Here is a 72,089-nt window from a genome sequence, read left to right as displayed (position 1 = left end):
TCTCTCTCTCTCTCTCTCTCTCTCTCTCTCTCTCTCTCTCTCTCTCTCTCTCTCTCTCTCTCTCTCTCTCTCTCTCTCTCTCTCTCTTTCTCTCCCCCTCTCTCTCTCTCTCTCTCTCTCCCTCTCTCCCTCTCTCTCTCTCTCTGTTTCTCTCTCTCTCCTCTCTCTCTCTCTCTCTCTCCTCCTCTCTCTCGTCTCTCTCTCTCTCTCTCTCTCTCTCTCCTCTCTCTCTCTCCTCTCTCTCTCTCTCTCTCTTCTCTCTCTCTCTCTCTCTCTCTCTCTCTCTCTTCTCTCTCTCTCTCTCTCTCCTCTCTCTCTCTCTCTCTCTCTCTTCTCTCTCTCTCCCTCTCTCTCTCCTCTCTCTCTCTCTCCTCTCTCCCCTCTCTCTCTCTCTCTCTTTCTCTCTCTCTCTCTGTTTCGCTCTCTCTCTCCTCTCTCTCTCCTCTCTCTCTCTCCTCTCTCCCCTCTCTCTCTGTCTCTCTCTCTCTCTCGTCAATTTAAATGATCTCTCTCTCTCTCTCTCTCTCTCTCTCTCTCTCTCTCGTCAATTTAAATTTAAGGGGCTTTATTGGCATGGGAAACATATGTTTACATTACCCAAAGCAAGTGAAATAGATAAACAATAACAAATTTACAGTAAATATTACACTCACAAAAAATTCCAAAATAATAAAGACATTTCAAATGCCATATTATGTGTACAGTTAAAGTAGGAAGTTTACATACACTTAGGTTGGAGTCATTAAAACTCGTTTTTTTCAACCACTCCACAAATTTCTTGTTAAACAAACTATAGTTTTTGGCAAGTCGGTTAGGACATCTACTTTGTGCATGACACAAGTCATTTTTCCAACAATTGTTTACAGACAGATTATTTCACTTATAATTCACTGTATCACAATTCCTGTGGGTCAGAAGTTTACATACACTAAGTTGACTGTGCCTTTAAACCGCTTGGAAAATTCCAGAAAATGATGTCATGGCTTTAGAAGCTGTCTGATAGGCTAATTGATATCATTTGAGTCAATTGGAGAGTACCTGTGGATGTATTTCCGGCCTACCTTCAAACTCAGTGCCTCTTTGTGGACTACAGGAAAGGAGGACCCACGCCCCCATTCTCATCGACAGGGCTGTAGTGGAGCAGGTTGAGAGCTTCCAAGTTCCTTGGTGTCCACATCACCAACAAACTAACATGGTCCAAACACACCAAGACAGTCGTGAAGAGGCACGACAAAGCCTATTCCCCCTTCAGGAGACTGAAAAGATTTGGCATGGGTCCTGAGATCCTCAAAAGGTTCTACAGCTGCACCATCGAGAGCATCCCTGACTGGTTGCATCACTGCCTGGTATGGCAACTGCTCGGCCTCCGACCGCAAGGCACTACAGAGGGTAGTGCGAACAAGCCCAGTACATCACTGGGGCTAAGCTTCCTGCCATCCAGGACCTCTATACCAGGCGGTGTCAGAGGAAGGCCCTAAAATTGTCAAAGACTCCAGCCACCCCAGTCTAGACTCTTTTCTCTCTACTACTGCATGGGCAAGCGGTACCGGAGCACCAAGTCTAGGACCAAAAGGATTCTCAACAGTTTTTACCCCCAAGACATAAGACTCTGAACAGGTAATCAAAGTGGCTACCTGGACTATTTACATTGTGTGTCCCCCCCACTTTTACGCTGCTGCTACTCTCTGTTCATCAGATATGCATAGTCACTTTAACCATATCTACATGTACATACTACCTCAATCAGCCTGACTAACGGTGTCTGTATATAGCCTCTCTACTGTATATAGCCTCTCTACTGTATATAGCCTCTCTACTGTATATAGCCTCTCTTCTGTATATAGCCTCTCTACTGTATATAGCCTCTCTACTGTATATAGCCTCTCTACTGTATATAGCCTCACTACTGTATATAACCTCTCTACTGTATATAACCTCTCTACTGTATATAGCCTCTCTACTGTATATAGCCTCACTACTGTATATAGCCTCTCTACTGTATATAACCCTCTCTACTGTATATAGCCTCTCTACTGTATATAACCTCTCTCTACTGTATATAGCCTCTCTACTGTATATAACCTCTCTACTGTATATAGCCTCTCTACTGTATATAGCCTCTACTGTATATACCTACTACTGTATATAGCCTCTACTGTATATAGCCTCTCTACTGTATATAACCTCTCTACTGTATATAGCCTCTACTGTATATAACCTCTCTACTGTATATAGCCTCTACTGTATATAGCCTCACTACTGTATATAGCCTCACTACTGTATATAGCCTCACTACTGTATAGCCTCTCTACTGTATATAGCCTCTCTACTGTATATAGAATCTCTACTGTATATAGCCTCACTACTGTATATAGCCTGTCTTTCTACTGTTGTTTTATTTCTTTACTTACATATTGTTCACCTAATACCTGCACTATTGGTTAGAGCCTGTAAGTAAGCATTTCACTGTGAGAGTCTACACCTGTTGTATTCAGCATTTCACTGTGAGGTCTACTACACCTGTTGTATTCAGCATTTCACTGTGAGGTCTACTACACCTGTTGTTTCAGCATTTCAGGAGGTCTACTACACCTGTTGTATTCAGCATTTCCTGTAAGGTCTACTACACCTGTTGTATTCAGCATTTCACTGTGAGGTCTACTACACCTGTTGTATTAGCATTTCACTGTGAGAGTCTAAGCACCTGTTGTATTCAGCTATCACTGTGAGGTCTACTACACCTGTTGTATTCAGCATTTCACTGTGAGGTCTACTACACCTGTTGTATTCAGCATTTCACTGTGAGGTCTACACCTGTAGTGTATGCATTTCACTGTGAGGTCTACTACACTGTTGTATTCAGCATTTCACTGTAAGGTCTACTACACCTGTTGTATTCAGCATTTCACTGTGAGGTCTACTACACCTGTTGTATTCAGCATTTCACTGTGAGGTCTACTCACCTGTTGTATTCAGCATTTCACTGTAAGGTCCACTACACCTGTTGTATTCAGCATTTCTGTGGAGGTCTACTACACCTGTTGTATTCAGCATTTCAAAATTGTGAGGTCTACTACACCTGTTGTATTTCAGCATTTCACTCTGAGGTCTACCACACCTGTTGTATTCAGCATTTCACTGTGAGGTCTACTACACCTGTTGTATTCAGCATTTCACTGTAAGGTCCACTACACCTGTTGTATTCAGCATTTCACTGTGAGGTCTACTACACCTGTTGTATTCAGCATTTCACTGTAAGGTCCACTACACCTGGTTGTATTCAGCATTTCACTGTGAGGTCTACTAACGACCCGTTGTATTCAGCATTTCACTGTGAGGTCTACTACACTCTGTTGTTTCCAGGCCCGCATTTCACTGTGGAGGTCTACTACACCTGTTGTATTCAGCATTTCACTGCGAGGTCTACTACACCTGTTGTATTCAGCATTTCACTGTGAGGTCTACTACACCTGTTGTATTCCGGCGCACGTGACAAATAAACTTTGATTTGATCTTTGCTTGACATCATGGGAAAATCAAAAGAAATCAGCCAAGACCTCGGAAAAGTACCAATTGTGGACCTCGACAAGTCTGGTTCATCCTTGGGAGCATTTCCAAACGCCTGAAGGTACCACGTTCATCTGTACAAACAATAGTACGCAAGTATAAACACCATGGGACCACGAGCCGTCATACCGAACAGGAAGGAGACGTGTTCTGTCTCCTAGAGATTAACGTACTTTGGTGTGAGGCGCAAATCAATCCCAGAACAACAGCAAAGGACCTTGTGAAGATGCTGGAGGAAACAGGTACAAAAGTATCTATATCCACAGTAAACGAGTCCTATATAACTGAAAGGCCGCTCAGCAAGGAAGAAGCCACTGCTCCAAAAACCGCCTAAAAAAGCCAGACTACGGTTTGCAACTGCACATGGAGACAAAGATCGTACTTTTTGGAGAAATGTCCTCTGGTCTGATGCAAAACAAAAAATAGAACTGTTTGGCAATGATGACCTCGGGCCCAGAAACTAGAATATGCATTATTATTAGTAGATTTGGTAGAAAACACTCTAGTTTTTTTTTGTTTTTTGTAAACTGTTTAAATGATGTCTGTGGTATAACCAGAACTCATATGGCAGGCAAAAACTGAGAAAAATCCAACCAGGAAGTTAAAAATCTGAGGCTGTAGTTTTTTTAAATTAATTCCTTTCCAAACTACCCGGTGACTTAGGGATACTTTTGCCACTTCCTAAGGCTTCCAATAGATGTCAACAGTCTTTAGAAAAGTTGTTTGAGGCTTCTATGGTGAATTTTGAGGAATAACAGCCGGTTCAAGCAATGGACTGTCTGACGTCATGTAGTTACTTCATGCGCGTTCACGCATGGCTAGCATTTGTTATTTTTCTTCTGTAATGTGAATACGCCATGTCCCGGTTGGAATATTATCCATTATTTATGTTAAAACACCCTAAGGATTGATTGTAAAAACGTCTTGACAGTGGCCTCTGTGTTTTTCTTTCATGTAAAGCCTTTCTGAAATCGGATAATGTGGTTGCATTAAGGAGAAGGTATCTTTAAAATGGTGTAAAAAATAGTCGTCTGTTTGAGAAATTAAGAGGTTTGCTGAATTGGCGCATATCTTACCATATTGGGATTGTGTGGTACCGCAGGTGGGACGGTCACGTCCCATACCTACAAAGAGAGGTTCGGTCATACACAGCGCCTAGTATTCCACCCCTTGTCTTTTTACAACATTTTGTTTTATTTTAGCCTGAATTTAAAATGGGTGAAATGTAGATGTTTTTGTCTCTGGTCTAATACACAATATCTCCATAATGTCGAAAAGGAATTATGTTTTAGATTAATTTATTTTACAAATTAATAAAAAATGCAAAAAAGCTGATATGTTTTGAGTCAATAATGTATGTACCCCTGTTATGGCAAAGCCTACCTTGGCCTAAAGTTCAGGCGTAAAACTTTGCTTAACCATTCATGGTTGCGTGGACTCTGTGTGCAATAACAGTGTTTATTAACATGATTTTTTTAATGACCAACCTCATCTCTGTACCCGGCCACATACAATTCTAAGTTCCTCAGTTGATCAAAGTGAATTTCAAAACACAGATTCAACCACAAAAACCAGGGAGGTTTTTCCAATGTCTTAAAGAAGGGCACCTATTGGTAGATGGGTAAAAATCGACATTGAATATCCCTTTGAGGATGGTGAAGTTAAATTACACTTTGGATGGTGTATCATACACCCAGTCACTACAAAAGATGCAGGCGTCCCTTCTAACTTCAGTTGCTGGAGAGGAAGGAAACCGCTCCTGGGATTTCACCATGAGGCCAATGGTGACTTTAAAACAGTTACAGTGTAATGGCTGTGATAGGAGAGAACTGAGGATGGATCCAACAACTTTGTAGTTACTCTATAATACTAACCTAAATGACAGAGGAAAAGAAGGAAGCCCTCCAGAATAAACAAATATTCCAAAACATGCATCCTGTTCGCAATAAGGCACTAAAGTAATACTGCAAAAAATTATGTAAAGCAATTAATTTTTTTTCTCCTGAATAAAAAAGTTGTATGTTTAGGGCAAATCCAATACAAACATCGGGAGTAATTTCCACTCTCCATATTTTCAAGCATAGTGGTGGCTGCATCATGTTATGGGTATGCTTGTAATCGTTAAAGACTGGGGAGTTTTTTTCAGGATAAAAAAAGGAATGGAGCTAAGCTAAAAATCCTGTGAGGAAAACCTGACAGTCTGCTTTCCACCAGACACTGGGAGATGAATTCAACTTTCCAGCAGGACAATAACCTACAACACAAGGCCCAATCTACACTGGAGTTGCTAACCAAAGAAGTCAGTAAAATGTTCCTGAGTGACCAGTTACAAGTTTGACATAAATCCATTTGAAAATCTATGGCAAGACCCGAAAATGTTTGTTATCTAGTAAATGATCAACAACCAATTGTAAGCTTTAACAATTTTAAAAGGAATAATGTTGTGCAAATGTTGCGCCAGGTGTGGAAAGCTCTTAAAACTTACCCAAGAAAGACTCCACGGCTATAATGCGCTGTCAAGGTGCTTCTACAAAGTATTGACTCCGGGGGTGTGAATACTTATATAAATTAGATATTTCTGAATTTCATTTTCCAATAAATTTGCTCAGAATTTCTAAAAACATGTTTTTCACTTTGTCATTATTGTGTGTAGAATTGGAGTGAGACTTTTTTATTGTTTTAATCCATTTTGGAGATAGTAGGCTTTAACACGACAAAATGTGGAATAAAGTCGGGATGTGAATACTGTCTGAAGGCGCTGTACCTGTCTCTTTCCTTTACCTTCTCTCCCCCCTCGCTCCTCAACCAACTCTCCAGACTCCGTCCTGTTTGCTACGCTGTCTCCTATTGTCTCTCTCTCTACCCCGTTCCGCCCTTCATCTCTCTTCTCTTCAGCTCTGATCCTGAGAACCTGGGTCCCCACATACCTCCCTGGAGTCCATCCTGTCTACTCTGGCTCCTTCGCTGCTCTGTACGCCTTCCTAATGTTCGGCTGATCAAAGACAATACACACACAACTCAACCGTGGCTTCGCTTTCCTACAGCTGTCTACTATAGTGGTGAAATGCACCTACAGCTGCATCTACTATAGTGGTGAGGAGATACCCGCTGTAGTGGTGAGGAGATACCCACTGTAGTGGTGAGGAGATACCTACAGCTACCTGTCTACTATAGTGGTGAGGAGATACCTACAGCTGTCTACTATAGTGGTGAGGAGATGCCTACGGCTGTCTACTGCTAGTGAGCGAGGATTCACTGCTGTGGTGGTGAGGAGATACCTGCTGTAGTGGTGAGGAGATACCTACAGCTGTCTACTATAGTGGTGAGGAGATGCCTACAGCTGTCTACTATAGTGGTGGGGGAGATACCTACCGTAGTGGTGAGGAATACCTACAGCTGTCTACTATAGTGGTGAGGGAGATACCTACAACTATCTACTATAGTGGTGAGGAGATACCTGCGGCTGTCTACTATAGTGGTGAGGAGATACCTACAGCTGTCTACTATAGTGGTGAGGGAGATACCTGCAGCTGTCTACTATAGTGGTGAGGAGATACCTACAGCTGTCTGCTCTCGTGAGTGAGGAGATGCCTGCTGCTTAGTGGTGAGGAGATACCTGCTGTATGGTGAGGGAGATACCTACAGCTGTGGTGAAGAGATACCTACAGCTGTCTGCTGTAGTGAGTGAGGAGATACCTGCTGTAGTGGTGAGGAGATACCTACAGCTGTGGTGAGGAGATACCTACAGCTGTCTACTGTAGTGAGTGAGGAGATACCTACAGCTGTGGTGAGGAGATGCCTACAGCTGTCTACTGTGGTGGTGAGGAGATTCTGCCTGCTGTAGTGGTGAGGGGAGATACCTACTGTAGTGGTGAGGAGATACCTACAGCTGTGGTGAGGAGATACCTACGGCTAGCATCTACTATATAGTGGTGAGGAGATACACCTGCTGTAGTGGTGAGGAGATACCTACAGCTAGTAGTGGTGAGGAGATACCTGCTGTAGTGGTGAGGGAGATCTCCACCTGCTGTAGTGGTGAGGAGATACCTACAGCTGTACCACACATATGGTGAGCAGGAGAGATGCCTACAGCTATCTACTATAGTGGTGAGGAGATACCTGCTGTAGTGGTGAGGAGATGCCTACAGATGTCTACTATAGTGGTGAGGAGATTTGCCTACAGCTGTGGTGGTGGGGGAGATTACCTACTGTAGTGGGGAGGAGATGCCTACCGCTGTAGTGGTGAGGAGATGCCTACTGTAGTGGTGAGGAGATACCTACAGCTGTCTACTATAGTGGTGAGGAGATACCCACTGTAGTGGTGAGGGAGAGTTCACCTACTGTAGTGGTGAGGAGATTACAGATGTCTGCTATAGTGGTGAGGAGATACCTACAGCTGTGTAGTGGTGAGGAGATACCTACTGTAGTGGTGAGGGAGATACCTACAGCTGTCTACTATAGTGAGTACGAGGGGAAAGCCTACGGCTGTCTACTATAGTGGTAGGGAGAGGATACCTACTGTAGTGGTGAGGAGATGCCTGCCAGCTAGTGGTGAGAGGAGATACCTACAGCTGTCTACTGTAGTGGTGGGGAGATACCTACTGTAGTGATGAGGAGATACCTACTGTAGTGGTGAGGAGATACTGCTGACTGTCTACTGTAGTGGTGAGGGGAGATGCCTGCTGTAGTGGTGAGGGAGATTACCTACTGTAGTGGTGAGGAGATACCTACAGATGTCTACTATAGTGGTGGGGAGGTACCTGTAGTGGTGAGGAGATACCACTGCAGGGTGAGGAGATACCTACAGCTGTCTACTATAGTGGTGAGGAGGTACCTACAGCTGTAGTGGTGAGGGGGTACCTACAGCTGTAGTGGTGAGGGAGATACCTACAGCTGTAGTGAGAGTGAGGAGATACCTACTATAGTGGTGAGGAAGATACCTACAGCTGTCTACTATAGTGGTGAGGGAGATGCCTACAGCTGTAGTGGTGAGGAGATACCTACAGATGTCTACTATAGTGGTGAGGAGATGCCTACTATAGTGGTGAGGAGATGCCTACAGCTGTCTACTGTAGTGGTGAGGAGATACCTGCAGTTGTCTACTGTAGTGGTGAGGGAGATACCTACAGCTGTCTGCCTGTATAGTGGTGGGGAGATACCTGCAGTTGTCTACTGTAGTGGTGAGGAGATACCTACCTACAGCTGTCTACTATAGTGGTGACGGAGATACCCTACACTGCAGTGGTGAGGGAATGCCTACAGCTGTCTACTGTGGTGGTGAGGAGATACCTACAGCTGTAGTGGTGAGGAGATACCTACAGCTACAGCCTGCTGTAAGTGGTCGAGGAGATACCTACGGCTGTCTACTGTAGTGGTGAGGAGATACCTACGGCTGTCTGCTGTAGTGGTGAGGGAGATACCTACAGCTGTAGCCATTGGTGAGGAGAAGATACCTACGGCTGTAGTGGTGAGGAGATACCTACAGCTGTAGTGGTGAGGAGATACCTGCAAGTTGTCTGCTGCAATAGTGGGTGAGGAGATACCTACCAGCTGTCTACTGTAGTGGTGAGGAGATACCTACAGCTGTCTACTGTAGTGGTGAGGAGATACCTACAGCTAGCTAGTGGTGAGGAGATACCTACCAGCTGTCTACTGTAGTGGTGAGGAGAAGCCTACAGCTGTAGTGGTGAGGAGATACCTGCTATAAGTGGTGAGGAGATACCTACGGCTGTCTACTGTAGTGGTGGGGAGATACCTACAGCTGTGGTGAGGGAGATACCTAACATCTCTGCAGTGGTGGGGGGATGCCTACAGCTGTCTACTGTAGTGGTGAGGAGATACCTACAGCTTAGTGGTGAGGAGATACCTACAGCTGTAGTGGTGAGGAGATACCTGCAGCTGTAGTGGTGAGGAATACCTGCACAGCTGTGTTCTCAGAGCTGTGTGTGTGTGCGGGTGTTGCAGGAAGCATCTCAGCTTCTCCCAGATCCTCCAGGCCTTAGCCAGCTCTCTCTATAGATGGGAAGGCCATCGCTGTGGAGTTAAGCCCGGGGATCCAAGCGGTCACACACACACACACACACACACACACACACACACACACACACACACACACACACACACACACACACACACACACACACACACGTCATGTTCTTCTATCCTCATTAGGGACCTAAAATGTATTTCCATTCAAAAGTCCTATTTTCCCGTAACCTAACTGCTAAGCCCCTAAAGCTTAAAATAGTCTTTGTCCTCATTGTTTTCTCCACCATGGATAATTTCCCTTGTTTTATTATCCTTGTGAGGGATTTCAGATAGAATGACCAACAGATGCATTCAGAAAGTATTCATACACCTTGACACATCCCAGAAAGACAGTATAAAAACATGTTTTTATACATTTTATTGAAAATTAAATACATAAATATCTCATTTACATATACGTTTCTACACCCCTGAGTCAATATTTTGTAGAAGCACTTTTTTTGGCGGCTGATTACAGCCGTGTGTCTTTCTGGTTAAGTCTATCATGCTGACCAGACCATCTACATGCGTGCCTCCACTCTGCGTTATACGTGCTGATTATACGATGCGTACGTTGGTTTTGCCTATCGCCCCACACGTTGTTCGCGGGACGCATGGGTAGAAATACAAAAACTGACTGTGAACCAACTTCAGGTATCTCGTTCCCCCAAGAAAACCAAAAATGGCGCTCAAACAAGAGGTGTGAACTGACATAGAATCACTTACCAGCAACCAAAAGCGGAAGGGGGTTCTGAAAGACACTCATTGGGGGGGTTGGAAGTGTCCACTGAAAGTTCATTAGCAACAACAACTGGGACCTTTAAGACACACCCACCATGAGCGCCCATAAATTTGCCCAAAAAGACAAAGAAAAAGAAATCCCACACCAGCGCATAAAAGCAGGAAGCAAACCAAGGCGGAGCAAAAAATGAAACCAGGAAATCAGATAAAGGATTGTTCGTCTAGAGGTCAAAATAGGCGCATTACTAGTAGAAGTTTAACCCTCCCGTCTAATCAAAACAGCTGGAGCACTGGGCCAGCCACTCTTAAATACACTGGGGCCATGACCACTCTTAAATATCACCTGGGGCCCAGCCACTCTTAAATATCACCTGGGGCAAACCACTCTTAAATATCTACATAGAGACAGACCACTCTTAAATATCACTCTAGGGCCAGCCACTCTTAAATATCACCTGGGGCCAGCCACTCTTAAATATCACCTGGGGCCAGCCACTCTTAAATATCACCTGGGGGCCAGCCACTCTTAAATATCACCTGGGGCCAGCCACTCTTAAATATCACCTAAGGGGCCGGCCACTCTTAAATATCACCTGGGGCCAGCCACTCTTCTACAAATCACCCCTGGGCCAACCACTAGTATCACCTAGGGCAAGCCACTCTTAGAATATCACCTGGGGCCATTGCTCTAAGAAATATCACTGGGGCCGGCCACTCTTAAATATCACACCTGGGGCAAGCCACTCTTAAATATCACCTGGGGGCCCAGCCATCTTAAATATCACTGAGGCCCAGCCACTCTTAAATATCACCTGGGGCCAGCCACTCTTTAAATATCAACTGGGGCCAGCCACCTTAAATATCAGCAGGGGCCAGCCACTCTTAAATATCACCTAGGGCAAGCCACTCTTAAATATCACCTGAGGTAAGCCACTCTTAAATATCAACTGGGAGCCCAGCCACTCTTAAATATCACCTGGGGCCAGCCACTCTTAAATATCACCTCTGGGGGCCAGCCACTCTTAAATATCACCGCCAGCCATGCTCTTAAATATCACCTGGAGCCAGCCACTCTCAAATATCACCTGGGGCCAGCCACTCTTAAATATCACCTGAGGGCCATGCCCTCTTAGAAAATATCACCTGGGGCCAGCCACTCTTAACTATCACCCTGGGGCCAGCCACTCTTAAATATCACTGGGGCCCAGCCACTCTTAAATATCACCTGGGAGCCGACCACTCTTAAATATCACCTGGGAGCCAGCCACTCTTAAATATCACCTGGGGCCAGCCACTCTTACGTATCACCTGGGGCCAGCCACTCTTCGGCATCACCTGGGGCCCACCATATAAATATCACCTGGGGCCACCATTTAACCGTATCACCTGGGGCCAGCCACTCACCCAAATATCACCTGGGAGCCCAGCCACTCTTAAATATCTACCTGGGGATAGCCACTCTTAAATATCACCTGGGCCCAGCCACTCTTAAATATCACCTGGGACCAGCCACTCTTAAATATCACCTAGGGCCAGCCACTCTTAAATATCACCTGGGGCCAGCCACTCTTAAATATCTCACCTGGGGCCAGCCACTCTTAAATATCACCTGGAGCCAGCCACTCTTAAATATCACCTGGGAGCCAGCCACTCTGCACCATCACCTAGGGCCATGCCACTCTTAAATATCACCTGGGGCCAGCCACTCTTAAATATCACCTGGGGCCAGCCACCTTAAATATCTCACCTGGGGCCAGCCACTCTTCAAATATCACCTGGGGCCAGCCACTCTTAGCACAAATATCACTGGGGCCAGCCACTCTTACAAAGCTCACCTGGGGCAAGCCACTCCCCAAATATCACCCAGGGCCAGCCACTCTTAAATATCACCTGGGGCCCAGCACAGGCGAAACACAGACTAGCGAGGTGGCGCGTGGGGGGTGAGTCTTGCGTGCTAACTTGAGCTATACGTGCTAAAAGTCAACCTCAAAACATAAATGGAAAAACCTGTAGCACCTTCTGTTAGCTTGGTTTACTCACCACCGCACCAACAGAAAACACCTCCCATTGTACCCAACTTTAGAAACCTACATCGTCCGAACTATCGTCTGTTTACTGGCTTAGTAAGCAATGAAATATACAGTACCATTCTAAAAAGTTTGGACACACCTGCTCATTCAAGGGGTTTTCTTAGTGTTCATTTGTAACCGATTCAGGAAACTAGGCGTATGTCGCAAGTCACGACTTCACATGAGAGCCTTTTAGACAAAAAAAAAAAAATGTTTTTTTTTGGGGCAAATACCTTCTGGAACATGTGAACTTTCATGTGCCTTAATATCTCAAACTTGTAGTCTTACATATCCCCGAATAAAATTTGTTAAATTACGAGCCTAGTTGGTTTAGCTACGAGGGAAAAAAAAGTCAGCAACCTTCCGCTAGCAATGATTGGCTGAGAGGATAATAAGTGGGCTTCGTCATGCCGCAGAGATGAGTTTGGATTGGTCTGCTGGTGTTTAGCGTCTTGTATCTATAAAATTAGCTATAGATCTTATGCGTAAATAATCCTTTCTACTGCGAGATTTTTTTTACTAAAGATATAATGTTAGCCATTGAGAACTGCAAATATATTGTTGCTACTGCTCTCAATAACATTGCTGCCCTGAATTTGTCCAGGCGTATGACAAAGGTCAGTGGGAAAATGTAAGTGATGGACTATCTTTCTGCATGACGCTCGTGCCCATGCAATGCTGACTCTCTCTCACTCTGGAAATAACACATTTTTGAAATCAGTGGAACTTCTGCGGACCCGAACAAGCTGTGCAAACTAAACAAAGCGACACAGGATGTCTGATAAAAATGGAGTTGCAGATTTCCGATTAAGCTTTCATCACACTCAGGTAAAGTCTAGCTCCTGAATTCCCGAATATTATATGTTTCTAATGTTGTCCAGAAAAGTTGTTTTCATTCCAAGATTAAAACTTGCTGTTAGCTTTAGCCAGCTGGAGTTCGATGGCTGGCTTTCTAACTAACATTGAATAACTAACGAGTTTTGCTATGACAATCGGTTTGTATTGCTAGTAACGTTACTCTGTGGATCGGGATTATAGTTCATTTTTAGCTAGCTAACGTTTAGCACTCAAACAAAAAGACAAAGTTAAAGCTTGCTTTTTAAAAAAAAGATAAAGCTTCCTGTTAGCTACCAACGTTTAGCTGAGGTTAGGTGGCTGGCTTGCTGGTAACATTAACTAATGTGTGTGTAACGTTTTGTGATTTTGTTTTTTCTCAGAATGACATTTTAGCATAGCTAGTTGTGGCTTAATTCAGCTGGCTAACATTGAACTTGTTGGTTGGAACTTTATGGCTGGGCAATCGGTTTGTATTGTAGTGAAAGCTTGCTGTTAGTAACAGCGTGACATTAGAAGGCTGGTTGGTAGCTAACATTACCTGTATGAACTGGTGTGTAGTGGCGTTATCTCAGAATGCCATTTGGCATCTATTGTATAATAGTGCAAAAATATTTGTATCTAGAATTTGTCTTTCAGCATCAATCAGCAGAGAACACTCCTACTGGCTCCTAATCCGCAGTCGTCAAAAAGAGAGAAGCTGGCCCAAGCAAGCCAAAGGCAGCAGCCCAGTCATCTTCGCCACCATTTCTTTACCAGCTACGGAGTTGTGGAAACACGTGTGGACCTGATGTGTAAAGCTGCAAGTGGCCAAAACAAGAACAAGTTTGTGCTCTGGTATTTGTGCCTGGTGGACCATGCACAAGCTGCACTACAATCTGGACCTTCACTTCCTGATCACCGGACCGCTCCAAGTTTGCCCCCTGACTGGTGCTTCGTTCTCATCAAGCAGTGCTTCAGAAAGACCAGAGTGAACACTTATGTCTGATATTGCTGGTGGCTTGTGAGACTTTAGCACACTGTAACAGGGGTCCGCATCCCACAGCTGGTTGGACTGGAGGATGAGTACGGTGCTGGTGGAAAGCTATGGCTGGCAACAACACCTGACTCCAGTGCACTTCCAGGACTGCACAGGTCAAGCATTACCAGCACTTCAGGTAAAAAAAAATAATATTTTCATTGTATGAGGTTATTCCTCTTATCTAAACTTGGGAGGTGAATTGATGTTATTATGCAGAGGATTTGTAATGCTCTTGTCTATTTTATTTGTTATTTCCTGTTTTACAGTTTCGATGCTCTGGAGCCTGAGTGTTGTCGCCAAGGAGAGTTCGGACTGTCGGGACCGGAGTTTCAGCTGCAGAGCAACGCTGACATCCTTCCTCCTATAGACGGTCTGCTGTACAAGCACCACCTGGACTGGACACAGCGGAGACAAACTATATTTTGAGAAGATCAGGGAGTTTGTGACCCGAGTCATCAGCACTATCTGCAGATGAACTTGGTACCTTCAGGCGTTTTGGAAGTGCTTCAAAGGATGGACCAGATTTGTGGAGGTCTACAGAATTTTTGTTTCTGAGGTCTTGGCTGATTTCTTTTGATTTTCCCATGATGTCAAGCAAAGAGGCACTGAGTTTGAAGGTAGACCTTGAAATACAATTGTTGGAAAAATTGCTGTGTCATGCACAAAAGTAGATGTCCTAACCAACTTGCAAAAGCGACATTTTGTTAACAAGAGAGAAATTTGTAAGGGTGGTTGTATACAGTTGAAGTTGGAAGTTTACATACACTAAGTTGACTGTGCCCTTGTAAACAGCTTGAAGAATTCCAGAAAAATTATGTGTGTAGCTTTGAGAAGCTTCTTCATTGACCTCATCCCGTCAGTAGAGGATGCCTGGTTATTCTTTTAAAGTGACTTCCTCACCATCTTAAATAAAGCCCCTTTAGGGACTTTGTTGTCCTTGAAAGCCGTTTCATACCACAACTCTGAGTAATGTGATGCGTGTCCATTTGGAAGAGCCGATTTGCGACCAAGCTTTAGCTTCCTGACTGATGTCTTGAGATATTGCTTCAATATATCCAGCATAATTTTCCGTCCTCATGTCCCACTCCCTATTTTGTGAAGTGCACCAGTCCCTCCTGCAGCAAAGCACCCCCACAACATGGTGTGCCACCCCCGCGCTTCACGGATGGGATGGTGTTCTTCGGCTTACCAAGCCTCCCCCCTTTTTCCTCCAAACATAACAGCTGGTCAGTATGGCCAAACAGTTCTATTTTTGTTTCATCCAGACCAGAGGACATTTCTCCAAAAACGATCTTTTCCCCATGTATGCGATTTGAAAACCATAGTCTGGCTTTTTGCTGGCGGTTTTGGGCAGTGGCTTCTTCCTTGCTGAAAGCGGCCTTTCAGGTTATATAGGACTCGTTTTACTGTGGATAGATACTTTTGTACCTGTTTCCTCCAGCATCTTCACGGGTCCTTTGCTTTTGTTCTGCAAGTTAATTTGTGCTTTTACGCACCAAAGTCGTTCGTCTCAGGAAACGAAGCATGTCTCCTTCCTGAGCAGTATGGCTGGCTAAACGTTCCCATGGTGTTTATACTTGCGTACTATTGTTTTACATTACAGATGAGCGTGGTACCTTCAACCAGGTGTTTGGAAATTGCTCCCAGTGGTGAACCAGACTTGTGGAGGTCTACAATTGTTTTCTGAGGTCTTGGCTGATTTATTTTGATTTCTCTCCATGATGTCTAAGCAAAGAGGCACTACGTTTGAAGAGTGGGCATTGAAATACATCCACAGGTACACCTCCAATTAACTCAAATTATGTCAATTAGCCAATCAGAAGCTTCTAAAAGCCATGACATCATTCTCTGTGATTGTCCAAGCTGTTTAAAGGCATAGTCAGCTTAGTGTATGTAAACTTCGACCCACTGGAATTGTGATACAGTGATTATAGTGAAATAATCTGTCTGTAAATAATTGTTGGAAAAATGACTTGTGTCATGCACAAAGTAGATGTCCTAACTGACTTGCCAAAACTATAGTTTGTTAACAAGAAATTTGTGGAGTGGTTGAAAAACAAGTTTTAATGATTTTAACATAAGTGTATGTAAACTTCCGACTTCAACTGTCTTTGCAAAGCATTTGGCCCAAGTTAAACAATTTAAAGGCAATGCTAGCAAATACTAATTGAGTGTGTGTAAACTTCTGACCCACTGGGAATGTGATGAAAGAAATAAAAGCTGAAATAAATCATTCTCTCTACTATTATTCTGAGATTTCACATTTTTAAAATAAAGTGGTGATACTAACTGACCTAAGACAGGGCATTTTTACTAGGATTAAAAAGTCAGGAATTGTGAAAAAGTGAGTTTAAATGTATTTGGCTGGCGTATGTAAACTTCGACTTCAACTGTAAATTATCAAGCATTTCACACATATTATCCAGATACTGACTGTTAGCACTTAGTGGTCTATGGCAGCTTCCACCAGAATGGGCTTTGAGTGAGGCAGATGAACCTGTAGCCATATTACTTCAACAGTATTTAACATAAGATCCTCTCTAATCTTTACAGGAATGTGATTCTGAATATAAAGAGCAACGCCTCCACCATTGGCATTTCTGTATTTTCTGTAAATGTTATAACCATGTATTGCTACCACTGTATAATCAAAGGTAATGTTAATATGAGATATTTTTTTTTTTTTACACTTTTCTGGGATACTTGATAGTTTTTATTGCTTTACTGGGAAGGTTAGCAGAAGTAGACATGCTCATGTTATTTATATTGGGGGCTGATGATTGCTGGTGAGCTGCACGGTGCAATTTCTACTTAGGGTACACTGCATAGTGGTAACAGCATAAATCTGGATTCTTAGACACATGATTGCTGCATACAATAATGTAGGATCAACAGTGGCATGCAGAGGCAGTTAGAGGGACTACATTTTAGTTGCTTATATTGTGTCTAACAACACCTGCGATGTTGTACATTTTGCTGCCTTTTCTAGCAGCTTCCAGTAATACAATGGTAGGGATTATCTGAGCTGGACTTGGATTATTGATAAAGTCATCGTCTCAACGGAGCCTTGAAGTGCATAGACAGAGAGAGGTCCAGGAGCCAAAAGTTCGGATGGACTCCGTCATTCCTGTAGAGCATCTTCTGTTTTCAGAAGGTGCTCAAATTTGGCATCTCTAAGTTATTCCAACAGAACTACTACAATATTTGTATTTAGTGTATTTGTGTAGCCTGCTGAATCTTTTCCACCGTGGTCCAACGATGGTACCGGACCTGAGGTATAGTCCGCTTTGGAGTCATTCAGTACTAGAATCATTTTTTTAAATCTATTTTCGGGAAGTTCTGAGCTAGCTCTCCTAGTAATAGTTTGACCCCATGGACTACGACAGCGATAGCATTAGAACGTCGGAAGCAACCTTGTAATGTCCTGTACTCGTGCTCCAGGATAGCACAAAGTTATTGCCCCAGGAAACATTACATTTACATTTTAGTCATTTAGCAGGCAGCTCTTATCCAGGCGACTTACAGTAGTGAATGCATACATTTCATACCATACATTTTTTTTCCTTTTTTTTTTTTCCTGTGCTGGTTCCCCATTAGAATCAAACCCACAACCCTAGCGTTGCAAACACCATGCTCTACCAACTGAGCCACAAGGAAGGCAGAAAACATGATGTTTCTTACCGTAGAACTGCGATGACAACAGCTGGGTACGTGACTGAGGAGATCCAGGTGTTCTTTCACCTCGGCCGGTTCGCAAACCCCTCGAAAGACCAAGGTGGTGGGGCCCGATGGACCCGAGCCAGCTGTAGTATTCATTGTGGATGATGAATGGGCCAGGGTTCTAGACAACCTCCACGGTCTAATGAGGGAGGCGCTGAAGGTCTGAACCCGGGGTAAAGCCACGGAGAAGGAGACAGAACAGAGGGCGGCGCGATACCTCGGATCTGATCTGTTTCTAGTCTGTGTCAGGTACAGGTTTAACATCTCCAAGGAGGCCCCGTTGGCTCAGAGGATCTCTGTCCAAAGTAACCCACATAAACTTCATCAAACTCCTCTGGACGTTTCTCAGCAAAAAAATGGGGAGAGGGAAACATGTTCTCTGTTCCTGACCAGCTGCTTCCTAGGTATCGGAGTGTCAATTGCTTGGAACCTCGCTTCCTTCAGCGGTCCTACAAACTAACTCTACCTTTGTGATTTTCAATGGAGAGGTCAACTCAGGATGGGTTAGCGAAATCAAGAATCACACAAATGTCTCAGCTTGATCGACTATAATTAGGGCCCTAACTCTGCATGTCTATGGGGTGTCCTCTACCACCGTAGGACTCTAACCCTAACTCTGCAGGTGTAGGATGTCCTCTGCCACCCGTAGGACTCCCAACCCTTACTCTGCATGTCTATGGGGTGTCCTCTACCACCCGTGGGACTCTAATCCTAACTCTGCATGTCTATGGGATGTCCTCTACCACCCGTAGGACTCTAACCCTAACTCTGCATGTCTATGGGATGTCCTCTACCACCCGTAGGACTCTAATCCTAACTCTGCATGTCTGCTACAGGATGTCCTTCCACCCGTGAGATAACCCTAACTCTCTGCATGTCTATGGGGTGTCCTCTACCACCCGTAGGACTCTTCATCCTCTCCATCAAAAATAGACTAACTCTACAGCTAGGTAACTCTGCAGTATAAGACTAACTCTACCAGTAGACTAACTCTACAGTATAGACTAACTCTGCAGTATGAATAACTCACGGTATAGACTAACTCTGCAGTACAGCTAACTCTAAGTATAGACTAACTCTACAGTATAGCAGTATAGACTAACTCTACAATATAGGAGCTAACTCTACAGTATAGACTAACTCTACAGTATAAGCAGCCTTAGACTAACTCTACAATATAGACTAACTCTACAGTATAGACTAACTCTGCAGTATAGACTAACTCTGCAATTATGAACTAACTCTACAGTATAGACTAACTCTACAGTATATAGCATTATAGACTAACTCTACAGTATAGACTAACTCTGCAGTACTAGACTAACTCTACAGTATAGACTAACTCCTGCAGTATAGCAGTATAGACTAACTCTACAGTATATAGACTAACTCTACAGTATAGACTAACTCCTACAGTATAGCAGTATAGACTAACTCTACAGTATAGCAGTATGGACTAACTCTACAGTATAGACTAACTCTACAGTACTTAGATAACTCTACAGTATAGACTAACTCTGCAATTAACAACTTGTTATAGACTAACTCTACAGTATAGACTAACTCTACAGTATAGACTAACTCTACAGTATAGCAGTATAGGCTAACTCTACAGTATAGCAGTATAGACTAACTCTGCAGTATAGACTAACTCTACAGTATAGACTAACTCTACAGTATAGACTAACTCTACAGTATAGACTAACTCTACAGTATAGACTAACTCTGCAGTATAGCAGTATAGACTAACTCTACAGTATAGACTAACTCTGCAGTATAGACTAACTCTACAAAGTATAGACTAACTCTACAGTATAGACTAACTCTGCAGTATAGCAGTATAGACTAACTCTACAGTATAGACTAACTCTGCAGTATAGCAGTATAGACTAACTCTGCAGTATAGCAGTATAGACTAACTCTGCAGTATAGACTAACTCTACAATATAGACTAACTCTGCAGTATAGACTAACTCTGCAGTATAGACTAACTCTACAGTATAGACTAACTCTACATTATAGACTAACTCTGCAGTATAGACTAACTCTACAGTAAAGACTAACTCTACAGTATAGACTAACTCTACAGTATAGCAGTATAGACTAACTCTGCAGTATAGACTAACTTTACAGTATAGACTAACTCTGCAGTATAGCAGTATAGACTAACTCTACAGTATAGACTAACTCTACAGTATAGCAGTATAGACTAACTCTACAGTATAGCAGTATAGACTAACTCTGCAGTATAGACTAACTCTGCAGTATAGACTAACTCTACAATATAGACTAACTCTGCAATATAGACTAACTCTGCAGTATAGCAGTATAGACTAACTCTACAGTATAGCAGTATAGACTAACTCTACAGTATAGCAGTATAGACTACTTTCTAAATATAGACTAACTCTACTATACAAGACTAGCTTTCTGCAATATAGACTAACTCTACAGTATAGCAGTATAGACTAACTCTACAGTATAGCAGTATAGACTAACTCTGCAGTATAGCAGTATAGACTAACCTACAAATACTAGACCCCAACTCCACGAAATGCATGAGCTAACTCTTGCAGTATAGACTAACTCCACAATATAGACTAACTCACTGGCTACATTCTTTCTACAGTATGAATATAACTCTGCAGTATACTTGTTATATTTAACTCTACAATATAGACTAATAACTCTGCAGTACCATTAACTCACAGTATAGACCCAACCCATTATAGACTAACTCTACAGTATATTATAGACTAACTCTGCAGGTAGCAGTATAAACTAACTCTACAGTATAGACTAACTCTACAATATAGACTAACTCTCTTGACTACTGCTTCCGAATTGGCATGTGAATGCTTTGATGTCGTAATGCTTTGCAATAGCGAGTAGATTCTCTTTTATACCCATTTATCTAGCATCTCCCATTTAGGGTGATCCACAAAATATTTCCAACTTAAAGTCCATGGCTTAATTTTATTAGCCTGTGTGTTTATGCAACTTTCAAAAGATTAGACCAATCGTATAACCCCTTTGGGTGGATGTCAGTGACAGAAACTCTACCACAAAAGCTTATTTTGAACAGTCAAATATCTTTGGACAGCAGAGCTTCAGAGTAGGTGATTAGAGCATTACCATACGTGGCGAACAAGATCCCGGAATGAGCCCTCATTTTGCTATGTTGTTTTGTAAGAAAACCAAAAAATGTCAGCTGTAGTTCCTTCAACATTAGCCTCATCCAAGTCCAAGGACAGCTTTGGTTTTAGTAATTTATTGCCACCGTTGTAACTGCTAAACTGCTTGCTGACTGGGCTGCATATTTGTAGCAGGTTTACTAACCGTTAATTCTAGTAGCTTTACTATATGTACCAAAAGGTAATAGCAGGCCTGTTAGTGGATTGGCTATTTCAGCCACACCCGTTGCTGACAGGTGTGTTAAATCAAGGACACCGCCATGCAATCTCCATAGACAAGCATTGGCGGTAGGCATTACACAGAAGAGCTCAGTGATATTCAGCATGGCACCATCATAGGATGCCGCCTTTCCAGCAAGTCAGTTTGACTAAAATTTTTATTTCTGCTAATCTGCCTGCCCAAGCTGCATAGTGCAAACTGTAAAGTCTGGTGGAGGAGGAATAATGGTCTGGGGCTGTTTCATGGTTCGGGCCCCTTGGTTTCAGTGAAAGGGAAATCTTAACGCTACAACATACAATAAGTGATTCATGCAAACAACTTTGTGGCAACAGTTTGAGGAAGGCCCTTTCCTGTTTAGCATGACAATGCCCCTGTGCACAAAGTAGAGTCCATACAAAAATGGTTTGTCAAGATTGGTGTGGAAGAACTTGACTGGCCTGCACAGAGCCCTGACCTCAGCCCCATCGAACACCTTTGGGATGAATTGGAGCGCAGACTGCGAGCCAGGACTAATTCTTAACATCCGTGCCCAACCTCACTAATGCTCTTGTGGCTGATTGACAATCCCCCGCAACAATGTTCAACATCTGAGTGAAGCCTTCCCAGAAGAGTGGAGGCTGTTACTTAGCAGCAAGGGGGGGGACCAACTCCATATTAATGCCTTCCCAGAAGAGTGGAGGCTGTTACTTCGCTAGGGATTGCTCCATATTAATGACTTCCCAGAAGAGTGGAGGCTGTTATAGCAGCAAAGGGGGACCAACTCCGTATTAATGACTTCCCAGAAAAGTGGAGGCTGTTATAGCAGCAAGGTAGAGGACCAACTCCATATTAATGACTTCCCTGAAGAGTAAGGCTGTTATAGCAGCAAGGGGGACCAACTCCATATTAATGCCTTCCCAGAAGAGTGGAGGCTGTTATAGCAACAAGGGGACCAACTCCATATTAATGACTTCCCAGAAGAGTGGAGGCTGTTATAGCAGCAAGGGGACCAACTCCATGTTAAAGCCCATGATTTTGGAATGAGATGTTCGACAAACAGGTGTCCATACTTTTGGTCATGTTGTGTACATTGACTATAGCGTTTAATATAAAATTTGTGTGATGTAGGCTGTAATGGCGGTTGGCGGGTATAAAGAAATGGGCCCGTGTGGCTCAATTGGTAGAGCATGGCATTGTTTGCAACGCCAGGTTGTGAGTTCATTTCCCACAGGGGGCCAATGCAGGAGGAAAATGTATGAAATGTATGCATTCACTACTGTAAGTCGCTCTGGATAAGGCGTCTGCTAAATGACTCAAAGGGAGCTGTTGTTTTGTGAAGTCCACAAGGGAAGGGTAAAGATGAGCGGAAAGAGAGTGTGCGTAGGCGAGAAGGAATTTATACAGCAGGCAAGTGATCATGCTGTTTGTGCGTAGCTGCTCGTTCTGTGTTCGCGTGTAATCAAGGGAATTGTAATTAATTCCGCCGATTCTGTTGGAAAACACACATCAAAGCGGAGCAAAGCGGGGATAAACATACATGGGTTGTCCAATTAAAAACTCTCTTTTGCAACTGTTGGGACTTATGATTCCACCTGGATCAGCCAGATGCAAGCCAGAGTTTGCAAAGAGGCGTATTGAATGTGTCACTGTCACCTTGTCGCGATTACTCCAGCTTGTCTCTCGACCTGTGTGCACCTACTGTGCGTCCTGACCAGTAAAAAGGGGTTGTTGTTATTGTAGTTTGGTCAGGGGAGGAGGCGCGGCAGGGGTGTTTGTTTTAATAATAGTTCGGGTGTTTTTGGTTTATGTTCTACATTTTCTATTTCTATGTGTTTATCTAGTTTTTCTATTTCTATGTTGCCTCTAATTGGAGGCCATATTTGAATTAGGGTTTGTTTTAAATCGTTTGTTTTGTTGTTTAGTGTTTTCCTTCAATTAATAAATAAGAAGATGATCAATATATCCGCCGCATTTTGGTCCCCCTCCTTGACGACCGCTCGTTATAAACTGTCATTCATAGGCTAGGTTGTAGCAACCTCATGATGGGTATGAGGAAAATTAGGGTTAAACCCATCTTTATTACATTGAACTGGGTGAATATGAAGGACAGTATCCTAAACCCATCACTGTTACATTAGACTGGGTGAGACTGATATCCCAAACCCATCGCTGTTACATTGAACTGGGTGAAGGACAGTAACCTAAACCCATCACTGTTACGTGAACTGGGTGAAGGACAGTATCCTAAACCTGTCTTCATTACATTGGAACTGGGTGAAGAAGGACAGTATCCTGACCCATCACTGTTACATTGAACTGGGTGAAGGACAGTATCATAAACCCATCCTGTTACATTGAACTGGGTGAATATGCAGAGACAGTGTTCTAAACCCATCACTGTTACATTGAACTTGGTGAAGGACAGTAACCTAAACCCATCACTGTTACATTGAACTGGGTGAATACAGTATCCTAAACCCATCACTGTTACATTGAACTGGGTGAATATGAAGGACAGTATCCTAAACCCATTACTGTTACATTGAACTGGGTGAATGACAGTAACCTAAACCCATCACTGCCCCATTGAACTGGGTGAAGGACCAGTATTCTAAACCCATCACTGTTACATTGAACTGGAGTGAAGGACAGTATCCTAAACCCATCACTGTTACATTGAACTGGGTGAAGGACAGTATCCTAAACCCATCACTGTTACATTGAACTTGGTGAAGGACCAGTATCCTAAACCCATCCTGTTACACATTGAACTGGGTGAAGAGACAGTATCCTAAACCCATCACTGTTACATTGAACTGGGTGAAGGACAGTATCCTAAACCCATCACTGTTACATTGAACTGGGTGAGGACAGTATCCTAAACCCATCACTGTTACATTGAACTGGGTGAAGGACAGTGTCCTAAACCCATCACTGTTACATTGAACTGAGTGAATATGAAGGACAATAACCTAAACCCATCACTGTTACACATTGAACTGGGTGAAGGACAGTATCCTAAACCCATCACTGTTACATTGAACTGGGTGAGACAGTATCCTAAACCCATCACTGTTACATTGAACTGGGTGAGAGGACAGTATCTAAACCCATCACTGTTACATTGAACTGGGTGAAGGACAGTATCCTAAACCCATCACTTGTTACATTGAACTGGGTGAAGGACAGTATCCTAAACCCATCACTGTTACATTGAACTGGGTGAATATGAAGGACGTGGCCTAAACCCATCACTGTTACATTGAACTGGGTGAAGGACAGTATCCTAAACCCATCACTGTTACATTGAACTGGGTAGATGACAGTATCCCTAAACCCATCACTGTTACATTAATTGCAGGTGAGAATATGAGGACAGTATCCTAAACCCATCACTGTTACATTGAACTGGGTGAAGGACAGTATCCTAAACCCATCACTGTTACATTGAGACGGGTGAAGGACGATATCCCTAAACCCATCACTGTTACATTGAACTGGGTGAATGACAGTATCCTAAACCCATCACTGTTACATTGAACTGGGTGAAGGACAGTATTCTAAACCCATCACTGTTACATTGAACTGGAGTGAATATGAAGAGACAGTATCCTATTATCACTGTTACATTGAACTGGGTGAAGGACAGTATCCTAAACCCATCACTGTTACATTGAACTGGGTGAATGGAATATGAATGACAGTCATCCAATATGTTGTAATAGAAATAAGGCCATTCTCATTACAATATTATTTCATCCTCCCTTATCTTAAACAGCACCAACCGCCACTGGTGAAGGCCAGTGACAAAGCATCTCAAATTAATACATTGTTTAATTCAGGCTGTAACACAACAAAATGTGCGACAAAGTCAAGGGGGTGAATACTTTTTGCAGGCGCTTTGTGTACACACACACACACACACACACACACACACACACACACACACACACACACACACACACACACACACACACACACACACACACACATACACACAGAAAGGGAACATGACTGCCCTTGTGATCTATGGTTTCCCAGAGAAACAGATAAGGCTAGATTCTCCATAGTTTTTTAGTCCAGGACTTTAATCTATGGCCCATACTGTTACAGTTGAAATAGGTTTTGGGCTTGATTTTTTAAATGATTTATTTTCTTCTCTCAATCCCCCATCCCCTCACTCTCTCACCCCTCTCTGTCCCACTCTCTCCCTCCTCTCTCCCCCTTTCTCGCTCTCCCCCCTCGCTCTCTCTCCCCTTCCCCCTCACTCCACCCCTCCCATTCCCTCTCTCTCCCCTCCCTCTCCCTCTCCCCCTCCCTCCCTCTCTCTCCCCTGGCTCTCTCTCCCCCTCGCTCTCTCTCCCTTGCCTCCTCCCCTCGCTTCCCCCTCCCCTCCCTCTCTCTTCCCTCCCCTCTCTCTCCCCTTTCCTCCTCCCCCTTGTCCTCCTCCCTCTCTCTCCCCTCCCCCTCCTCCCCCCTCTCTCCCCTTTCCTCCTCCCCTCGGCTCCTCCCCTCCCTCTCTCTTCCTCCCTCTCCTCCTCTCCCCTCTCTCTCCCCTTTCCTCCTCCCCCCCTCAGCTCCTCCCCTCCCTCTCTCTCCCCTTCCCCTCACTCCCCTGGAGGGAGATAGGGAGAGAAAATGAGGTGGAGAGGAGTTAGGGAGGGAGATAGGGGGAGAGAGAAAAGAGGTTGGAAGGAGATAGGGGAGAGAGTAGAGGTTGGAGGGAGATAGAGAGTGGGGAGGGTGGAGAGGGTTAGGGAGGAGATGGGGGAGAGAGTAGAGGAGATAGAGGGGTTGAGGGAGAAGAGAGAGTAGGGTTGGAGGGAGATAGGGAAGGAGATAGGGGGGAGAGGTAGAGGTTGGAGGAGATAGGGGAGGGAGTAGAGGGTGGGAGAGGGAGTGGGGGGAGGGAGATAAGGGGAGAGAGTAGAGGTTGGAGGGAGATAGGGAGAGAGTGAGGTTGGAGGAGATAGGGGGGGAGAGAGAAAGGGGTTGGAGGAGATAGGGAGAGGTAGAGATGGGGGAGATGGGGAGATAGTAGAGGGTGGAAGGGAAATGGGGAGAGAGAAAGGGGGTGGAAGGAGATAGGGAGGAGATGAGGAGAGTAGGAGAGGTGGAAGGAGATAGGGAAGAGAGAAGAGGGTGGAGGGAAATAGGGAGAGGTAGAGGGTGGAGGGAGATGAGGGGGAGAGAGTAGAGGGTGGAGGGGAGATAAGGGGAGAGAGAAGAGGGTGGAGGAGGGAGATAAGGAGAGGGAGATGGGGGGAAAGTGAGGTGGAGGGAGATAGGGGAAGAGAGAAGAGGGTGGAGGAGATAGGGAGAGAGTAGAAGGTGGAGGAGGGGAGATAGGAGGAGAGAGTAGAGGGTGGAGGGGAGATAAGGGGAGAGATAGGGGAGTAGAGGTGGAGTGGAGATAGATAGGGGAGAGGTAGAGGGTGGAGGAGATAGGGAAGAGAAAGAGAGGTTGGAGAGGGGAGATAGAGAGGGAGATAGGGGAGAGGAAGTGAGGTTGGAGGGAGATAGGGGGAGAGAGTAAAGGGTGGAGAGACTAGGGGGGGTGGAGGAGATAGGGAGAAAAAGTGGGGGTGGAGAGGAGTTGGGGAGGAGATAGGGGAGAGAGAAAGAGGTTGGAGGAATGGGGGGAGAGAGTGAGGTTGGATGAATGAGGGAGGAAAGTGGGGGAGGGTGGGAGAGGAGTTGGGAGGGAGATGGGGGAGAGGGTAGAGGGAGATAGAGGAGTTGGGGGAGAGAGAAATGAGGTTGGAGGGAGATAGGGAGGGATGGGGGAGAGAGTAGAGGTTGGAGAATGGGGGAGGATGAGGGTGGAAAGGAGTTAGGGAGGAGATAGGGGAGGAGAGGAAGTGGGGACGGAGATAGGGGGAGAGAGAGTGAAGTTGGAGGAGATAGGGAGAGAAGGGGTTGGAGGAGATAGGAAAGTAGAGGTGGAGATGGGGAGAGAGTAGGGGTTGGAGGGAAATTAGGGGAGGGAGATGGGGAGAAAGTAGGGTTGGAAGGAGATAGGGAGGAGATGGGGGGGAAAGTGAGGTTGGAGGGAGATGGGGAGGGAGATAGGGGAGAGAGTAAGAGGTTGGAGGGAGATAGGGAGAGGTAGAGGGTGGAGAGGTGTTAGGGAGGGAGATAGGGGAGAGGAGCGAGGGTTGGAGGGAGATAGGGGAGAGAGAGTTGGGGTTGGAGGGAGATAGGGGAGGAGGTAGGGTTGGAGGAGATAGGGGAGAGAGAAAAGAGGTGGAGGAGAGGAAGTGAGATGGAGGGAGATAGGGAGAGAGTAGAGGTTGGAGGGAGATAGGGGGGAGAGAGTAGAGGGTGGAGGGAGATAGGGAGGGGAGATAGGGGAGAGAGTAGAGGTTGGAGGAGATAGGGAGGGAGATAGGGAGGAGAGGAAGTAGAGGTTGGAGGTGGGAAGGGTAAGTTGGAGGAGGGAGATGAGGAGAGAGTTGAGATTGGAGGGAGATGGGGGGAAGTGAGGTTGGAGGGAGATAGGGGAGAGAGTAGAGGGGTGGAGGAGATAGGGGAGAGGAAGTAAGGGTGGAGAGGGAGATAAGGGAGAGAGTAGAGGTTGGGAGGAGATAGAGGGAGAGGAAAGTGGGGGGTGGAGGGGATAGGGAGGGAGATAGGGGGAGAGAGAAGAGGGTTGGAGGGTAGGGGAGAGAGAAGAGGTTTGGAGGGAGATAAGGGAAGAGAATGAGGGTGGAGGGAGATAGAGATAGGGGAGAGAGTAGAGGTTTGGGAGGAATGGGGGGAGGGTGGAGAGGGGTTGGGGGAGGTGAGGGAAAGTGAAGAGGGAGATAGAGGGTTGGGGAGGAGATAGGAGGGAGAAGAGGTTGGAGGGAGATAGGGGAGAGAGAGAAGAGGTTGGAGATGGGAAGAGAAAATTTGGAGGGAGAGGGGAAAAGTAGAGGTTGGAGGAGATAGGGAGAGAGTAGAGGGGGTGGAGGGAGATAGGGAGGGAGATAGGGGGAGAGAGGAGGGGTTGGAAGGAGATGAGGGGAGAGAGTAGAGGGTGGAAGGAGATAGGGAGGGAGATAGGGGAGAGAGAAGAGGTTGGAGGGAGATGAGGGAGAGTAGAGGGGTGGAGAGGAGATAGGGAGGGGAGATAGGAGGGAGAGAGAAAGGGTTGGAGGAGGGAGATAGGGGGAGAGGAAAGTTGGGGGTGGAAGGAGATAGGGGAGAGAGGAGAGGCCAAGAGGTTGGAGGGAGATAGGGGAGAGAGTAGAAGGTGGAGGGAGATAGGGAGGAGACGGGGGGAGAGAGTAGAGGTTGGAGGAGATACTGGTGGAGGTGGGAGGTGGAGAGGAGTTAGGGAGGGAGATAGGGGAGAGAGTAGAGGAGATAGAGGGTTAGGGGAGACGAGAGTGAGGGTTGGAGGGAGATAAGGGAGAGAGAAGAGGTTGGAGGAGATAGGGGAGAGAGTTGAGGTTGGAGGAAGTTGGGGGGAGAGAGTGAGGGGGTGGAGGGAGATGGAGGGAGAGAGTTGGGGGTGGAGGGAGATGAGGAGGGAGATGGGAAAGTGAGGGAGATAGAGGTTGGGGAGAGAGAAGAGGTTGGAGGGAGATAGGGGAAGAGAGAAGAGGTTGGAGGAGAGGGGGGAGAGAGTAGGGGTTGGAGGGAGGTGGGGGGAGAGAGAAGAGGTTGGAGGGAGATAGGGGGAGGGGGTTGGAAGGAGATAGGGGAGAGAATAGAGGGTGGAGGAGATAGGAGGAGATAGGGGAGAAAGTAGGGTTGGAGGAGATAGGGGGAGGGGGTGGAGAGGAGTTTGGGAGGAGATGGAGGAGAGAGTAGGGGGAGATAGAGGGTTAGGAGGGAAGGTTGGGGAGAGGGAGGTTGGAGGGAGGTGGGGGAGAGAGAGAAGAGGTTGGGAGGGAGATAGGGGAAGAGAGAGAAGAGGTTGGGAGGGGGAGAGTAGAGGTTGGAGGAGGGGAGATAGGGGGGAGAAAGTAGGGGGCAGAGGGGAATGGGGGGAGGAGATAGGGGAGAGAAGAGGTTGGAGGGAGATAGGGGAAAAGTAGAGGTGGAGGGAGATAGGGAGGGAGATAGGGGGGAGAGAGAGAGAAGGGGGTTGGAGGGAGATAGGGGAGAGAGTGAGGGGGTGGAAGGAGATGAGGGGAGAGTAGAGGTTGGAGGAGACAGGGGAGAGAAGAGGTAGAGGGTGGAGAATGGGGAGGAGATAGGGGAGAGAGTGGGGATTGGAGGGAGATAGGTGGAGAGTGGGGGAGGGTGGAAAGGGGTAGGGAGGATAGGGGAGAGAGTAGAGGGAGATAGAGGAGTTGGGGAGACAGTAGAGGTTGGAGGGAGATGGGGAGAGAGGGTTGGAGGAGATGGGAAAGTGGAGGGTTGGAGGAAATTGGGGAGAAAGTAGAGGGTGGGAGGGAGATAGGGAGAGAGTAGAGGGGTGGAGGGAGATAGGGAGGTGGGAAAGTAGAGGGAGATAGAGGAGTTAGGGGGAGAGAGAGAAGGGTTGGAGGAGACGGGGAAGAGAGAGAGAGGGGTTGGAGGGAGAGGAGGAGAGTAGAGTTGGAGGGAGATAGGGGAGAGAGAGTAGAGGGGTGGGGAGGGAGATAGGGAGGAGATGAGGGGAGAGAGAAGAGGTTGGAGGGAGATAGGGAGAGAGTAAGGGTGGAGGGAGATAGGGAGGGAGATGGGAGAGAGAAGAAGTTGGAGGGAGATAGGGGGAGAGAGTGGGGGGGTGGGAGGGAGATAAGGGAGAGAGTAGAGGTTGGAGAGGAGTTAGGGAGGGAGATAGGGGAGAGAGAAGAGGTTGGAGGGAGATGGGGGGGGAGAGTAGGGGTTGGAGGGAGATAAGGGGAGAGTTGGGGAGGGTGGAGAGGGGTTAGGGAGGGAGATGGGGGGAGAGAGTAGAGGGAGATTGGGGGGTTGGAGGAGAGAGTGAGGTTGGAGGGAGATAGGGAGGAGATGGGAGAGGGTAGAGGTTGGAGGAGATAGGGGAGGGTAAGGGTGGAAAGGAGTTAGGGAGGAGATAGGGGAGAGAGTAGAGGTTGGAGGAAGTAGGGAGAGAGTAGAAGTTTGGAGGAGAATGGGGGAGAGAGGGTTGGAGGAGATAGGGGAGAAAGTGAGGGTGCAGAGGAGATAGGGAGATAGTAGAGGTGGGGAGATAGGGGGAGAGAGAAGAGGGTGGAGGGAGATAGGAAGAGATAGGGAGAGTAGAGGGTGGAGGGAGATAGGGAAGAGAGAGAAGAGGGGGTGGAGGGAGATAGGGGAGAAAGTAGAGGGTGGAGGGAAATTGGGGAGAGTAGAGGGTGGAGGAGATAAGGGGAGAGAGAAGAGGGTGGAGGGAGATAGGGGAGGGAGATAGGGAGAGAGTAGAGGGTGGAGGGAGATGAGGGAGAGAGAGAAGAGATTTGGAAGAGGGAGATAGGGGAGAGGAAGTTGAGGGTGGAGAATGGGGAGAGAGTAGAGGGGTGGGGAGGAGATGGGGGGAGAATGGGGGGGAGAAAGTAAGGGTGGAGTTGAGATAGATAGGGGAGAGAGAGTTGAAGGTGGAAGGAGATAGGGGAAGAAGGGTTGGAGGGAGATAGGGAGAGATAAGGGGAGAGTAGGGGTTGAGAGGGAGATAGGGGAAGGTAAAGGGTGGAGGGAGATAGGGAAGGTGGAGGGAAGGAGAAAGTTGGGGTGGAGAGGGGAGTTGGGAGGCGAGGAGAGAGAAAGGGGTTGGAGGAGATAGGGAGAGAGTGAGGTTGGAGGAGATAGGGGAGAGTGGGGAGGGTGGAGAGGGAGTTAGGGAGAGAGATGGGGGGAGAGAAGTTGAGGGAGAACAGGAGTTGGGGGAGAGAGTAGAGGTTGGAGGAGATAGGGGGGAGATAAGGGAGAGAGATGGGGGTTGGAGGGAGATGGGGGAAGGGTAGAGGGTGGGAGAAAGAAGGAGTTGCAGGGAGGAGATGGGGGGAGAGAGTAGAGGTTGGGAGATAGAGAGAAGTGAGGTTGGAGGAGATGGAAGGGATTGGAGGCGGGGAAAGTAGAGAGGTGGAGAGAGAGAGTAGAGGTTGGAGGGAGATAGGGAGGAGGAGATGGGGGGAGAGAGAAGAGGTTGGAGAATAGGGGGAGAGAGAAGTGAGGGTGGAGGGAGATAGGGAGAATAGGGAGAGAGAAAAGAGGTTGAGAGAGATAGGGGAAGGGTAGAAGGTGGAGGGAGATGGGTAGAGGTTGGAGGGAGATGAGGGAAAGTAGAATTGGAGGAGATAGGAGGAGATGAGGGGAGAGAGTGGGGTTTGGAGGAGATGGGTGGAGAGTGGGGGGAGGGTGGAGAGGGTTAGGGAGGAGATAGGGAGAAAGGCTGAGGAAGTGAGGAGTTGGGGGAGACAGTGGGGGTTGGAGAGGGAGATAAGGGGAGAGAGAAGAAGTTGGGAGGGGAGATGGGGAGAGAGTAGAGGTTGGAGGGAGATGGAGGGAGGCTAGAGGGTGGGAGGGAGATAGGGGAGAGAGTAGAGGGTGGAGGGAGATAGGGAGGGACGGAGGAGAGTAGAGGAGATAGAGGAGTTAGGGGAGAGAGAAGAGGTTGGAGGGAGATGGAGAGAAGGGACCAGGAGGAGAGGGAGAGAAAGTGGGGTTGGAGGAGATAAGGGAGAGAGTGGGGGGGGGGTGGAGGGGGAGATAGGGAGGGAGATGGGGGGAGAGGAGAGGTTGGAGGAGACAGGGGAGAGGGTAGAGGTGGAGGAGATAAGGAGGGAGATAGGGGGAGAGAGAAAGAGGTTGGAGAGATAAGGGGAGAGAGTGGGGGGTGGAGGGATAGGGAGAGAGAGTAGAGGGTGGAGAGGGGGTTAGGGAGGGAGATGGGGGGAGGGGGTTGAGGAGGGAGATAGGGGAGTGTAGGGGTTGGAGGGAGATAGAGAAGTGGGGGAGGGTGAGAGGAGTTAGGGGGAGGAGATGGGGAGAGAAGTAGAGGAGATAGAGGAGTTGGGGGAGAGAGTGGGGTTCGGAGAGAAATGAGGAGAATGGGGGAGAGAGTTGGGGTTGGAGAGGGAGATAGGGGAGGGAGTAAGGGTGGAAAGGGAGTTGAGGAGAATAGGGAGAGAGTAAAGTTGGAGGGAGATAGGGGAGAGAGCTGGGGTTGGAGGGAGATGGGGGAGAGAAGGGGTTGGAGGGGAGATAGGGGAGAGAGTAGAGGTGGAGGGAGATGAGGAGATGGTAGAGATTGGAGGAGATAGGGGAGAGAAGAGGGCTGGAGGAGATAGGGAGAGAGATGAGGAAAAGTAAGAGGGTGGAGGGAGATAGGGGAAGAGAGAAAAGGGTGGAGGGAGATGGAGGAGAGAGTGGAGGGTGGAGGGGATGAGGAGAGAGTGTAGGGGGTGGAGGAATGGGGGGAGGGGGGTGGAGGAGATAGGGAGAGAATGGGAAGAGTGAGAGGGTGGGAGAATGGGGAAGAGAAAAGAGGGTGGAGGGATAGGGAAAGTGAGAGGAGGGAGATAGGGGAGAGAGTGAGGGTGGAGGGAGATAGGAAGATAGGGGAAAGTAGGGGTGGGGTGGAGATAGGTAGGGGAAAGTAGAGGGTGGAGAGGGAGATAGGGAGAAAAAGAAGAGGAGTTGGAGGGGGAGATAGGGAGAGGGGAGATGGGGGGAGAGAGTAGAGGTTTGGAGAGGGAGATAGGGGGAGAGAGTAAAGGTGGAGGGAGATAAGAGGGTGGAGGGAGATAGGGAGAGAGAGAGGGTGGAGAGAGGGTTAGGGAGGGGAGATAGGGGGAGAGAGAAGGGGTTGGAGGGAGATAGGGGGAGAGAGTAGAGGTTGGAGGGAGATGGGGGAGAGTGGGGGGAGGGTGGAGAGGGGGTTGGGGAGGGAGATGGGGGAGAAAGTAGGGGGAGATAGAGGAGTTGGGGGGAGAGAAGTAGGGGTTGGAGGGGGAGATAGGGAGGGAGTGGGGGAGAGAGTGAGGTTGGAGGAGATAGGGGAGGAGTAGAGGGTGGAGAGGTTAGGGAGGAGATAGGGGGAAAGGGTTGGAGGGAGATGGGGGGAAGAGAAGGGGTGGGAGGGGAGATGTGGGGAGAGAGAGGGTTGGAGGGAGATAGGGGGAGAGAGTAGGGAGGGGTGGAGGGGAGATAGGGAGAGAGTAGAGGGTTGGAGGGAGATAGGGAGGGAGATGGGGGAGAGGTAGAGGTTGGAGAGGGGAGATAGGGAGGGAGATGGGGGAGAGAGTAGAGGTTGGAGGGAGATAGAAGGGAGAGGAGAGAGTGAGGTTGAGGAGATAGAGGAGAGAGTAGAGGGTGGAGAGGGGTTAGGGAGGGAGATAGGGGAGAGAGTAGAGGTTGGAGGGAGATAAGGGGAGAGAGTAGAGGTTGGAGGGAGATGGGGGGGAGAGAGTAGAGAGGTTGGAGGGGAGATAGGGGGGGGGAGAGAGAAAAGGTTGGGGGGAGATGGGGGAGAGAGTAGAGGTGGAGGGAGAGTAGGGGAGAGAGTAGAGGTTGGAGGGTGGAGATAGGGAGAGAGTAGAGGTTGGAGGGAGATAGGGGAGAGAGTAGAGGGTGGAGGGAGATAGGGAGGGAGATAGGGGGAGAGAGTAGAGGGTTGGGAGAGAGATAGGGAGGAAGATAGGGGGGAGGAGTGGAGGTTGGAGGGAGATGTAGGGGGAGAGAGTGCGGGTGGAGGAGAGAGGGGTTGGAGGAGATAGGGGAGAGAGTAGAGGGTGGAGGGAGATAGGGGAGAGAGTAAAGGGTGGAGGGAGATAGGGGAGAGAGTAGAGGTTGGAGGGAGATAGGGGAGAGGGAGTAGGGAGGTGGAGGGAGGGGAGGGAGATAGGGGGGAGAGAAGAGGTTGGAGGGAGATAGGGGAGAGAGAAGAGGTTGAGGGAGATGGGAGAGATGAGGGTGGAGGGAGAGGAGAGAGGGGGAGAGAGTGGAGGTTGGGAGGAGGGTGGAGGAGAGAGGGGGGAGGAGATAGGGAGAGAGTGAAGGGGGAGATAGGAGGAGTTAGGGAGGGAGATAGGGGGGAGAGAGAAGAGGTTGGAGGGAGATGGGGAGAGAGAAGAGGTTGGAGGAGAGAAAGGAGGAGGGAGAGGTTGGAGGGAGAGGGGGAGAGAGTAGAGGTTGGAGTGGAGAGAGGGGGAGAGGGTGGAGGGTGGAGAGAGAGGGAGGGAGATAGGGGGAGAGAGAAGAGGTTGTGAGGGAGAGGGGGGGGGAGAGAGTAGAGGTGGAGGGAGATAGGGAGGGAGATAGGGGGAGAGAGAAGAGGTTGGAGGGAGATGGAGAGAGTAGAGGGTAGAGGGAGATAGGGAGGGAGATAGGGGAGAGAGAAGAGGGTTGAGGGAGATAGGGGAGAGAGTAGAGGGTGGAGGGAGATAGGGGAGAGAGTAGAGGTTGGAGGGGAGATAGGGGGAGAGAGTAGAGGGTGGAGGGAGATAGGAGGGAGATAGGGGAGAGAGTAGAGGTTGGTTGGAGGAGATAGGTGGAGAGTGGGGGAGGGTGGAGAGAGGAGTTGGGGAGGGAGAATAGGGAGAGAGTAGAGGAGATAGAGGAGTTAGGGGGAGACGGAGTAGAGGTTGGAGGGAGATAGGGGGAGAAGAGGTGACAGGTTGGAGGGGATAGGGGAGAGAGTAGAGGTTGGAGGGAGATAGGGGTGAGAGTAGAGGGTGGAGGGAGAGTAGGGGAGAGAGTAGAGGGTGGAGGGAGATAGGGGAGGAGATAGGGGAGAGGTGAGGGAGATAGAGGAGTTGGGGAGAGAGAAGAGGTTGGAGGGAGATAGGGGAAGAGAGAAGAGGTTGGAGGGAGAGGGGAGAGAGTAGAGGTTGGAGGGAGATAGGGGGAGAGAGAAGAGGTTGGGAGGAGTAGGTGGTGAGAGAAGAGGTTTGGAAGGTAGGGGGAGAGAATAGAGGGTGGAGGGAGATAGGAGGGAGATAGGGGAGAGGAGTAGAGGTTGGAGGGAGATAGGGGGGAGGGTGGAGAGGAGTTGAGGAGGGAGATAGGGGAGAGAGTAGAGGGAGATAGAGGGTTAGGGAGGGAGATAGGGGGAGAGAGAAGAGGTTGGAGGGAGATAGGGGGAGAGAGAAGAGGTTGGAGGGAGATAGGGGAAGAGAGAAGAGGTTGGAGGAGTTGGGGAGAGAGTGAGGTTGGAGGGAGATAGGGGGAGAGAGTAGAGGGTGGAGGGAGATAGGGAGGGAGATAGGGGGAGAGAGAAGAGGTTGGAGGGAGATAGGGGAGAGAGAGGGTGTGGAGGGAGATAGGGAGAGAGTAGGAGGTTGGAGGAGATAGGGGAGAGGAGGGTGGAGGGAGTAGGGAGGGAGAGAGGGGAGAGAGTAGAGGTTGGAGGAGATAGGGTGGAGAGTGGGGGAGGTGGAGGGGGAGTTAGGGAGGAGATAGGGGAGAGAGTGAGAGGGAGATAGGAGTTAGGGGAGACAGTAGAGGTTGGAGGGAGATAGGGGGGAGAGAGAAGAGGTTGGAGGAGATAGGGGAGAGAGTAGAGGTTGGAGGAGATAGGGGAGAGAGTAGAGGTGAGGGAGATGGGGGAGAGTAGAGGGGTGGAGGTGGGAGATAGGGAAGGAGATAGGGGAGAGAGTGAGGGAGAGTAGAGAGTTAGGGGTAGAGAGAGAAAGGTTGGAGGGAGAGTAGGGGAAGAGAGAAGAGGTTGGAGGGAGAGGGGAGAGAGTAGAGGTTGGAGGGAGATAGGGGAGAGAGTAGAGGGTGGAGGGAGATAGGGAAGATAGGGGAGAGAGAAGAGATTTGGAGGGAGATAGGGGGAGAGAGTAGAGGGGGTGGAGGGAGATAGGGAGGGAGATAGGGGGAGAGAGAAGAGGTTGGAGGAGATAGGGGAGAGAGTAGAGGGTGGAGGGATAGGGAGGAGATAGGGGGGAGAGGGGGAGGTTGGAGGGAGGAGGGAGTGAGGGTGGAGGGAGATAGGGGGAGAGTGGAGGTTGGAGGGAGATAGGGAGAGGGAGTAGAGGGTGGAGGGAGAGTAGGGGAGGAGAGGGGAGAGAGTAGAGGTTGGAGGGAGATAGTGGAGAGTGGGGGGGGGGTGGAGAGGAGTTAGGAGGGGGAGATAGGGGGAGAGTAGAGGAGATAGGAGGAGTTAGGGAGACAGTAGAGGTTGGAGTGGGAGATAGGGGAGAGAGAAGAGGTTGGAGGAGATAGGGGAGAGAGTGAGGTTGGAGGAGAGTAGGGGGGGAGAGAGTAGAGGGTGGAGGGAGATAGGGGAGAGAGTAGAGGGTGGAGGGAGAGAGGGAGGGAGGAGAGGGGAGAGAGAGAGGAGAGAGTTGGGGGGAGAGAGAAGAGGTTGGAGGAGATAGGGGAGAGAGAGGTTGGAGGAGATAGGGGGAGGAGAAGAGGTTGGAGGGAGATAGGGGGAGAGAGTAGAGGTTGGAGGGAGATAGGGAGGGAGATGGGGGAGTTAGGGAGGGGAGATAAGGGGAGAGTAGAGGTGGAGAGAGATAGGGGGAGAGAGTAGAGGGTGGAGAGGAGTTAAGGAGGAGATAGTGGGGAGGGGTGTGTGAGAGAGTTTGATGAAGCTTTGGGTATACAATCACCTTTGCAACTATAGCTCACAATGCTTTGTGTGTGTGTGTGTGTGTGTGTGTGTGTGTGTGTGTGTGTGTGTGTGTGTGTGTGTGTGTGTGTGTGTGTGTGTGTGTGTGTGTGTGTGTAGCAGCGATCTGTTCTGAGGCTGTAGTTTCTGGACGTGGATGGCGTGCAGCTCTCTCCTCGGCCAATCACACGCCCCACTCATCACTACCACAACCACAGGCCAATCAGGTACGAGTGTATTCTACACCAACGTCTCTCATCTGTCCTGTAAACTGGACATCTCATTCATCTCTAGAAATATTCTCTATTTTCTCTCCTCTCTCTCTCCCTCTCTCTCTCCCTCTCTCTCTCTCCCCTCCCTCTCTCTCTCTCCCTCCCTCTCTCTCCCTCCCTCTCTCTCTCCCCCCCCTCTCTCTCTCCCTCCTCTCTCTCTCCCCCTCCCTCTCTCTCCCCCTCTCTCTCCTCTCTCTCCCTCTCCCCCTCCCTCTCTCTCTCTCCCTCTCTCTCCCTCTCTCTCTCTCTCCCTCCCTCCCTCTCTCTCCCCTCTTTCTCTCTCTCTCTCCCTCTCTCTCTCCCCTCCCTCTCTCTCTCCCCTCCTCTCTCTCTCCTCTCTCTCTCCCTCTCTCTCCCCTCTCTCCCCCCCTCCCTCTCTCTCTCTCCCTCTCTCTCTCTATCTCTCTCTCTCCCCTCCCTCCCTCTCTCTCCCCCTCTTTCTCTCTCTCTCTCTCTCCTCCCTCTCTCTCTCTCCTTCCCTCTCTCTCCTCTCCTCCCTCTCCCTCTCAGCATGTAGAGATAGTGGGTAAGCCTCAACCTAGCCACTCCCACCCACCCTGCCACTCCCGGCACCGCGCACCAGTACCAACAATACCGTAAGACTGTGTGTGTGTGTGTGTGTACTGGAGAGAATGTGTATAGGAATGTCTCTCTGTGTGGGAGGTGGAGCAGATATGTGTTAGAGAGTGGTTTGAGTTTATTGATTCTTGCTCACAGATAAAACTGAAGAAATTCAGAATTGACATGATAATAAAGACAGATTTAAATACACGCGTTCTGATTTGTGTGTAGCTCGTTCCGGACGTGTCCACGTACCAGTATGAGGAGAGTTCTGGCTACTACTACAACCCTCTAACTGGACTCTCTACGACCCTAACTCACAGGTAGCATATACTCTACATTTAAGACCCTCTATCTGGACTCTTACTACACCCTCTATCTGGACCTACTACGACCCTCTATCTGGACTCTACTCCACCCTCTAACCGGACTCTACTACGCCCTCTATCTGGACTCTCTACGACCCTCTATCTGGACTCTACTACGACCCTCTACCGGACTCTCTCGACCCTCTAAACTGAACTCCACAACGACCCTCTATCTGGACTCTACTCGACCCTCTATCTGGACTCTACTACGACCCTCTAACTGGACTCTACTACGACCCTCTTAACTGGACTCTACTACCACCCTCTAACTGAACTCCACAACGACCCTCTAACCGGACTCTACTCGACCCTCTAACCGGACTCTACTACGAACTCTAACTGGACTCTACTACGACCCTCTAACCGGACTCTACTACGACCCTCTAACTGGACTCTACACCCCTCTATCTGGACTCTACTACGACCCTCTATCTGGACTCTACTACGACCCTCTAACTGGACTCTTCGCTAAACCCTCTAACCGGACTCTACTACGACCCTCTAACTGACTCTACTACGACCCTCTATCTGGACTCTACTACGACCCTCTATCTGGACTCTACTAAGACCCTCTAACTGGACTCTACTAAAGCCTCTATCTGGACTCTACTACGACCCTCTAACTGAACTCCACAACGACCCTCTAGCAGACTCTCTACGAACTCTAACCGGACTCTACTACGAACCTCTAACTGGACTCTACTACGACCCTCTATCTGGACTCTACTCGACCCTCTATCTGGACTCTACTACGACCCTCTAACTGGACTCTACTACAACCCTCTATCTGAACTCTACTAGACCTCTAACTGAACTCCACACAACTCTCTAACTGGACTCTACTACACCCTCTAACTGGACTCTCTACGACCCTCTAACTGGACTCTACTACGACCCTCTAACTGGACTCTACTACGACCCTCTAACTGAACTCTACTACGACCCTCACGACTCTACCACAACCCAACTGGACTCTACACACCCTCTAACTGGACTCTACTACGACCCTCTAACTAGACTCTACTCGACCCTCTAACCGGACTCTACTACGACTCTATCTGGACTCTACTACGACCCTCTAACCGGACTCTACAACACCCTCTTAACCGGATTCTGCTACTTGATCTAACCGGACTCTCTAGCCTCTAACCCGGACTCTGCTACGAGCCTCTAACTGGACTCTACTACGACTCTAACTGGACTCACTACGACCCTCTAACCGGACTCTACTACCACCTCTAACTGGACTCTACTAAACCCTCTAACTGGACTCTACTACGACCCTCTAACCGGACTCTATACGACCCTCTAACGGATTCTCTCACCCTCTAACTGGACTCTACTGACCCTCTATCTGGGACTCTACTACGACCCTCTAACCGGACTCTACTCGACTCTATCTGGACTCTACTACCCTCTAACCCGGACTCTCTACGACCCTCTAACCGACTCTACTACCCCTCTAACTAGACTCTACTACGACCCTCTATCTGGACTCTACTACAACCCTCTAACTGGACTCTACGACCTCTAACTGGACTCTACTACGACCCTCTAACTGAACTCTACACTCTACTACGACCCTCTAACTGGACTCTACTACGACCCTCTAACCGGACTCTCTGCGACCTCTATACTGGACTCTACTACGACCTCTAACCGGACTCTACACGACCCTCTAACTGGACTCTACTACACCCTCTAACTGGACTCTACTACGACCACTCTAACTGGACTCACCACAACCCTCTAACCGGACTCTACTGACCTCTATCTGGACTCTACTAACCCTCTAACTGGACTCTACTACGACCCTCTAACCGACTCTACTCGCCCTCTAACCGATTCTGCTCGACCTCTAACCGGACTCTACTACGACTCTAACCGGACTCTCTACGACCCTCTAACCGGACTCTACTACGACCCTCCCTAACTGGACTCTACTACGACCCTCTAACTGGCTCACTACGACCCTCAACGACTCTACTACACACCCTCTAACTGGACTCTCTACACCTCTAACTGGACTCTACTCGACCCTCTAACCGGACTCTACTACGACCCTCTAACTGGACTCTACTACGACCCTCTAACTGGACTCTACTACGACCCTCTAACTGGACTCTAACTCTACTACGACCCTCTAACTGGACTCTACTACACCCTCTAACCGGACTCTACTACGACCCTCTAACTGGACTCTACTCACCCTCTAACCGGACTCTTCTACACCTCTACTTGACTCTACTACTGACCCTCTAACTGGACTCTACTACGATCCTCTAACTGGACTCTCTACGAACCTCTAACCGGACTCTACTACCACCCTCTAACTGGACTCTACTCACTCTCTAACTGGACTCTTACGACCCTCTAACCGGACTCTACTCGACCCTCTAACTGGACTCTACTCGATCTAACTGGACTCTACTACGACCCTCTAACTGGACTCTACACTCTACTACGACCCTCTGAGACTGGACTCTACGACCCTCTAACCGGACTCTACGACCTCTAACTGGACTCTACTACGACCCTCAACGGACTCTACTCGACCCTCTAACTGGACTCTACTACGACCTCTAACTGGACTCTACTACGACCCTCTAACTGGACTCTACTAGACCCTCCTAACTCGGACTCTACTACGACCCTCTATCGGACTCTACTACGGCCCTCAACGGACTCTACTACGACCCTCTAACCGGACTCTACTACGACCCTCTAACCGGACTCTCTACGACCCTCTACCGGACTCTACTACGACCCTCTAACTGGACTCTACTACGACCCTCTAACTGGACTCTACTACGACCCTCTAACCGGACTCTACTCGACCCTCTAACTGACTCTACTACCACCCTCTAACCGGACTACTCTAACCGGACTCTACTAACCCTCTAACTGAACTCCACAACCACCCTCTAACCGGACTCTACTACGACCCTCGGCTCTACTACGACCCTCTAACTGAACTCTACTACGACCCTCTTTCTGGACTCTACTACACCCTCTAACTGGACTCTACTCGACCCTCTAACCGGACTCTACTATGAACCCTCTAACTGACTCTACTACGACCCTCATCTGGACTCTCTCGACCCTCTAACCGACTCTACTAAGACCTCTAACTGGGCTCTCCGACTACGCTCTAACCGTACTCTCTCGACCCTCTAACTGAACTCTACTACGACCCTCTAACCGGACTCTACTACGACTCTCTAACTGGACTCTACTACGACTCTAACTGGACTCTACTACGACCCTCTAACCGGACTCTACTACGACCCTCTAACTGGACTCTACTCGACCCTCTAACTGGACTCTACTACGACCCTCTAACTGGACTCTACTACGACCCTCTAACTGGACTCTACTATGACCCTCTATCTGGACTCTACTACGACCCTCTAACCGGACTCTACTACGACCCTCTAACCGGACTCTACTACGACCCTCTAACTGGACTCTACTACGACCCTCTAACTGGACTCTACTACGACCCTCTAACTGGACTCTACTACGACCCTCTAACTGGACTCTACTACTGACCCTCTATCTGGACTCTACTACGACCCTCTATCTGGACTCTACTACGACCCTCTATCTGGACTCTACTACGACCCTCTAACTGGACTCTACTACGACCCTCTAACTGAACTCTACTACGACCCTCTAACCGGACTCTACTACGACCCTCTAACTGGACTCTACTACGACCCTCTAACTGGACTCTACTACGACCCTCTAACCGGACTCTACTCGACCCTCTAACCGGACTCTACTACGACCCTCTAACCGGACTCTACTACGACCCTCTAACTGGACTCTACACGACCCTCTAACCGGACTCTACTACGACCCTCTATCTGGACTCTACTACGACCTCTCTCCTCTCCTCTCCTCTAGTACTACTATAACGGGGTCACTCAGCAGTATATGTACTGGGACGGAGAGAAGCAAACATATGTTCCAGCTCCCGCCCAATCAACAGCTGAGGCTGCCGTTGCCCCCGGTGATAAGTCCACCCCCCCTGATCCTCCCTCTGCTGCTCCTGGAGGCAAGGAGAAGAAGCCCAAAAACAAGACAGCTCAACAGGTAACACACACACACACACACACACACACACACACACACACACACACACACACACACACACACACACACACACACACACACACACACACACACACACACACACACACACACACACACACACACACACACACACACACACACACACACACACACACACACACACACACATACATACATACATACATACATACATACATACATACATACATACATACATACATACACCACAACACACACACACTAAGCTACATAGGTGTGCTAATGTGTGTTCTCAGATAGCAAAGGACATGGAGCGTTGGGCTAAGAGTCAGAACAGACAGAAGGAGAACGTTCGCTCTCTCCCTCTTCCTCCTCTTCCTCCTCTCCGTGACCCCTGGACCTCTATGGCTCCTCTCCTGGTTACGCCCGGGTGCCTGGACACGGTCGCCTTGACGACCGACGAGAGTCCGCCAGCGCAGACGCCGGTTATGCTGTCCTGGAGAAGAAGGTATCACACACACACAACACACACACACACACACACACACACGCACACACACACACAGCTCTGACCCTTCTCCCGTTTGACCTGTAGGGGCGTTGTCTGAAAGACCTCAGATCATCCTGGACCAGCTCAGACACACAGACAGAGAGGTACACCTCCTTCTCTCTCTCTCTCTCTCTCTCTCGCCCGGCTCTAGGTATTTGGGGGCCCTAAGTGAGATTTGGTTGGGGAGGGCCCCCCCACCTCGCGGGAAAACATTTTATTGGTCACCGTCTTGACGGTGGAGAGAAAATGTTTAGTTTTAAAGTTAATTTCCTATAATTCTATACATTTTGCCATGGGGCGTAGAGACCATGTTGCAATCAAAGATTAGATTTTCTTGTGTTTTAGATATATATTTCCAGGCTTGAGGTTGGAATCGTACTTGCGAAAATGATGATATTACCCTTTTAGTAGATGAGCTGTTTGAAAAGACCGCCTGAAATTTCAGCCTGTTTTGGTGGGGTGGAGTTGCTTGTCTTTCCATGGTGACGTCACCATGCGGTAAATTAGTTCATTGACGAATAAGAAAGAGAGTTCCAAACCTCTCTGCCAATAACAACTAGTGTTCAGTTTTCCCCTCCCCTCTCAGACCACTCCCAGACAGTCCTAGCTAAATTCTTGCTTGAGAAATATAATCTTTGCTATGAAGCTATTTTTGTTTCTAATTAAAAAAAAAAAAAATCACATTAAGGTACTTAATTGTTACCCAGGAAGGATTTGATAATGAGATAAAAACAGATGCATTGGACCTTTAAAGCAATTTTTCTGCAATTATACTTATTTTTGCCATGGGGGGCAGAGAGCGACAATTTGCCCGGTCAGTATTCGACCACACGGTCCCATGTGGCTCAGTTGGTAGAGCATGGTTTTTGCAACGCCAGGGTTGTGGGTTCGATTCCCAGGGGACCAGTACGGAGAAAAAAATAACTAAAAATGTATGAAATGTATGCATTCACTAATATAAGTCGCTCTGGATAAGAGCGTCTGCTAAATGACTAAAATGTAAGTTTAGATTAGAGAATGATTTTTTTTTAAACGCTGATGCCGATACCGATCGTTGGGGGTCAAGGAGGCCGATATTTTAATGCGGATAATAAATATAATTAAATGTTAACATTTTGATGAGGCATTTTTACACGAGGGCCTTCCCAGAATCTGTGATATCAGTGAGGAAGTCCTGTGAGTGACATTCATGATGTTACTCCAACATGTAAATATTTCCCAATCGTCTTCAGGGTAAAAAGCCTTTCCTGTTTTGACACTTCTCAAGAAAACATCCGCTTTCAAAGAATTTCACAAAAGTTTACTTAAAGCTAACTGTATGACTTCAAATCAGCAAGTTGGATGCAGTGAAAAAAGGACAAACTACACATCCATTAAAACAGCTTTCGCTTTGTCATTAAGGGGTAATGTGTGTCGATTGATGAGGAAAAAATATTTATTTCATCATTTTTAGAACAGGGTTGTAACGTAACAAAATGTGTAAAAAGTTAAGGGGTCTGAATACTTTCCGAATGGGCTGGTCACACCTCCATCCCTAGTACCTGGTCATACCTCCATCCCTAGTACCTGGTCACACCTCCATCCCTAGTACCTGGTCACACCTCCATCCCCTAGTACCTGGTCATACCTCCATCCCTAGTACCTGGTCACACCTCCATCCCTAGTACCTGGTCATACCTCCATCCCTAGTACCTGGTCACACCTCCATCCCCAGTACCTGGTCATACCTCCATCCCTAGTACCTGGTCATACCTCCATCCCTAGTACCTGGTCATACCTCCATCCCTAGTACCTGGTCATACCTCCATCCCTAGTACCTGGTCACACCTCAATCCCTAGTACCTGGCCCCCACCTCCATCCCTAGTACCTGGTCACACCTCCATCCCCAGTACCTGGTCATACCTCCATCCCTAGTACCTGGCCCCACCTCCATCCCTAGTCACACCTCCATCCCTAGTACCTGGTCACACCTCCATCCCTAGTACCTGGTCATACATCCATCCCTAGTACCTGGTCACACCTCCATCCCTAGTACCTGGTCACACCTCCATCCCTAGTACCTGGTCCCACCTCCATCCCTAGTACCTGGTCACACCTCCATCCCTAGTACCTGGTCCCACCTCCATCCCTAGTACCTGGTCCCACCTCCATCCCTAGTACCTGGTCACACCTCCATCCCCTAGTACCTGGTCCCACCTCCATCCCTAGTACCTGGTCACATCCTCCATCCCTAGTACCTGGTCATACCTCCATCCCCAGTACCTGGTCACACCTCCATCCCTAGTACCTGGTCACACCTCCATCCCTAGTACCTGGTCACACCTCCATCCCCAGTACCTGGTCACACCTCCATCCCTAGTACCTGGTCATACCTCCATCCCTAGTACCTGGTCATACCTCCATCCCTAGTACCTGGTCACACCTCCATCCCTAGTACCTGGTCCCACCTCCATCCCTAGTACCTGGTCACACCTCCATCCCTAGTACCTGGTAACACTCCATCCCTAGTGCCTGGTCCCACCTCCATCCCTAGTACCTGGTCACACCTCCATCCCCCAGTACCTGGTCATACCTCCATCCCTAGTACCTGGTCACACCTCCATCCCTAGTACCTGGTCATACCTCCATCCCTAGTACCTGGTCACACCTCCATCCCTAGTACCTGGTCATACCTCCATCCCTAGTACCTGGTCCCACCTCCATCACTAGTACCTGGTCATACCTCCATCCCTAGTACCTGGTCATACCTCCATCCCTAGTACCTGGTCACACCCTCCATCCCTAGTACCTGGTCATACCTCCATCCCTAGTACCTGGTCACACCTCCATCCCTAGTACCTGGTCATACCTCCATCCCTAGTACCTGGTCATACCTCCATCCCTAGTACCTGGTCATACCTCCATCCCTAGTACCTGGTCATACCTCCATCCCTAGTACCTGGTCACACCTCCATCCCTAGTACCTGGTCACACCTCCATCCCTAGTACCTGGTCACACCTCCATCCCTAGTACCTGGTCCCACCTCCATCCCTAGTCACACCTCCATCACTAGTACCTGGTCATACCTCCATCACTAGTACCTAGTCACACCTCCATCCCTAGTCACACCTCCATCCCTAGTACCTGGTCATACCTCCATCCCTAGTACCTGGTCCCACCTCCATCCCTAGTACCTGGTCACACCTCCATCCCTAGTACCTGGTCCCACCTCCATCCCTAGTACCTGGTCACACCTCCATCCCTAGTACCTGGTAACACCTCCATCCCTAGTGCCTGGTCCCACCTCCATCCCTAGTACCTGGTCACACCTCCATCCCCAGTACCTGGTCATACCTCCATCCCTAGTACCTGGCCCCACCTCCATCCCTAGTCACACCTCCATCCCTAGTACCTGGTCCCACCTCCATCCCTAGTCACACCTCCATCCCTAGTACCTGGTCACACCTCCATCCCTAGTACCTGGTCACTACCTCCATCCCCAGTACCTGGTCACACCCTCCATCCCCAGTACCTGGTCACACCTCCATCCCTAGTACCTGGTCACACCTCCATCGCTAGTACCTGGTCCCACCTCCATCCCTAGTACCTGGTCACACCTCCATCCCTAGTACCTGGTCACACCTACATCCCTAGTACCTGGTCATACCTCCATCCCCAGTACCTGGTCATACCTCCATCCCTAGTACCTGGTCCCACCTCCATCCCTAGTCACACCTCCATCCCTAGTACCTGGTCCCACCTCCATCCCTAGTCACACCTCCATCCCCTAGTCACACCTCCATCCCTAGTACCTGGTCACACCTCCATCCCTAGTACCTGGTCATACCTCCATCCCCAGTACCTGGTCATACCTCCATCCCTAGTACCTGGTCACACCTCCATCCCTAGTACCTGGTCATACCTCCATCCCTAGTACCTGGTCACACCTCCATCCCTAGTACCTGGTCACACCTCCATCCCTAGTACCTGGTCCCACCTCCATCCCTAGTACCTGGTCACACCTCCATCCCTAGTACCTGGTCACACCTCCATCCCTAGTACCTGGTCCCACCTCCATCCCTAGTACCTGGTCACACCTCCATCCCTAGTACCTGGTCCCACCTCCATCCCTAGTACCTGGTCACACCTCCATCCCTAGTACCTGGTCACACCTCCATCCCTAGTACCTGGTCCCACCTCCATCCCTAGTACCTGGTCACACCTCCATCCCTAGTACCTGGTCACACCTCCATCCATCCCTAGTACCTGGTCATACCTCCATCCCCAGTACCTGGTCATACCTCCATCCCCAGTACCTGGTCACACCTCCATCCCTAGTACCTGGTCACACCTCCATCCCTAGTACCTGGTCACACCTCCATCCCTAGTACCTGGTCACACCTCCATCCCTAGTACCTGGTCACACCTCCATCCCTAGTACCTGGTCACACCTCCATCCCTAGTCACACCTCCATCCCTAGTACCTGGTCACACCTCCATCCCTAGTACCTAGTCCCACCTCCATCCCTAGTACCTGGTCACACCTCCATCCCTAGTACCTAGTCCCACCTCCATCCCTAGTACCTGGTCACACCTCCATCCCTAGTACCTGGTCCCACCTCCATCCCTAGTACCTGGTCCCACCTCCATCCCTAGTACCTGGTCACACCTCCATCCCTAGTACCTGGTCACACCTCCATCCCTAGTACCTTGTCAAACCTCCATCCCTAGTACCTGGTCATACCTCCATCCCTAGTACCTGGTCCCACCTCCATCCCTAGTCACACCTCCATCCCTAGTACCTGGCCACACCTCCATCCCTAGTCACACTTCCATCCCTAGTACCTGGTCCCACCTCCATCCCTAGTACCTGGTCATACCTCCATCCCTAGTACCTGGTCACACCTCCATCCATCCCTAGTACATGGTCCCACCTCCATCCCTAGTACCTGGTCATACCTCCATCCCTAGTACCTGGTCCCACCTCCATCCCTAGTACCTGGTCCCACCTCCATCCCTAGTACCTAGTCACACCTCCATCCCTAGTACCTGGCCACACCTCCATCCCTAGTCACACCTCCATCCCTAGTACCTGGTCCCACCTCCATCCCTAGTCACACCTCCATCCCTAGTACCTGGTCACACCTCCATCCCTAGTACCTGGTCACACCTCCATCCCTAGTACCTGGTCACACCTCCATCCCTAGTACCTGGTCACACCTCCATCCCTAGTACCTGGTCCCACCTCCATCCCTAGTACCTGGTCCCACCTCCATCCCTAGTACCTGGTCACACCTCCATCCCTAGTGCCTGGTCCCACCTCCATCCCTAGTACCTGGTCACACCTCCATCCCTAGTACCTGGTCACACCTCCATCCCTAGTACCTGGTCCCACCTCCATCCCTAGTCACACCTCCATCCCTAGTACCTGGTCCCACCTCCATCCCTAGTCACACCTCTATCCCTAGTACCTGGTCCCACCTCCATCCCTAGTACCTGGTCACACCTCCATCCCTAGTACCTGGTCCCACCTCCATCCCTAGTCACACCTCCATCCCTAGTACCTGGTCACACTTCCATCCCTAGTCACACCCCATCATCCCTAGTACCTGGTCACACCTCCATCCCTAGTACCTGGTCACACCTCCATCCCTAGTACCTGGTCACACCTCCATCCCTAGTACCTGGTCACACCTCCATCCCTAGTACCTGGCCACACCTCCATCCCTAGTACCTGGTCACACCTCCATCCCTAGTACCTGGTCATACCTCCATCCCTAGTACCTGGTCACACCTCCATCCCTAGTCACACCTCCATCCCTAGTACCTGGTCACACCTCCATCCCTAGTACCTGGTCCCACCTCCATCCCTAGTCACACCTCCATCCCTAGTACCTGGTCCCACCTCCATCCCTAGTACCTAGTCACACCTCCATCCCTAGTACCTGGTCACACCTCCATCCCTAGTACCTGGTCCCACCTCCATCCCTAGTACCTGGTCACACCTCCATCCCTGGTACCTGGTCACACCTCCATCCCTAGTACCTGGTCACACCTCCATCCCTAGTACCTGGTCACATCCATCCCTAGTACCTGGTCCCACCTCCATCCCTAGTACCTGGTCCCACCTCCATCCCTAGTACCTGGTCCCACCTCCATCCCTAGTACCTGGTCACACCTCCTTCCCTAGTGCCTGGTCCCACCTCCATCCCTAGTACCTGGTCACACCTCCATCCCTAGTACCTGGTCACACCTCCATCCCTAGTACCTGGTCCCACCTCCATCCCTAGTCACACCTCCATCCCTAGTACCTGGTCCCACCTCCATCCCTAGTCACACCTCCATCCCTAGTACCTGGTCACACCTCCATCCCTAGTACCTGGTCACACCTCCATCCCTAGTACCTGGTCCCACCTCCATCCCTAGTCACACCTCCATCCTTAGTACCTGGTCACACCTCCATCCCTAGTCACACCCCATCATCCCTAGTACCTGGTCACACCTCCATCCCTAGTACCTGGTCACACCTCCATCACTAGTACCTGGTCACACCTTCATCCCTAGTACCTGGTCACACCTCCATCCCTAGTACCTGGCCACACCTCCATCCCTAGTACCTGGTCACACCTCCATCCCTAGTACCTGGTCACACCTCCATCCCTAGTCACACCTCCATCCCTAGTACCTGGTCACACCTCCATCCCTAGTACCTGGTCCCACCTCCATCCCTAGTCACACCTCCATCCCTAGTACCTGGTCCCACCTCCATCCCCTAGTACCTAGTCACACCTCCATCCCTAGTACCTGGTCCCACCTCCATCCCTAGTACCTGGCCACACCTCCATCCTTAGTACCTGGTCACACCTCCATCCCTAGTACCTGGTCACACCTCCATCCCTAGTACCTGGTCACACCTCCATCCCTAGTACCTGGTCCCACCTCCATCCCTAGTACCTGGTCACACCTCCATCCCTAGTACCTGGTCATACCTCCATCCCCAGTACCTGGTCATACCTCCATCCCTAGTGCCTGGTCACACCTCCATCCCTAGTACCTGGTCACACCTCCATCCCTAGTCACACCTCCATCCCTAGTACCTGGTCACACCTCCATCCCTAGTACCTGGTCACACCTCCATCCCTAGTACCTGGTCCCACCTCCATCCCTAGTCACACCTCCATCCCTAGTACCTGGTCCCACCTCCATCCCTAGTCACACCTCTATCCCTAGTACCTGGTCACACCTCCATCCCTAGTACCTGGTCACACCTCCATCCCTAGTACCTGGTCCCACCTCCATCCCTAGTCACACCTCCATCCCTAGTACCTGGTCACACTTCCATCCCTAGTCACACCCCATCATCCCTAGTACCTGGTCACACCTCCATCCCTAGTACCTGGTCACACCTCCATCCCTAGTACCTGGTCACACCTCCATCCCTAGTACCTGGCCACACCTCCATCCCTAGTACCTGGTCACACCTCCATCCCTAGTACCTGGTCATACCTCCATCCCTAGTACCTGGTCACACCTCCATCCCTAGTCACACCTCCATCCCTAGTACCTGGTCACACCTCCATCCCTAGTACCTGGTCCCACCTCCATCCCTAGTCACACCTCCATCCCTAGTACCTGGTCCCACCTCCATCCCTAGTACCTAGTCACACCTCCATCCCTAGTACCTGGTCACACCTCCATCCCTAGTACCTGGTCCCACCTCCATCCCTAGTACCTGGTCACACCTCCATCCCTGGTACCTGGTCACACCTCCATCCCTAGTACCTGGTCACACCTCCATCCCTAGTACCTGGTCACATCCATCCCTAGTACCTGGTCCCACCTCCATCCCTAGTACCTGGTCCCACCTCCATCCCTAGTACCTGGTCCCACCTCCATCCCTAGTACCTGGTCACACCTCCTTCCCTAGTGCCTGGTCCCACCTCCATCCCTAGTACCTGGTCACACCTCCATCCCTAGTACCTGGTCACACCTCCATCCCTAGTACCTGGTCCCACCTCCATCCCTAGTCACACCTCCATCCCTAGTACCTGGTCCCACCTCCATCCCTAGTCACACCTCCATCCCTAGTACCTGGTCACACCTCCATCCCTAGTACCTGGTCACACCTCCATCCCTAGTACCTGGTCCCACCTCCATCCCTAGTCACACCTCCATCCTTAGTCCCTGGTCACACCTCCATCCCTAGTCACACCCCATCATCCCTAGTACCTGGTCACACCTCCATCCCTAGTACCTGGTCACACCTCCATCACTAGTACCTGGTCACACCTTCATCCCTAGTACCTGGTCACACCTCCATCCCTAGTACCTGGCCACACCTCCATCCCTAGTACCTGGTCACACCTCCATCCCTAGTACCTGGTCACACCTCCATCCCCTAGTCACACCTCCATCCCTAGTACCTGGTCACACCTCCATCCCTAGTACCTGGTCCCACCTCCATCCCTAGTCACACCTCCATCCCTAGTACCTGGTCCCACCTCCATCCCTAGTACCTAGTCACACCTCCATCCCTAGTACCTGGTCCCACCTCCATCCCTAGTACCTGGCCACACCTCCATCCTTAGTACCTGGTCACACCTCCATCCCTAGTACCTGGTCACACCTCCATCCCTAGTACCTGGTCCCACCTCCATCCCTAGTACCTGGTCACACCTCCATCCCTAGTACCTGGTCATACCTCCATCCCCAGTACCTGGTCATACCTCCATCCCTAGTGCCTGGTCACACCTCCATCCCTAGTACCTGGTCACACCTCCATCCCTAGTCACACCTCCATCCCTAGTACCTGGTCCCACCTCCATCCCTAGTACCTAGTCACACCTCCATCCCTAGTACCTGGTCCCACCTCCATCCCTAGTACCTGGCCACACCTCCATCCTTAGTACCTGGTCACACCTCCATCCCTAGTACCTGGTCACACCTCCATCCCTAGTACCTGGTCACACCTCCATCCCTAGTACCTGGTCCCACCTCCATCCCTAGTACCTGGTCACACCTCCATCCCTAGTACCTGGTCATACCTCCATCCCCAGTACCTGGTCATACCTCCATCCCTAGTGCCTGGTCACACCTCCATCCCTAGTACCTGGTCACACCTCCATCCCTAGTCACACCTCCATCCCTAGTACCTGGTCCCACCTCCATCCCTAGTACCTAGTCACACCTCCATCCCTAGTACCTGGTCCCACCTCCATCCCTAGTACCTGGCCACACCTCCATCCTTAGTACCTGGTCACACCTCCATCCCTAGTACCTGGTCACACCTCCATCCCTAGTACCTGGTCACACCTCCATCCCTAGTACCTGGTCCCACCTCCATCCCTAGTACCTGGTCACACCTCCATCCCTAGTACCTGGTCATACCTCCATCCCCAGTACCTGGTCATACCTCCATCCCTAGTGCCTGGTCACACCTCCATCCCTAGTACCTGGTCACACCTCCATCCCTAGTCACACCTCCATCCCTAGTACCTGGTCCCACCTCCATCCCTAGTACCTAGTCACACCTCCATCCTTAGTACCTGGTCACACCTCCATCCCTAGTACCTGGTCACACCTCCATCCCTAGTACCTGGTCACACCTCCATCCCTAGTACCTGGTCCCACCTCCATCCCTAGTACCTGGTCACACCTCCATCCCTAGTACCTGGTCACACCTCCATCCCTAGTACCTGGTCACACCTCCATCCCTAGTACCTGGTCACTCCTCCATCCCTAGTACCTGGTCACACCTCCATCCCTAGTACCTGGCCACACCTCCATCCATCCCTAGTACCTGGTCAGAACATTCTACTTCCCATCCCATTGAGACAGGTAGAACACGCTGCTCTACTTCCCACCCCATTGAGACAGGTAGAACACGCTGCTCTACTTCCCATCCCATTGAGACAGGTAGAACGCGCTGCTCTACTTCCCACCCCATTGAGACAGGTAGAACACGCTGCTCTACTTCCCACCCCATTGAGACAGGTAGAACACGCTGCTCTACTTCCCACCCCATTGAGACAGGTAGAACACGCTGCTCTACTTCCCACCCCATTGAGACAGGTAGAACACGCTGCTCTACTTCCCACCCCATTGAGACAGGTAGAACACGCTGCTCTACTTCCCACCCCATTGAGACAGGTAGAACACGCGGCTCTACTTCCCACCCCATTGAGACAGGTAGAACACGCTGCTCTACTTCCCACCCCATTGAGACAGGTAGAACACGCTGCTCTACTTCCCATCCCATTGAGACAGGTAGAACACGCTGCTCTACTTCCCATCCCATTGAGACAGGTAGAACACGCAGCTCTACTTCCCATCCCATTGAGACAGGTAGAACACGCTGCTCTACTTCCCATCCCATTGAGACAGGTAGAACACGCTGCTCTACTTCCCATCCCATTGAGACAGGTAGAACACGCTGCTCTACTTCCCACCCCATTGAGACAGGTAGAACACGCTGCTCTACTTCCCATCCCATTGAGACAGGTAGAACACGCTGCTCTACTTCCCACCCCATTGAGACAGGTAGAACACGCTGCTCTACTTCCCACCCCATTGAGACAGGTAGAACACGCTGCTCTACTTCCCACCCCATTGAGACAGGTAGAACACGCTGCTCTACTTCCCATCCCATTGAGACAGGTAGAACACGCTGCTCTACTTCCCACCCCATTGAGACAGGTAGAACACGCTGCTCTACTTCCCATCCCATTGAGACAGGTAGAACACGCTGCTCTACTTCCCATCCCATTGAGACAGGTAGAACACGCTGCTCTACTTCCCACCCCATTGAGACAGGTAGAACACGCTGCTCTACTTCCCACCCCATTGAGACAGGTAGAACACGCTGCTCTACTTCCCACCCCATTGAGACAGGTAGAACACGCTGCTCTACTTCCCATCCCATTGAGACAGGTAGAACACGCTGCTCTACTTCCCACCCCATTGAGACAGGTAGAACACGCTGCTCTACTTCCCACCCCATTGAGACAGGTAGAACACGCTGCTCTACTTCCCACCCCATTGAGACAGGTAGAACACGCTGCTCTACTTCCCACCCCATTGAGACAGGTAGAACACGCTGCTCTACTTCCCATCCCATTGAGACAGGTAGAACACGCTGCTCTACTTCCCACCCCATTGAGACAGGTAGAACACGCTGCTCTACTTCCCATCCCATTGAGACAGGTAGAACGCGCTGCTCTACTTCCCACCCCATTGAGACAGGTAGAACACGCTGCTCTACTTCCCACCCCATTGAGACAGGTAGAACACGCTGCTCTACTTCCCACCCCATTGAGACAGGTAGAACACGCTGCTCTACTTCCCACCCCATTGAGACAGGTAGAACACGCTGCTCTACTTCCCACCCCATTGAGACAGGTAGAACACGCTGCTCTACTTCCCACCCCATTGAGACAGGTAGAACACGCGGCTCTACTTCCCACCCCATTGAGACAGGTAGAACACGCTGCTCTACTTCCCACCCCATTGAGACAGGTAGAACACGCTGCTCTACTTCCCATCCCATTGAGACAGGTAGAACACGCTGCTCTACTTCCCATCCCATTGAGACAGGTAGAACACGCAGCTCTACTTCCCATCCCATTGAGACAGGTAGAACACGCTGCTCTACTTCCCATCCCATTGAGACAGGTAGAACACGCTGCTCTACTTCCCATCCCATTGAGACAGGTAGAACACGCTGCTCTACTTCCCACCCCATTGAGACAGGTAGAACACGCTGCTCTACTTCCCATCCCATTGAGACAGGTAGAACACGCTGCTCTACTTCCCACCCCATTGAGACAGGTAGAACACGCTGCTCTACTTCCCACCCCATTGAGACAGGTAGAACACGCTGCTCTACTTCCCACCCCATTGAGACAGGTAGAACACGCTGCTCTACTTCCCATCCCATTGAGACAGGTAGAACACGCTGCTCTACTTCCCACCCCATTGAGACAGGTAGAACACGCTGCTCTACTTCCCATCCCATTGAGACAGGTAGAACACGCTGCTCTACTTCCCATCCCATTGAGACAGGTAGAACACGCTGCTCTACTTCCCACCCCATTGAGACAGGTAGAACACGCTGCTCTACTTCCCACCCCATTGAGACAGGTAGAACACGCTGCTCTACTTCCCACCCCATTGAGACAGGTAGAACACGCTGCTCTACTTCCCATCCCATTGAGACAGGTAGAACACGCTGCTCTACTTCCCACCCCATTGAGACAGGTAGAACACGCTGCTCTACTTCCCACCCCATTGAGACAGGTAGAACACGCTGCTCTACTTCCCACCCCATTGAGACAGGTAGAACACGCTGCTCTACTTCCCACCCCATTGAGACAGGTAGAACACGCTGCTCTACTTCCCACCCCATTGAGACAGGTAGAACACGCTGCTCTACTTCCCATCCCATTGAGACAGGTAGAACACGCTGCTCTACTTCCCACCCCATTGAGACAGGTAGAACACGCTGCTCTACTTCCCACCCCATTGAGACAGGTAGAACACGCTGCTCTACTTCCCACCCCATTGAGACAGGTAGAACACGCTGCTCTACTTCCCACCCCATTGAGACAGGTAGAACACGCTGCTCTACTTCCCATCCCATTGAGACAGGTAGAACACGCTGCTCTACTTCCCACCCCATTGAGACAGGTAGAACACGCTGCTCTACTTCCCATCCCATTGAGACAGGTAGAACACGCTGCTCTACTTCCCATCCCATTGAGACAGGTAGAACACGCTGCTCTACTTCCCACCCCATTGAGACAGGTAGAACACGCTGCTCTACTTCCCATCCCATTGAGACAGGTAGAACACGCTGCTCTACTTCCCACCCCATTGAGACAGGTAGAACACGCTGCTCTACTTCCCACCCCATTGAGACAGGTAGAACACGCTGCTCTACTTCCCACCCCATTGAGACAGGTAGAACACGCTGCTCTACTTCCCACCCCATTGAGACAGGTAGAACACGCTGCTCTACTTCCCACCCCATTGAGACAGGTAGAACACGCTGCTCTACTTCCCATCCCATTGAGACAGGTAGAACACGCTGCTCTACTTCCCATCCCATTGAGACAGGTAGAACACGCTGCTCTACTTCCCACCCCATTGAGACAGGTAGAACACGCTGCTCTACTTCCCACCCCATTGAGACAGGTAGAACACGCTGCTCTACTTCCCACCCCATTGAGACAGGTAGAACACGCTGCTCTACTTCCCATCCCATTGAGACAGGTAGAACTAGCTGCTCTAATTCCCACCCCATTGAGACAGGTAGAACACGCTGCTCTACTTCCCATCCCATTGAGACAGGTAGAACACGCTGCTCTCTCCTGTTGTACCTCCCCTCTTTTTCTTTCTCGGTCATCTCTCTCTTTCACTTTACAGTTTTTTTCTCTCTCCGTAGCGCTCCCCCCCTCAGGTGCAGGGTTTGGTTCCGGCCTACAGCGGCGAGACGGACAGCGAGGGAGAGGAGGGAGGAGAGAAGGATGAGAGGATGACAGACTGGGCTAAGCTAGCCTGTCTGCTGTGTAGGAGACAGTTCCCCAGCAAGGAGGCTCTCATACGACACCAACAGCTCTCAGAGCTACACAAGGTGCTTATAACATGCCTACGGAGTAACATAACGCTGACATGAAGCCACGATGTCATCTTTTACTATAACTATGTAATAAGACATTTTCCAAAGTGGTGGTTGACTTCCATATAAGGCCTGAACTGAAGTCGTTATGGCGGAGAGCTGTTTCTGATGTCAGAGCTGTTTGTGATGTCAGAGCTGTTTCTGATGTCAGAGCTGTTTCTGATGTCAGAGCTGTTTGTGATGTCAGAGAGCTGTTTCTGATGTCAGAGCTGTTTGTGATGTCAGAGAGCTGTTTCTGATGTCAGAGCTGTTTGTGATGTCAGAGCTGTTTCTGATGTCAGAGCTGTTTCTGATGTCAGAGCTGTTTGTGATGTCAGAGAGCTGTTTCTGATGTCAGAGCTGTTTCTGATGTCAGAGCTGTTTGTGATGTCAGAGAGCTGTTTCTGATGTCAGAGCTGTTTGTGATGTCAGAGAGCTGTTTGTGATGTCAGAGCTGTTTCTGATGTCAGAGCTGTTTGTGATGTCAGAGCTGTTTCTGATGTCAGAGCTGTTTCTGATGTCAGAGCTGTTTGTGATGTCAGAGAGCTGTTTCTGATGTCAGAGCTGTTTGTGATGTCAGAGCTGTTTCTGATGTCAGAGCTGTTTGTGATGTCAGAGCTGTTTCTGATGTCAGAGCTGTTTCTGATGTCAGAGCTGTTTGTGATGTCAGAGCTGTTTCTGATGTCAGAGAGCTGTTTCTGATGTCAGAGCTGTTTCTGATGTCAGAGAGCTGTTTCTGATGTCAGAGAGCTGTTTCTGATGTCAGAGCTGTTTGTGATGTCAGAGAGCTGTTTGTGATGTCAGAGCTGTTTCTGATGTCAGAGAGCTGTTTCTGATGTCAGAGAGCTGTTTGTGATGTCAGAGAGCTGTTTGTGATGTCAGAGCTGTTTGTGATGTCAGAGCTGTTTCTGATGTCAGAGCTGTTTCTGATGTCAGAGCTGTTTGTGATGTCAGAGCTGTTTGTGATGTCAGAGAGCTGTTTGTGATGTCAGAGAGCTGTTTCTGATGTCAGAGCTGTTTCTGATGTCAGAGAGCTGTTTCTGATGTCAGAGAGCTGTTTCTGATGTCAGAGAGCTGTTTCTGATGTCAGAGAGCTGTTTCTGATGTCAGAGCTGTTTGTGATGTCAGAGCTGTTTCTGATGTCAGAGCTGTTTCTGATGTCAGAGCTGTTTGTGATGTCAGAGAGCTGTTTCTGATGTCAGAGCTGTTTGTGATGTCAGAGCTGTTTCTGATGTCAGAGCTGTTTCTGATGTCAGAGCTGTTTGTGATGTCAGAGAGCTGTTTCTGATGTCAGAGCTGTTTCTGATGTCAGAGCTGTTTGTGATGTCAGAGAGCTGTTTCTGATGTCAGAGCTGTTTGTGATGTCAGAGAGCTGTTTGTGATGTCAGAGCTGTTTCTGATGTCAGAGCTGTTTGTGATGTCAGAGCTGTTTCTGATGTCAGAGCTGTTTCTGATGTCAGAGCTGTTTGTGATGTCAGAGAGCTGTTTCTGATGTCAGAGCTGTTTGTGATGTCAGAGCTGTTTCTGATGTCAGAGCTGTTTGTGATGTCAGAGCTGTTTCTGATGTCAGAGCTGTTTCTGATGTCAGAGCTGTTTGTGATGTCAGAGCTGTTTCTGATGTCAGAGAGCTGTTTCTGATGTCAGAGCTGTTTCTGATGTCAGAGAGCTGTTTCTGATGTCAGAGAGCTGTTTCTGATGTCAGAGCTGTTTGTGATGTCAGAGAGCTGTTTGTGATGTCAGAGCTGTTTCTGATGTCAGAGAGCTGTTTCTGATGTCAGAGAGCTGTTTGTGATGTCAGAGAGCTGTTTGTGATGTCAGAGCTGTTTGTGATGTCAGAGCTGTTTCTGATGTCAGAGCTGTTTCTGATGTCAGAGCTGTTTGTGATGTCAGAGCTGTTTGTGATGTCAGAGAGCTGTTTGTGATGTCAGAGAGCTGTTTCTGATGTCAGAGCTGTTTCTGATGTCAGAGAGCTGTTTCTGATGTCAGAGAGCTGTTTCTGATGTCAGAGAGCTGTTTCTGATGTCAGAGAGCTGTTTCTGATGTCAGAGCTGTTTGTGATGTCAGAGCTGTTTCTGATGTCAGAGCTGTTTCTGATGTCAGAGCTGTTTGTGATGTCAGAGAGCTGTTTCTGATGTCAGAGCTGTTTGTGATGTCAGAGCTGTTTCTGATGTCAGAGCTGTTTCTGATGTCAGAGCTGTTTGTGATGTCAGAGAGCTGTTTCTGATGTCAGAGCTGTTTCTGATGTCAGAGCTGTTTGTGATGTCAGAGAGCTGTTTCTGATGTCAGAGCTGTTTGTGATGTCAGAGAGCTGTTTGTGATGTCAGAGCTGTTTCTGATGTCAGAGCTGTTTGTGATGTCAGAGCTGTTTCTGATGTCAGAGCTGTTTCTGATGTCAGAGCTGTTTGTGATGTCAGAGAGCTGTTTCTGATGTCAGAGCTGTTTGTGATGTCAGAGCTGTTTCTGATGTCAGAGCTGTTTGTGATGTCAGAGCTGTTTCTGATGTCAGAGCTGTTTCTGATGTCAGAGCTGTTTGTGATGTCAGAGCTGTTTCTGATGTCAGAGAGCTGTTTCTGATGTCAGAGCTGTTTCTGATGTCAGAGAGCTGTTTGTGATGTCAGAGAGCTGTTTGTGATGTCAGAGCTGTTTCTGATGTCAGAGCTGTTTGTGATGTCAGAGCTGTTTCTGATGTCAGAGCTGTTTCTGATGTCAGAGCTGTTTGTGATGTCAGAGAGCTGTTTCTGATGTCAGAGCTGTTTGTGATGTCAGAGCTGTTTCTGATGTCAGAGCTGTTTGTGATGTCAGAGCTGTTTCTGATGTCAGAGCTGTTTCTGATGTCAGAGCTGTTTGTGATGTCAGAGCTGTTTCTGATGTCAGAGAGCTGTTTCTGATGTCAGAGCTGTTTCTGATGTCAGAGAGCTGTTTCTGATGTCAGAGAGCTGTTTCTGATGTCAGAGCTGTTTGTGATGTCAGAGAGCTGTTTGTGATGTCAGAGCTGTTTCTGATGTCAGAGAGCTGTTTCTGATGTCAGAGAGCTGTTTGTGATGTCAGAGAGCTGTTTGTGATGTCAGAGCTGTTTGTGATGTCAGAGCTGTTTCTGATGTCAGAGCTGTTTCTGATGTCAGAGCTGTTTGTGATGTCAGAGCTGTTTGTGATGTCAGAGAGCTGTTTGTGATGTCAGAGAGCTGTTTCTGATGTCAGAGCTGTTTCTGATGTCAGAGAGCTGTTTCTGATGTCAGAGAGCTGTTTCTGATGTCAGAGAGCTGTTTCTGATGTCAGAGCTGTTTGTGATGTCAGAGCTGTTTCTGATGTCAGAGCTGTTTCTGATGTCAGAGCTGTTTGTGATGTCAGAGAGCTGTTTCTGATGTCAGAGCTGTTTGTGATGTCAGAGCTGTTTCTGATGTCAGAGCTGTTTCTGATGTCAGAGCTGTTTGTGATGTCAGAGAGCTGTTTCTGATGTCAGAGCTGTTTCTGATGTCAGAGCTGTTTGTGATGTCAGAGAGCTGTTTCTGATGTCAGAGCTGTTTGTGATGTCAGAGAGCTGTTTGTGATGTCAGAGCTGTTTCTGATGTCAGAGCTGTTTGTGATGTCAGAGCTGTTTCTGATGTCAGAGCTGTTTCTGATGTCAGAGCTGTTTGTGATGTCAGAGAGCTGTTTCTGATGTCAGAGCTGTTTGTGATGTCAGAGCTGTTTCTGATGTCAGAGCTGTTTGTGATGTCAGAGCTGTTTCTGATGTCAGAGCTGTTTCTGATGTCAGAGCTGTTTGTGATGTCAGAGCTGTTTCTGATGTCAGAGAGCTGTTTCTGATGTCAGAGCTGTTTCTGATGTCAGAGAGCTGTTTCTGATGTCAGAGAGCTGTTTCTGATGTCAGAGCTGTTTGTGATGTCAGAGAGCTGTTTGTGATGTCAGAGCTGTTTCTGATGTCAGAGAGCTGTTTCTGATGTCAGAGAGCTGTTTGTGATGTCAGAGAGCTGTTTGTGATGTCAGAGCTGTTTGTGATGTCAGAGCTGTTTCTGATGTCAGAGCTGTTTCTGATGTCAGAGCTGTTTGTGATGTCAGAGCTGTTTGTGATGTCAGAGAGCTGTTTGTGATGTCAGAGAGCTGTTTCTGATGTCAGAGCTGTTTCTGATGTCAGAGAGCTGTTTCTGATGTCAGAGAGCTGTTTCTGATGTCAGAGAGCTGTTTCTGATGTCAGAGAGCTGTTTCTGATGTCAGAGCTGTTTGTGATGTCAGAGCTGTTTCTGATGTCAGAGCTGTTTCTGATGTCAGAGCTGTTTGTGATGTCAGAGAGCTGTTTCTGATGTCAGAGCTGTTTGTGATGTCAGAGCTGTTTCTGATGTCAGAGCTGTTTCTGATGTCAGAGCTGTTTGTGATGTCAGAGAGCTGTTTCTGATGTCAGAGCTGTTTCTGATGTCAGAGCTGTTTGTGATGTCAGAGAGCTGTTTCTGATGTCAGAGCTGTTTGTGATGTCAGAGAGCTGTTTGTGATGTCAGAGCTGTTTCTGATGTCAGAGCTGTTTGTGATGTCAGAGCTGTTTCTGATGTCAGAGCTGTTTCTGATGTCAGAGCTGTTTGTGATGTCAGAGAGCTGTTTCTGATGTCAGAGCTGTTTGTGATGTCAGAGCTGTTTCTGATGTCAGAGCTGTTTGTGATGTCAGAGCTGTTTCTGATGTCAGAGCTGTTTCTGATGTCAGAGCTGTTTGTGATGTCAGAGCTGTTTCTGATGTCAGAGAGCTGTTTCTGATGTCAGAGCTGTTTCTGATGTCAGAGAGCTGTTTCTGATGTCAGAGAGCTGTTTCTGATGTCAGAGCTGTTTGTGATGTCAGAGAGCTGTTTGTGATGTCAGAGCTGTTTCTGATGTCAGAGAGCTGTTTCTGATGTCAGAGAGCTGTTTGTGATGTCAGAGAGCTGTTTGTGATGTCAGAGCTGTTTGTGATGTCAGAGCTGTTTCTGATGTCAGAGCTGTTTCTGATGTCAGAGCTGTTTGTGATGTCAGAGCTGTTTGTGATGTCAGAGAGCTGTTTCTGATGTCAGAGCTGTTTCTGATGTCAGAGAGCTGTTTCTGATGTCAGAGAGCTGTTTCTGATGTCAGAGAGCTGTTTCTGATGTCAGAGAGCTGTTTCTGATGTCAGAGCTGTTTGTGATGTCAGAGCTGTTTCTGATGTCAGAGCTGTTTCTGATGTCAGAGCTGTTTGTGATGTCAGAGAGCTGTTTCTGATGTCAGAGCTGTTTCTGATGTCAGAGAGCTGTTTCTGATGTCAGAGCTGTTTCTGATGTCAGAGCTGTTTGTGATGTCAGAGAGCTGTTTCTGATGTCAGAGCTGTTTGTGATGTCAGAGCTGTTTGTGATGTCAGAGCTGTTTGTGATGTCAGAGCTGTTTCTAGTGATGTGAAAGGAGGTTTTCCATAGCCATCCCACTTCAACTTTTGGGGGGGGGGGGGTTTAACCCCTTTTTCTCCCCAATTTCAGGACTAATTGTAGTTACAGTCTTGTCTCATCGCTGCAACTCCCGTACGGACTCGGGAGAGGCGAAGGTCGAGAGCCGTGTGTCCTCCGAAACACGACCCAAACAAGCCGCACTGCTTCTTGACACAACGCGCGCGTCCAACCCGGAAGCCGGCCGCACCAATGTGTCGGAGGAAACACCGTACACCTGGCGACCTGGTCAGCGTGCACTGCACCCGGCCCGCCACAGGAGTCGCTAGAGCGCGATGGGACGAGGATATCCCTGCCGGCCAAACCCTCCCCTAACCCAGACGAAGCTGGGCAAAATTGTGCGCCGCCTCATGGGTCTCCCGGTCGCGGCCGGCTGCGACAGAGCCTGGACTCGAACCCAGAATCTCTGGTGGCACAGCTAGCACTGCGATGCAGTGCCTTAGACCACTGCACCACCCGGGAGGCAGTCCCAGTTTAACTTGACTGTTAATCTACAGTCCCAGTTTAATTTGACTGTTAATCTACAGTCCCAGTTTAATTTGACTGTTAATCTACAGTCCCAGTTTAATTTGACTGTTAATCTACAGTCCCAGTTTAATTTGACTGTTAATCTACAGTCCCAGTTTAATTTGACTGTTAATCTACAGTCCCAGTTTAATTTGACTGTTAATCTACAGTCCCAGTTTATCTTGACTGTTAATCTACAGTCCCAGTTTATCTTGACTGTTAATCTACAGTCCCAGTTTAATTTGACTGTTAATCTACAGTCCCAGTTTATCTTGACTGTTAATCTACAGTCCCAGTTTATCTTGACTGTTAATCTACCGTGACCTTTATCTTGACTGTTAAATCTACTGTGACCTTTATCTTGACTATTTATCTACCGTGATCTTTAGCCTTCAGTTTAACCCCGTAACCCCTATCCGAGTGGGGTATTCCAGAAAAACAGGATTATTAAATCAACCAGCTAATTTTGATCCTTCTTTCTGGAACATATCCCCTTGGCCTCTGACTAACCTTTAACCTCTTCATCTCCTCCCTCAGCAAAACCTGGAGCAGCGGAGGTCACAGCAAGAGGGGGGTATAGGGGCGGGGGGTGGGGGCGGGGCGGGGGCGGGGGAGAGGAAAGACAAAGGAGGGCCGTCCACAGAGCCACCAGACCCCAAGAAGAGGAAGTACAGCCCGCTGTAAGCACTGCTGTCTCACACACACACACACACACACACACACACACACACACACACACACACACACACACACACACACACACACACACACACACACACACACACAAACTCAGCCGACACATATACACACAGACAAACTTCCACACCTAACACATTCTCTCCCTCTCTCTCCATCGCCTCTCTCTCTCTCTCTCTCTCTCTCTCTCTCTCTCTCTCGCTCTCGCTCCATCCATCTCTCCTTATCTTTCTGCAGTGATGGTACGGCTGGCAATAGTCTAGGTGCCAGGATGCTGCAGGGAGGGGTGAAGAAAGGACTGCTGCTACGTAACATGCAAGTGGACTGACCCCTGACCTTTAAACCTCTATCCTCTAACCCCTGACATTCGACCATCACACAGGACTAGGCTCCCTAGGTACAGATCAGCTTCTCCTCCCCCCCTAATCCTAACCTTAACCCTTTACACTCGAACCCGTATCCGGGTTGAAAATGGCAGATTTGGGCACCAATAGATACCTATTATGAGTGTTGACTGGCAGACGTTCTGAACTTGAGCACCTCATCCAACGTAAAGCCCCCCGTCCGTCCCTCCTCGTAACTTTTTGCAAATGTTTTGTTTGTCTGAGTGAGGAAAATGCTGTACATTAAGATGACAATATTGCATTTTGTTGAGGATTAGAATAAATATCGCTTTGATGTCATACAACACCTGTGAGTCCAGTTACCAGACGACTTGTCGTCATACCCCTGGGTTGTTCTGAACAGAATGAGACTGCGTTTACCACTGCACACGCACCTGAATGCAGTCCTGACTCCTTTCTCTGCACACCAACATGGCAATATGCTTCTCTGAATTGCCTTGTGAAAGCTCAAACACCGTAAGGTCATATTTTATAACTTAGCTAGTCATGTTGGCAACAGAACAGGCTTTCACATGATGCCCACCTGACCCAGGTTGCTATTTATAATGACAGTGTTTGGTTTACCTAAACAACAACAGTAAATGTGTGATGGAGGGGAGGAAGGGCTGTGTTCCAACCAAAACAACTACAAGTGTGTTTGCTGTAGTTCCTCAACGGTCCAGCTAGGAGAGCTCAAACAAGCACCTTACAGCTGAAGACTCTTCTTTAAGTCATAAAAAAATGCATTGAAATGACTTAGGAACTATGCACAGTTTGGAGAGGTGTGTGGCCACATGGAAACCTCAGTTAGACCTCTCACTCAAACCTTTTACATACATTTGTCTAAAGTTGCACCTACCCCACATTTTCCAGGAATATTCTTAACATGTTACTGAATGTATCCAGAGTATTTTAGATTTCGTTATCAACAAATAAGGTGAAAACTAGAGTAAATGTAAAATGCACATGTTTGGATTCAGTCTTCTGTCAGGTGAACTGTTGTGTCCTAAATAATTTCAGTTGTTACCATGGTAATGCATATGCTTTAAATATTTCATCTGTAAGTAAATTCAGCCCTGTCCATGTAGGCCAATTCCCACGAGTGTAAAGGGTTAACAGGAAGTGTGTGTGTGTGGGGGGACTGACCCTGGATGAGCATTTAGTGGAAACTGTATCCTACTCCTCATACAGACCGGGACCCGTTACTCTCCTCTACCACTACTACATAGATATATAGATATAGATAGACAGAACTGGGACCATCTGCTCTCCTGTATCACTACTACATAGATATATATATAGATAGATAGATAGGCTCCTGTTTTTAAATTCTACATCGGAAGGAAGGAACCGATGCAGTGTGGCCTGGTTGTCACGGAAAACTTCTTAAATCTGATCGCGGCGCAGGACCTGCACCTTTCACTTGGGCTGCAGGGCGATACGGGACATCAACACTATATGAGATCAACGCTGTGGGAGAGCGACGCTGTGGGAGATCAACGCTACGGGAGAGCAACGCCACGGGAGAGCAACGCCACGGGAGAGCAACGCTGTAGGAGAGCAACGCTACGGGAGAGCAACGCCACGGGAGAGCAACGCTGTAGGAGATCAACGCCACGGGAGATCAACGCCACGGGAGAGCAACGCCACGGGAGAGCAACGCTACGGGAGAGCAACGCTACGGGAGAGCAACGCCACGGGAGAGCAACGCTACGGGAGAGCAACGCTACGGTAGAGCAACGCCACGGGAGATCAACGCTACGGGAGAGCAACACTACGGGAGACCAACGCCACGGGAGAGCAACGCTACGGGAGAGCAACGCTACGGGAGAGCAACGCCACGGGAGATCAACGCCACGGGAGAGCAACGCCGTGGGAGAGCAACGCTGTAGGAGATCAACGCTACGGGAGAGCAACGCTGTAGGAGATCAACGCCACGGGAGATCAACGCCGTGGGAGATTAACGCTGTGGGAGATCAACGCTACGGGAGAGCAACGCCACGGGAGAGCAACGCCACGGGAGATCAACGCCGCGGGAGATCAACGCCGCGGGAGATCAACGCCGTGGGAGATTAACGCCGTGGGAGAGCGACGCCACGGGAGAGCGACGCCACGGGAGATCAACGCCACGGGAGATCAACGCTACGGGAGATCAACGCTACGGGAGAGCAACGCCACGGGAGAGCAACGCCACGGGAGAGCAACGCCACGGGAGATCAACGCCACGGGAGAGCAATGCCACGGGAGAGCAACGCCACGGGAGAGCAACGCCACGGGAGAGCAACGCTACGGGAGAGCAACGCTACGGTAGAGCAACGCTACGGGAGAGCAACGCCACGGGAGAGCAACACTACGGGAGACCAACGCCACGGGAGAGCAACGCCATGGGAGATCAACGCCACGGGAGAGCAACGCCGTGGGAGAGCAACGCCGTAGGAGATCAACGCTACGGGAGAGCAACGCTGTAGGAGATCAACACCACGGGAGATCAACGCCGTGGGAGATTAACGCTGTGGGAGATCAACACTACGGGAGAGCAACGCCACGGGAGAGCAACGCCACGGGAGATCAACGCCGTGGGAGATTAACGCTGTGGGAGAGCGACGCCACGGGAGAGCGACGCCACGGGAGATCAACGCTACGGGAGATCAACGCTACGGGAGATCAACGCCACGGGAGAGCAACGCTATGGGAGAGCGACGCCACGGGAGAGCAACGCTACGGGAGATCAACGCTACGGGAGAGCAACGCCACGGGAGAGCAACGCCACGGGAGAGCAACGCCACGGGAGAGCAACACTACGGGAGACCAACGCCACGGGAGAGCAACGCCACGGGAGAGCAACGCCACGGGAGAGCAACGCTACGGGAGACCAACGCCACGGGAGAGCAACGCTACGGGAGAGCAACGCTACGGTAGAGCAACGCCACGGGAGATCAACGCCACGGGAGAGCAACACTACGGGAGACCAACGCCACGGGAGAGCAACGCTACGGTAGAGCAACGCCACGGGAGATCAACGCTACGAGAGATCAACGCCACGGGAGATCAACGCCGCGGGAGAGCGACGCTACGGGAGAGCAACGCTGCGGGAGATCAACGCTGTGGGAGAGCAACGCCACGGGAGATCAACGCCGTGGGAGAGCAACGCCACGGGAGATCAACGCTGTGGGAGAGCAACGCTACGGGAGATCAACGCCACGGGAGATCAATATGGAGGTGATCACCAACAGTAAGCCAGCCATGGACGATAGAAAAAGGAGTTTTAGATTCACGAAAGATAACCGTCAATTCATCACGTTTGTTTGATTGGGTTCTGTATGTGCGGCTTTGATATCATACAGGGAGTGAAAGGACTATGTTTCTAATAGCAGCCCCCTGCGGCACCCTATTCCTGCACTACTTTTGACCAGGGCCCATAGCTCTATGTAGGGAATAGGGTGCCAAGTGTCTGAAATGGCACCCTAATTCCCTACAGGCCCTGGTCAAAAGTAGTGCACTATATAGGGAATAGGGTGCCATTTGGGATGAATATTAAGTGTCTGAAATGGTATCCTAATTCCCTACAGGCCCTGGTCAAAAGTAGTGCGCTATATAGGGAATAGGGTGCCATTTGGGATTTAACTTAGACAGTGTGAGGATTTTAGAATGAGCACTTTTTTAAAAAACTTTTTACCCAGATAGAGATGTGGACAGAACATTCTGGTAGTGATCTGGCCTCCCATGGACAGTATATCACACTAACAAGGTATCAGGTGTGAACCAATAGTAATATCATTCTGATATGTGTGTAAAATGGAATTTGTAGTAAATGCATATTGTAATATAGTATTTGGTTCTGGGGGGGAAAAAAAGAGATTTGGTTCGTCTTTTGTATTTGAAATACTGACTATCGTGATCTTTGTCTCATTTTTATAACGTTATTTGTTTGATCGGGTATGGCTGTCAGATCTCAATCTTTCAAATTACAAAGCTACAAATCTTTTAACCCCACTATAACTTAATAGTACCTTGATAATCCTCAGATTTTAACCCCACTATAACTTAAAAGTACCTTGATCATTTTAACCCTACAATTGACTTGTGTGATTAACTGGTTTGGTTGACTGGTTTGATTTACTGATGTGATTGACTGGTTTGGTTGACTGGTTTCATTTACTGATGTGATTTACTGGCGTGATTGACTGGTTTGCTGCAGAAATGTTTTGGTACCCTTCCCCCAGATCTGAGCCTCGACACAATCCTGTCTCGGAGCTCTACGGACAATTCCTTCGACCTGATGGCTTGGTTTTTGCTCTGACATGCACTGTCAACTGTGGGACTTTATATAGACAGGTGTGTGCCTTTCCAAATCATGTCCAATCAATTGAATTTACCACAGGTGGACTCCAAATAAAGTTATAGAAACATCTCAAGGATGATCAATGGAAACAGAATGCACCTGAGCTCAATTTCGAGTCTAATAGCAAAGGGTCTGAATACTTATGTAAATAAAGTATTTCTGGTTTTTATTTCTAAAAACTTGTTTTCTCTTTGTCATTATGGGGTGTTGTGTGTATATTGATGAGGATAAAAATAAGTTGTATACATTTTAGAATAACAGGCTGTCTACACCGCTCGCGTTGCAAAATAAATTTAGAGATCTATGTTATTCAATTATTGCACCCACACTGCTCACGCGCGCCAACGAGCGTCTGCGTTGCCAAGGGCTAAAATAGAAGTCAGTTCTATTTCTGACGCAGATCGCGCTGCAAGTCCTGCCTCTCCCATCTCCTCATTGGTTTGTAGAAGCAGGTACCCACATGCCATCTCCTCATTGGTTATACCCACGTGGGTGACTGAAAGACGAACGAGGTCAGTGGCGGTAATGCACCTAATTTATGAAAGTTGCCAATCGCGATATAAAGTCAAGAGAAGAAAAAGCCTGGAAGGAGGAGAGATGACTAGAAACGATTCAGTTGACCGTTTTATGTGTGGATTAATTGTCGGAGTAGAGGACCTTGTGCATTTCAGGTAAAATAACAACTCAATGTTTATATTCCAGGACAAATTAGCTAGCAACAGCAAGCTAGCAAAATAGGACAAATTAGTTAGCAAGTGCAAGCTAGCTAGCTGTGTACGGAGGCGAAGCCAGGTGCAGGAGATCAGAAGGTAGTAAATAGGCGCACTTTAATTCCGGTCAAAAAATGACAGCACATAACAACATAAGCGTTCCAAAAAACACGGAACTTAACAAAAGTATAGCGCCTGACGATACCCACATAACAATAAACAATTACACACAAAGTCATGGAGGGGAAACAGAGGACTAAATACATTTATGCACGATGGCGCACGCGCACAGCCGGTTTGGGTTCCATGTACCACGGGTATAACCAATGAGGAGACGGCATGTGGGTACCTGCTTCTATAAACCAATGAGGAGATGGGAGAGGCAGGACTTGCAGCGCGATCTGCATCAGAATTAGAACTGACTTCTATTTTAGCCCTTGGCAACGCAGACGCTCCTTGGCGCGCATGCGCGCGAGCAGTGTGGGTGCAATAATTGAATAATATAGATTTCTAAATTTATTTTGCAACGCTCGCGCACGCTGACACGAGCGGTGTAGTCAGCCTGTAAGGCTGTAACGTAACAAAAAGTGGAACAAGTCGAGGGGTCTGAATACTTTCCGAATGCATCGTGTTGATGTTCTCCGTATCCAGAATGATTTAGCAGTGCATAGTGCTGGAACAGGTTTCCTGTTACATTCATCAGAGGTGTAGGGAGGGTGGTCTATGAATTTTAAAAAATTAAAAAAAGTAATTATACAGATGATTAACAAAACATACACACAACAGTATTCATACCTTGTTTTTTGTTGTGAATGAAAAAAAACGTGTGTTGATAATGGTTTTCATACACATACCTTGTCCATAATGTAGAGGCCTATGGGATTTTCACTGAAGAGGTAAGGGAGGAGGATGGTAAACGTGATCTGCATAACATACCAACACTAACTGACATACCTTTTGTATGCCTCCTCGTCTGCATACCTGCAGACACAGACACAAAGGTGAGCACTTCAGTCATCTTCACCCAATACAGCTATCCTTCAACATATTCTTATAGCCTACATATTCTTACCTCTTTGTTGATTGATATCCATTGAATTGCTTGCCTAACTTCCTCAGTAGACTAGAGTATTACTTTATTAATCCCAACTTGGGGAATTTGTTTTATCACAGCATGCATCATCAATGACTTACAAGGACAGGACACGTAACAATGATGTAAGCTTCCTTATAATGAAGTCTGGATTGGGCTTTTTTAGTCGACACCGTTGGGAATTCAACTTCCAGTTCAGTTTGTTGTCCACTATTACATTTATAAGAGTTAACAGTACCAATCTCTTCACAATTAATAGAAATGGGATTAAAAATATCTTAAATTTTCCCTCAAATCTACCACTCGCTCCTTGGTCTTCAATGGATTCAGGTCCAGGTAATTGGCCTCACACCATTTTACAAAGGGCTCTGTTATCCCTGTGATGAGCAGAGTCTCCTCTCACCACACAGCTGACTATAGCTGTCTCCTCTCATCACACAGCTGATTATAACAGTCTCCTCTCCTCACACAGCTGATTATAGCAGTCTCCTCTCACCACACAGCTGATTATAACAGTCTCCTCTCATCACACAGCTGATTATAACAGTCTCCTCTCCTCACACAGCTGATTATAGCAGTCTCCTCTCACCACACAGCTGATTATAACAGTCTCCTCTCATCACACAGCTGACTATAGCAGTCTCCTCTCATCACACAGCTGACTATAGCAGTCTCCTCTCATCACACAGCTGACTATAGCAGAGTCTCCTCTCATTACACAGCTAACTATAGCAGTCTCCTCTCACCACACAGCTGACTATAACAGTCTCCTCTCATCACACAGCTGATTATAACAGAGTCTCCTCTCATCACACAGCTGACTATAACAGTCTCCTCTCATCACACAGCTGACTATAACAGTCTCCTCTCATCACACAGCTGACTATATCAGAGTCTCCTCTCATCACACAGCTGACTATAACAGAGTCTCCTCTCATCACACAGCTGACTATAGCAGAGTCTCCTCTCATTACACAGCTGACTATAGCAGTCTCCTCTCATCACACAGCTGATTATAGCAGTCTCCTCTCATCACACAGCTGACTATAGCAGAGTCTCCTCTCATTACACAGCTGACTATAACAGTCTCCTCTCATCACACAGCTGACTATAGCAGTCTCCTCTCATCACACAGCTGACTATAGCAGTCTCCTCTCATTACACAGCTGACTATAGCAGTCTCCTCTCACCACACAGCTGAATATAACAGAGTCTCCTCTCATCACACAGCTGACTATAACAGTCTCCTCTCATCACACAGCTGATTATAACAGTCTCCTCTCATCACACAGCTGACTATAACAGTCTCCTCTCATCACACAGCTGATTATAACAGTCTCCTCTCATCACACAGCTGACTATAACAGTCTCCTCTCATCACACAGCTGACTATAGCAGAGTCTCCTCTCATCACACAGCTGACTATAACAGAGTCTCCTCTCATCACACAGCTGATTATAGCAGTCTCCTCTCATCACACAGCTGACTATAACAGAGTCTCCTCTCATCACACAGCTGACTATAACAGTCTCCTCTCATCACACAGCTGACTATAGCAGTCTCCTCTCATCACACAGCTGACTATAGCAGAGTTTCCTCACATCACACAGCTGACTATAGCAGAGTCTCCTCTCATTACACAGCTGACTATAACAGTCTCCTCTCATCACACAGCTGACTATAGCAGTCTCCTCTCATCACACAGCTGACTATAACAGTCTCCTCTCATCACACAGCTGACTATAGCTGTCTCCTCTCATTACACAGCTGACTATAGCAGAGTCTCCTCTCATCACACAGCTGACTATAGCAGTCTCCTCTCATCACACAGCTGACTATAACAGTCACCTCTCATCACACAGCTGACTATAGGAGAGTCTCCTCTCATCACACAGCTGACTATATCAGTCTCCTCTCATCACACAGCTGACTATAGCAGTCTCCTCTCATCACACAGCTGACTATAACAGTCTCCTCTCATCACACAGCTGACTATAACAGTCTCCTCTCATCACACAGCTGACTATAGCAGTCTCCTCTCATCACACAGCTGACTATAACAGTCTCCTCTCATCACACAGCTGATTATAACAGTCTCCTCTCATCACACAGCTGACTATAGCAGTCTCCTCTCACCACACAGCTGACTATAGCAGAGTCTCCTCTCATCAAACAGCTGACTATAACAGTCTCCTCTCATCACACAGCTGACTATAGCAGTCTCCTCTCATCACACAGCTGACTATAGCAGTCTCCTCTCATCACACAGCTGACTATAGCAGTCTCCTCTCATCACACAGCTGACTTTAACAGTCTCCTCTCATCACACAGCTGACTATAGCAGTCTCCTCTCATCACACAGCTGACTATAGCAGTCTCCTCTCATCACACAGCTGACTATAGCAGTCTCCTCTCATCACACAGCTGACTATAGCAGTCTCCTCTCATCACACAGCTGACTATAGCAGTCTCCTCTCATCACACAGCTGACTATAGCAGAGTCTCCTCTCATTACACAGCTAACTATAGCAGTCTCCTCTCACCACACAGCTGACTATAACAGTCTCCTCTCATCACACAGCTGATTATAACAGAGTCTCCTCTCATCACACA

General features: G+C 48.8%; 2 protein-coding genes and 2 long non-coding RNA genes across 4 annotated transcripts in view; all 4 read left to right on the top strand.

Annotated features, from left to right (window-relative positions):
- LOC123727321 (uncharacterized) overlaps window positions 1-14,685 on the top strand; it is a 37,840-nt gene extending 23,155 nt beyond the window's left edge. The window contains exon 7 of the mRNA XM_045696116.1: window positions 14,526-14,685. Coding sequence (XP_045552072.1) covers window positions 14,526-14,685 — 160 coding nt within the window. The remainder of the gene's footprint in view (window positions 1-14,525) is intronic.
- Window positions 14,686-37,944: 23,259 nt separating this feature from the next.
- Window positions 37,945-42,537, top strand: LOC123727381 (uncharacterized). Its single transcript, XR_006759378.1, has 3 exons — window positions 37,945-38,006; window positions 41,961-42,149; window positions 42,425-42,537. It is a non-coding gene; the product is annotated as an uncharacterized lncRNA (long non-coding RNA).
- A 161-nt stretch (window positions 42,538-42,698) lies between these two features.
- On the top strand, window positions 42,699-62,837 carry LOC123727382 (uncharacterized). Its single transcript, XR_006759379.1, has 3 exons — window positions 42,699-42,782; window positions 56,101-56,289; window positions 62,790-62,837. It is a non-coding gene; the product is annotated as an uncharacterized lncRNA (long non-coding RNA).
- Window positions 62,838-62,851: 14 nt separating this feature from the next.
- Window positions 62,852-65,643, top strand: LOC123727380 (uncharacterized). The gene is made up of 2 exons (XM_045696559.1): window positions 62,852-62,932; window positions 63,186-65,643. The coding sequence occupies exon 2, from the start codon at window positions 64,685-64,687 to the stop codon at window positions 65,405-65,407; it is 723 nt and encodes a 240-aa protein (XP_045552515.1). The 5' UTR covers window positions 62,852-62,932; window positions 63,186-64,684; the 3' UTR covers window positions 65,408-65,643.
- Window positions 65,644-72,089: the final 6,446 nt, after the last annotated feature.

Source organism: Salmo salar, chromosome ssa15, assembly GCF_905237065.1.
Source record: "Salmo salar chromosome ssa15, Ssal_v3.1, whole genome shotgun sequence".
Classification (NCBI taxonomy): Eukaryota; Metazoa; Chordata; class Actinopteri; order Salmoniformes; family Salmonidae; genus Salmo; species Salmo salar.
This window is presented reverse-complemented; position numbering and strand designations above follow the sequence as displayed.

Bases quoted from the DNA above. Each gene is read 5' to 3' on its own strand.
- LOC123727380 (XM_045696559.1), top strand. From the start codon at position 64,685: ATGCAGTGTGGCCTGGTTGTCACGGAAAACTTCTTAAATCTGATCGCG.